This window comes from Microcebus murinus, chromosome 9 (assembly GCF_040939455.1).
Source record: "Microcebus murinus isolate Inina chromosome 9, M.murinus_Inina_mat1.0, whole genome shotgun sequence".
Classification (NCBI taxonomy): domain Eukaryota; kingdom Metazoa; phylum Chordata; class Mammalia; order Primates; family Cheirogaleidae; genus Microcebus; species Microcebus murinus.
In genome coordinates this window covers 36,635,032-36,707,120 of record NC_134112.1, presented here as the reverse complement: position 1 = coordinate 36,707,120, position 72,089 = coordinate 36,635,032, and the positions used below count along the sequence as shown (strand labels likewise).

Sequence of the window (72,089 nt, the reverse complement as noted above, 5' to 3'; positions counted from 1 at the left end):
CCCTGCCCCTCCCAACCGCTGGCCTGAGACAGGGATGCAGGTCCTAGTTCTCCAAAAGGAGTAGCAGATGTTTTAAAGAGACATAAAACATTTTTGCCATTTTTCCAAGCCATTTCTTCTGTTACATATTCCCCCCATCAATATTACCCTTCCATATCTATGAGAGGAGGGATTACTACTCTGTTTTAATAACAGGATACAAGAGAGCAAAGTCTTTATACATGAGAGGAATCTATCCATGACCCTTTATACTTCATGAGAAAACTGAAGCCTACCCCCACTCCCAAAAAAAAGGGGGGTAAATGATGCCTTTTCCTGAGTTCCATAAGGGATCTAAGCCATTAGAATTTCCTTCCAGGTTTTCTCATGTGATGCTAAAGATGGCAAAAAGGAAAGAGGCGTAGAGAGGAATAAAGGTGAATTGGAGCAGATTTCAGCTGTAACAACCCCCTAGCCATACTTTCCAGGATCTCAGCTTCTGAGCTGACCATTTACATGCAGAAGCCACAAAGCCTGGTGGACCTCCCACAGGTGGAAGAGAATAGGAAATTAAAGGTTGTTTATGGAAAGAAAAGGATCAAATAAATGGCAAAAGTCACACAAATATCAAACTGAAACAGACTCATTCCCTAATCAAGAATCAAACCCAAGCTGCTAGGGTGAAAGCACAGGCCATAACATGAACCGACTCTTATTTTTGCTCCTGCTGGGGCAGCTTTTTCCCAGAGAGGCAGTGTACGATGGGTTTCCCTTTGCTTTTAGTTCAGATTTTGTTCTTTATTTATCAAGAGAATTTTTAAGCCTAGTCATGACATAATTATGTGTCCTTCCTTTAATCTCATTCTTCTATTAGTACAAATAAGGCAATTGTTAAGAATAAGAGATCTCTAAAATTTGTTTTCAAAAATGTACAAGTATTTCTAATTCAAAAGATCTATCTTTGGCCATTAATAATTAGAATTCTCAGTGGTGTACTTATTCCAAAAGCAACTCAATCCAGTAAGCCTCTTCATAGAAAGCCCAGGTATTAATTTTCCAGGTTTAGAGCCAGGGGGTGTTCCTGGAGAGGGTGTAGACAAAGCGGTTCCCATAATCCCTCCAAAATTCACTCTCAGAAATAGACTTAAGAGAGTAAAGATGACAAAGAGATGAGACCTTATAAGACAAAAAACTCCCCCGAGAGCTTGACATGTTCAGTACAAAGAATGTGCTGCTTAGAATTTTACGTGTCTGGGATTCCTAATTTCTTCAGACTGGCCACTGGCATGATTCTGAAAAAACACACCCCCCTCTCCAAAATGATGGAGACCAAGAATGAAAACTCCCACTGGGTCACAAGGCAAGCTCTCCGGGACATAAAACAAGACAAGAGGGCTAACCTCATCTGTTTTTTTTTATTTTAGGGGCCTGCAGCAAACTTCGTCTTCATAGATGACAATATTGTCTTCATAGTCCACTCGAGCTGTTTAACCGAGTAGACTGCTGGGCAGGCTTGAACAGTGGGCTGACAGGTATCTAAGCCTGTGTTCCTCCCCTTTGTACGACAGAAAACACACAGACACAATGACGAAAGGAAAGCAACAAAAAGACTATTTCTGACAGGAAAGTAATCAAACAATATGAATATTCATACCACAAAGTATGAAAAAACACACCAGAGTTGCCTTATCAAGACTAGTCACACAAAGTGATTTCCTCTCACTAATCCTAAATTTGGAAAGAAAAAAGAGAGAAGGATTTTTACTGCTGGACCGGAGACCACAGAGAGAGAGAAAGGGAGAGGCTGACCGCTAAGAAGCTTTTTGTCGCTGTCATCAGGAACTGGGTTCCCTTCACTGTAGCCTCCAGAAGAGCAGCGTGGCTCCCTGCATCACACTGTGTAGGTCAAGGGAAAACTTCCCCTTGCCCCTCGAAGGTTGGCTGAAAAATCAACTCATAATAAAGCAGATTAAGAAAAGAAAAGCCACAGAAATTTATTTTAATGTGTATGCGTGGAAACCCTCAGGATGAAGATTCCTAGACAGGAGAATCTAGGAGATTATTGAGATCTATTGTATAGCATGGTGAATATAGTGAATATTACTGTACTGTACCTGCCAAAATTACTAGGAGAGCAAATTTCAAATGTTTTCACCACAAAAAAACATTTGAAGTTAATTAGCTTTATTTAATTATTCCACATTGCATTCATAAATATAACATCACTTTTACCTCATAAATATATACAATTATAAACCATTAATTTCTAATAACAGAATTTAAAAGAAAAAAGTAAAAGGATGATACAAAGTCTAGTGGTAGCCTCCTAATGTCCTGAAAACTTTTATTTACTATAATTTTATTTTCTTGCAGCTTAATGACACAAAATTATTCCATCGCTTTTTACTCTTCATTTACTAGAAAGGGCTAACTGTTGTTAACATGTTAAAATAAGTTAATAGTATGCATAACTAGTACTAAATATTCATGATTGGTCTTCATTCCTCTACTGGAGTTAACTGAGACAACTATTTCTACCTGAATTAGGCTGTCACATAACTGAGGTAGCCAGATTTATATATTCAAAAAAAAGATGCTCCTATAGTTTTGACTAGCACTCTTACACAATACTGCAATGTTCTTTTGTGTGTATATAGAATCCCTGACATTTTCAGGAAGAATGCATGCACTATTATTTCTGTACCATCAATTATGTTCTGGATTGTCATTTCCAGTTCTTCTTCATTTCTTTTAAAAAATATTTATTGAGGTCTAATTTTTAAAATGAACTGCACATATTTAAAGTGTACATTTTGATATGTTTTGACATATACATAAACCCATGTAATTGTCAACACAATCAAGTCAATGAACATCACTATCAAAAGAAGTTTCCTCATACTCGTTGGTAATTTCCCTCTACTGTACCAAAACCCCTACTCCCATTGATACACAGGAAACGACTGACATGTTTCTGTCACTATAGATTAGTTAATATTTTCTACAATTGCATATTTATGAGCTCAAATTGTATATACTTTTTTGTCTTTCGTGATTTTTGTTTCATGTATCAATAGTTTCATTTTTATTGCTGCATTGTATTCCATATTTCCTGTTGGTAGCCATTTGGGTAAAAACCATCTAGTTTCTTACTATTACAAATGAAACATCTATAAATATTGTTTTAAAAGTCTCTGTACCTAGGGATAAATGGTTTCATTCATCTAGGTAAACATGTAGGAATGAAATCCCTGGGTCATATGGTAGATTTATGTTTAACTCTTTAAAACACTGTCAAAAAGTTTTACAAACTGCTTGTACTAGTTTACATTCCTATCAGCAATGTTAGAGATTTCTAGTTGCATAGAATTCTCACCAACATTTGGTGTGGTCACTCCTTTTATTTTAAACATATTAACAGTTGTATATAGGTATCTCATTGTGGTTTTAATATATACTTCTAATGACTAATTTTGTTGAGCATCTTTTCTTGTGCTTATGTGCTATCTATATATCTTTTCTGGTGAGATGTCTGTTTAAATATTTTGCCCATTTAATCATGAAGTTGTTTATTTTCTTATAAAGTTTTGACAACTTTCATATATTTTGAATAAAATCCTTTATCAAATATGTAATTTGCAGTTATCTTCTCCAAGAATGTGACTTGTCTTTTTGTTCCATTAACTGTTTCTAATGAAAAGAAAAACTTTTTAAAAGGCAATATATGTAACCTAAACACTTGTATGCCTGTAATATGCTGAATAAAAAAATTAAAAATCAATAAAGAAATTTTTGCAATCCAATTCATCAAAGTGCAGCTTGTATATGTGCATTTATTTCTCAACACTGTATTCTGAGCTATTGATCAACTTGTTTATCTCTATGATAGCACTGTAATGTCTTGAATATTGTAACTTTGAAATACATATTTTAATTAGATATTGTTTAAGTTCTCAAAATTTTTTTTTCAAGATTTTGGCTATTTTAGGTCCTTTACATTTTCTTATTAATTTTAGAAACAGCTTGTCAATATCTACCAAAAAACAAAAAAGCCTCCTAGGATTTTGACTGAAAATTAGTTGAACCTATATATCAATTTCAGGAGAATTGACATAGAATCAATATCAATGTTTCTATACACAAACATAGTATATCTCTCCTATTATTTAGGTCTTCTTTATATTCTAAGCAATATTTTTAGTTTTCGGTGTACCGTTTCCATCTTTAGTCATATTCTCCCAAAGTATTTTATGTTTTCATGGCATAGGTTTTCAATTTTAATTATTCATTCTTATAAACAAGTATTTATTCAAGTAGCTTTTGAATGGATTCAATTAGATTGTCTACATAGATGATCATGTTGCTGTTAAAATAAGACAGTTTTTTCCTCTCCTAGTTCCTCTCCAATCCAGAAACTGTTTTTTTAAGATATGAAGTCTCACTTTGTTACTCAGGCTGGAATGCAGTGGTGTGATCATAGCTCACTATAGCATTGAACTTCTGGGTTCAAGGGATCCTCCCACCTTAGCCTCCTGAGTAGCTGGGATTATAGGTGTGATCCACCATGCCTGGCTCAATCCAGCCAATTTAATTTTTTTTACTTGCCCTATTGTAATACCCAAGAAACATAAATTGATAGTAAAAGAATACTAGAGCAGAGGTAACAGTGACCTGAGTTCATGATATCTATTTTCTAGTCACATGTCAGACACTAACTAGTTACCATCACTTAACCAAGTCCCTCCTTCCCTTTACGGTTACTATCCCTTAATAAGAATTTGGGTTTCTTACAAACTTTAATAAATCTACACATTAGTGTGGTCTTTCAGAGATCAATGTTCTGGTTGGAAGAAAACAATTCGTATGAAATTTCCAACAATTTTGTGTGAAATGCCCAGTGTCCTTTATATAACTCCAGTATTGTGACTAGTTTGTCTTCCAGAAAGACTAAACACAAATTTAGGGGTTGTCAATAAAGAAGGAAGCCACAGCATCATAGTGGGAAGAATAAAATACAGAGGGCAAAAATTTATCTCTGATTTTTCTCAGGGATCAAAGCCTACTCAGTGTTAATTGAAGACTTAGAATTTCAAAAGAAAAAAAGAAATCATTTTCACTAATGTATGAATTGGAGAGAATAACAATAATAGCTACCATTCGCTAAGCATTTGTTTTGAAGTATTGTACTAACTGTTTTACATGAATTTTCTCATGTAATTCTAAAAGAACTCAATGGGATATCTCAAATAACTTGTCCATTTTCAGATGAGGAAACTGCACCTTAGAGAAGTTAAACAGCTTGCCAAAACATGCATCTGGTAAAGGATAAAATCATAGCAAAACTCAGGTCAGCTGATTTTAGAATCTGTGCTCTTCACAAAAGCTTTTTTTCTTCCTAAGAAAATGTTCTCTGTAGAATTTTGGCATTGTCACAGTGAATAGCAAAAGAGCTGTGGAATAAAAAGAGGATATCATCTCAGGCTTTTTAGCAAAACAGATCACCACACTGCTTGGAATCAAGCCAAAATGCTGCTCCAGAATAGATGTATGTGTTAGGGCAGGTGTCCTCAAACTACGGCCCGTGGGCCACTTGCGTCCCACGGAGGACATTTATCCACCCGGGTGTTTTTGCCGCCGCTGCCTGTCCTGCTTAGCAGCCAACTCATCCCGGGCCCACAGTGCACATGTGTGGAATGTGCGCTGCACTCTCCAACAGCCCTCCAACAGTCTGAAGGACAGTGAACTGGCCTCCTGTTTAAAAAGTTTGAGGATCCCTGTATTAGGGTATCCAGAAGCCTTACGTTGGTCCTTCTTTTCTCCCACTGATTTCACTTGTACCACAACTCCTATGGCATGGAACAAAGCCACTCATTGTACCCCTGAAAACATTGACTTAAATGCAAGAATCTCCAGTACACGTAACACATGGAACTAAATATACTTTTAAAAAAATAGATGGTAAGAGGACTACTTTCCAAAGAGCAGATTATGACACATAATGAAGAGTAAGGAGTAAACACAGACAGAGAGGGCTGTACTTCACAGTGGTGGTGGGGGAGATAGAATGAGAAAAGGGAGGACAGGTGCACCCAAGATAAACTAAATGTGCTTTGCAATTGAGCTCTGAGCCAATTCAGTAAAGAAAGAATCCACTGTGAGAATCAAATACAAAGACAAAGTCAGTAAGAACTGCATGTGTGTTTTTGGAACTCTTATTAAAAAGATCTTGGGGATAGATGTGTTGGACCTTTATTCAGATAAGTCTAACAAAAGAACAGTGTGTTAGTTTTAGATATGCAGCCACTTGTGATTTATTTCAAACGAGTTTGCCAGAGAATATTGTAATATTCTCTGTCTGGCTTTGCAGTTATGCCAGTCAGCAGGCCAAGGATAAAGACCACTTAAATATTATTTCAAAATGAAATCACTATTAAAAAAGAATATAGTCATATGTTAAAGAGACACCAAACCATTTTGAGTCAACTAAGTTAGCTCTAGGGGCAAGAATAAATGAATATAAATGTGAGATAATATTCTGGGAGATACAGTACTTTCACAGAGTCTTGTGTCTGAGAGTATGGAAAGGCCATGAGGAGATAGTGAGCTGTCAAATCCCTGTCATAGACATACAGTCTAAGTAATATTTAAGTTGCCTGATATTTGAATACATCAAGTAAAAGATAGCAGCTTAGGGTCCAATAAAAGCATATGAGTGTAACTGTTCAGCATTAAGGAGAACAGAGAAAGAAAAACAGTCAAAGCAGCAAGCTTAATCAAAATAGAATTTTCAACCTTGCATAGATAAAGATTGAGAGTTCAGAAATATAAATGAGTTTGCCCATTCAAGTTAAAAAGTAAATTAGAGAGGCAGAAAGGGATGGAAGAGAGAAAAAAATATATACAGAAATCCACAAGTTTGACACATGAAAAGTAGCATGTACAAAGAAGGAAATAAAAGCAGAAATTATTGCTCAAATATTCCTTATAAGAAAAGTAATAAAATTTCAAGGAAGTGTTAGTGAATGTACTCTAAGATTAATTTCCAATTCTTGAAGTCATATGTTTAAAATTTGAGAAACCTTCCTGTATCAGTCAGTGTTTTCCCAAGGAGATAAAACCAATAGGAGGACAGAGAAAGTGAGAGAGAGAAAGAGATGAGAGATTTATTAGGTGAATTGGATCACATGATTACAGAGCCTGAAAAATCTCATGACAAGTCATCTGCAAGTTGGAGAACCAGGGAAAACCATAATGTGGCTCAAACCGAGTCCAAAGACTTCAAACTCAAGGAAGCTGATGGTTTAACTCTCAGTCTTAGACTGAAGGCTTGAGAAACTGGGAGGGCCACTGGTGAAAGTCCTGGAATCCAAAAGCCAAACAACCTGGAGTTCTGAAGTTCTAATGTCCAAGGGCAGGTGAAGAAGGATGTCTCAGCTATAGTAATGACAGAGAGAGAGTAAAAGAGAGAGAGACTGATTGTCTTTCCCCTGCTGTCTTGTTCTATCTAGGCTCTCAGCTGATTGTATAGTATCATCTAGCTGGCTCTGTAACTGAATCTTCAAAAGGCCATTCTACTGTTCTGCCAACCCAGGTGCTTGAGAATGGTGGGGACCATGGGAAGACCAGTAAATTCCATGAACACAAATCCAATGCTTCACTTCTTTGGCTATGAAGTGAGTTCTTTTGTCATAAGCAACACCGTATGAAATAACATGAGGGTAGATAAAGTACTCTATAGCTTCTCATATGGTAGTTTAGATAGAAGCATAACATACAGAAAAGTCAAATTTGTATCCAGAGAAAGTGTCTATTCCAGTAAGTGAAAAACACTGCCCCTTCCATGATGGAATTGGCCCAGTGTAATCAATCAACTTGCCACCAAGAGGTTTCTACGTTCCTCAGCATTTCTCTCGTAAGACCCCAAACCTGTAGAGCCATAATCCTGGGAGAGCCACAGGTATGAGACCCCATTCTGTGAGGGCTGCTGCCTTGATTAAGCCCAGCCGGATCATGGATGGGGGGCACCTGTGGTCTTGGGAGGCCAATACTTCTTCCAGTGTGTTTGGAAGGCATAACATGGAGTCAGAGATTGTTCTCAAGTTTCAAGCTTTAATGGTTGCCTTGTAGGGTTTTGGAATTACTCAAAACCTGTTATCATCTTCTTTATTTTTCCTCCCTTTTGGAATGGGAATGTCTATCTTCTGCCTGTACCATTGTATTTTTTTGGAAGCATATATATTGTTTGATTTCACAGGTTCGCAGCTGGAGGGAAATTTGCCTCAGGATGAATCATACCTTTGAGTCTCTCTCATATCTGATTTAGATAATATTTAGCTGAGATTTTGAACTTTAGACTTTTAAGTTGATGCTGGAATAGGTTAAGACTTTGGGGATTATTAAGATAAAATGAATGTATTTCGCATATGAGAAGAAATAAATTTTGTGGAACGAGGGGCTAAATTCTATGGTTTCGATATTTGCATCCCCTATAAAATTCATGGCCTTTAAGTGAAGTCTGGTTTTCACTTTTTAAAAATTGCTACCCCCCAAAGAATATAACAACTAGTCTGACTTTTTTTTTAAAGCCAATTATAGTTTTATTAAATTTTTATCCAAATTTTTTTTTCAGTCTTTTTTTTGTTTCTGGCATATTATGGGGGTACAGATTTTAAAGTTTCAATAAATGCCCATTTCCCTCCCTCCCCCCAAAAGTCTGAGTCTCCATAATGACCATCCCCTAGATGGTGCACATCTCACTCATTATGTATGTATATACCCGCCCCCTCCCCCCTCCCACCTGCCCAATACCCTATTACTGTAGTACCTATGTGTCCACTTAGGTGCTACTCAGTTAATACCAGTTTGCTGGAGAATATATCTGGTGCTTGTTTTTCCATTCTTGGGATACTTCACTTAGTAGTATGGGTTCCAGCTCTAACCAGGAAAATATAAGATGTGCTATATCACTATTGTTTCTTAGAGCTGAATAGTACTCCATGGTATACATATACCACATTTTATTAATCCGTAGTCTGACTTTTTATCTACTTTTCTACCTAGCATTATTTAAGCATTCTAATGTTTCTGGAGATTTTCATAGATGTTTCACAATGGGGAATTTAACCAAGTACATTTGGGAACACCTGGATTAAACTAGACAAAAAGTTTCTTTAACAATTACTTTTTTATGTAACACTCCAAGGTGAGGTTGCAGAATGTATTATATTCACACCTGTTTAGTCAGGCAATGTTATCTATTTATTGGAACATTTCACATATTAGTATTCAGTAGACATAATATGGATGACATCTGCCACTGTACCCTATTGCATGAAAGTCAAAGATGATATGTTTCAGTTTGTGCTTCTATTGAAAATCACAGACTGTGTAATTAATAAACATGTGTGTAAATATATATATATATATATATTTTTTTTTTTTTTTCTCACAGTTCTGGAAGCTGAGAAGTCTAAGACCCAGGCATCAGCAGGTTCAGTATCTAGTGAGGGTTTCTTGCTTCATCTTCACATGGGTAATAGAGCAGAAGGGCAGAAAAGGCCTATCTAGTTCCCTCCAGATCGTTTATAAAATCACTAATTCCATTAATGAGGGCTCTGCCCTCATGACTTAATAATATTCTAAAGATTCCACCCCTTAATACTACTACATTGAGGTTTATTTTCCAACATGAATTTTCCTGCCATAAATACCTAAAAAACTGTAGACAATTGTCAGTCTTTCAAACTGTACAGAAGGTAGCATAAAAAATACGATCACTAAGAAAAAGTAAACAAATGATGCAAATCATGTGATCAGATCAGATTTCTGCTTGCTGACCATTTCTGAACTCCTGCTTAGAAACTAGAATCCAAACAGAAAGCAGCATTCTTATGTAATTTGGAGACATATACTGTAATTTGAACAGGATACGATGAATGGACTTTATAGGGCAGAGTACCAGAGAAAACACAATTGTTAAGAAAAAGAAAACTTCTAGAAATCTTCATAGTCTTCTTAAATCTTTGTACAAATATAAAAATAATAATGCATAGGATAAAATTCTATGAGGCTGAGCAAACAACCAACATGTTTGCTGTGTGGAAAGAACAATTACTGAAGCGCTTTAAAGCAACCAAATCTCAGAGAGCTTACTTAGATATCTTTTGTATTTTCATAATCCTGTATCAGGCGACTTATTAAACTTAGTAAATATGGCTAAGGGATGTAGGTATAATAATTTTTTGTAGCTCAGGTGCTTTCCTAGAAGTTCAACATGGGCTGCAGGATTAAAGAGGATCTGAGCATTGCCTGGGAACTCAGACTCTTTACAGCATAGGGGTCCAGTGGTGACACATCAGCTGAATTAGCTTCATTGTCCCCTAGGCAATGAGACCCTAGTTCTAGGCAGAATTAAAAGTATGTCCTTTATTTTTTTTTTTTTTAAACAGGCCAGATTGTGTTCTCCTGACTGCTACTTCAATAATCCAATTACTTTTTTAAAAAAATTTTACTAACTCTCTAGAACTCTCCACCTTTGAGGGAAAACTTACCTTTTCCCCTTTCTCATAAAGATTAAAAAACCCAATGCAATAATTTCCCAGAGGACTTCTTGGGGTACTAACTTCTTGTTACTATTTCAAATAATTTCTAGAGTTACTAGTAGCTCCGTTCTAAGAAATATTTCAGATGCTCAGAGGCCTGAAGTTGCATTTTTGTGCTCTATGTGTCTTTAGGAAAGAGCAAGCACTAAATATGATGAAAAATACACAAGAATTGTGAGAGTTCACTTTTTACTATGATAAACAATTTACTGGAGAGGCAAATTGCTCATAAGGTGATGATTAGGTTAACACAGCATTAATACAGATGCTGGTAACACTTAAGTTCCCAGCAATAGCAACAAGAAGTGGCTACAAAATTATTACAATAGAACACTATTGCTACAGTTAATGTTATGCAGTTAAATAATACTGCATTGCTGTATTTGTTTACACTTCTCAGAATTATACCATGTATAATATGTAATTGCTTGCAAAAATTTTGATAAATTTTAACTTTTTATAATAGATTTGTGTGTATTTTATGGTAGAAAATTGTAAAATATAGATGAGTATCTGCATATATTTTTTGCATTTATGGCATACCTAAATTTTTCTTAATTTTATCAATAGCTCTAGGTTACATAGTTCATCTGAAAGTTTTCAAGTTGCTGCAAATATCCTAAAATTCTCCAATATATTTATTGAAAAGAATCCATGCATAAGTGGACCCATGCAGTTCAAGCCCATATAGTTCCAAGGTTAACTTTGAACAGATTTACAGCTAAATCTCCCATTGCTTCTGTTTCGGTAGAGAGCCATAATACAAATACTTAAATGGTAATTTTGATTAACTGCTAGAGGATGAGAGTGAACTAGAGTATAAGAAAGTCCTAGTAACTGAAGTTCTTAGTGGGATTTACCTCTAGTAATACCATTAGGTTTTCACATTGAAGAGCCAACAAAGATATCTTATTACTCAGCCAGGGAGATAATAAGAGTAATCATTGTAAAATAAATGTAGACACTACTCCACCAAAGTTGCCTACTCTCCAGCAAAAAAGGTTTTACCAGAGCCTTGCTTCAGAGCCATGAGAGAAAGTACATTTTTCTCACTCCAGCCACCTCTAGCCTTACTGTCTCACTTCAAGAGTGGGGAAAGCTATATAAGAAGAAACAGTCATATAGGTCACATGTCAGAGACAGAGATATATAAAACGCCCAAGATTTCATCATAAAATTATTAATGCTTCCTCTACCCCATATTTTGCTACAAAGAAAAGGACTAGTACTTGATGGTTTCACCAGTGAATTTTACCAAAACGATTAAGAAAGAAAGTATATCAACTCTATACAATCTCTTCCACAAAACAAAAGCAGAGGTAACCTTTTCTATCTCATTCTATGAGGCCAGCAATATCATAATACCAAAGACAAATAAAACATTGCATTAAAGAAAAACTGCAGACTAATTTCTCTCTTGAGAATAGACACAAAAATTTGTAATACAATTTTAGAAAATTGAATCCTAGATTGTGTAAGGAAATATATATACATGACTAAGTGGAATTCATTCCAGTTTTGCAGGGCTTGTTCAACATTTGAAAATATATCAATGAATTCACCATATCAATAGAAAATACAGGAAACATTATATGATTATATCTTTTGATGAAGATAACCATTTGACAAAATCCAATACTCATTAATGATAAAAAGTCTTAACCTCAAAAACTAGAGGGGAATTATCCTCAAATGGATAAAGAATAATTACAAAAACCTACAGCTAATATAATGGTTAATAGTGAAAAACTGGATGTTTTCCTCCACAATCAGAGCAAGGCAAAGTTGTTCCCGCTCACCAATTGCATTCAGTATTGCACTGGAAATTCTAGTTAGTGCAATAGCAACAACAAAAATAAATAAATAAAAGAAGAAAGAAAGAAGGATCTGAACAAATAAGTCATGAAAAGACAGGGATGAATCTTAAGTGCGCACTTGTAAGTGAAAGAAGACAGTCTCAAAAAGCCACATACAACATAATTACAATTGTATGACACCTGGAAAAGGTAAAACTATATAGATATAAAAAGATCAGTAGTTGCAAGTGTCTCAAGAGAAGGAAGGAAGTTTTAATAGGTGAAATACAAGGGATTATTTTAGATAATGAATTTGTTATACATGATACTGTAATGGTATATATCTGATACTAACCATTTGTCAAAATCCATAGAATATCACAGAACAAAGAATAAATCTTAATGTATGTAATTGTTTTAAAGAAATTATTTAAGAGGCCAAGGAATCCCATGACAGAATGCACAGTTTGACAAAAGAATCTAAACATATTACAACTATGAATTTAAGAAACATCCTCAAAAAAAGGAGTAGGGAATTAAGGCACAGAATTAAGTTACTTTGTAAATGAGTTTATTTTGTAACACTATAGACAAAATGGTCTTTACACAAATACTGTACCCTTATTGATAAAGTTGTTTCCCTTGCTGATGTGGTTTAATAACTGCAAAACCACTGTGCATGCATATCAGAATTAAACAATGAAATAAGTGATTTTCAGATGACATAAGTCAGGTTTCTCATTGCTGGAGTGGGAATTTACAGTTAAGCAAGGCAAAGAAGGCTAGAATGACTCATATAGTGATGGATTTTATAGTTAGAGATGTCAGCATGGATTCGTGTTTAGGTCAACATACATGGTTGCATTTGGAAATATTTATTGGTATGTGCATAATCTGTTGGTTAGTATACATACATCTGAAATGTCAGCAGAAATACCTTAGAATTAATGACACACCAATAGCAGGAAGCATGCCTAGTACCCAGACCTTGCTTTCTATTACTATTTTCCCACAAAAGGAACCAAGACTCCCTGGAGAATTAGTTGATTCCAGGGCTTCAGCACAAAATATACTAGATGAGCCTGGAGAATCTTGTAATACCTGAAAGTAAGAAAGTGCTCCACAAAAAACACAAAAAACCCCACAAATTAATGGGTACAAGTCAAAGGGATACAGGAGCCAACTAAAAGAGCTATCAGTTGTCAAAGCTGGGGCAATTTATCAATGAAATAAATAAATATAATTAGATTATAGTCCTAAGTATAAAACAAATGTCTACTTGTCTTTACTGATATAAATTATTGAATAAACAATAAACATTGAACAATTAATGAGGGAGAATAGACAAATCTAGCATGTGGAAGAATTCTAATTACTTTATGTAGATACTCCAATTTATGGAGGTGAAGCATAATTTGTCATTTTTTTAAATCTTGGCTGCATATAGTGACCTTTCTAAAGAGTACAGTAAGAAAAGAAAGGGAAAAGAATAACTTCATAGGGGAGAAACCTGGCAAACACATCTCAAGCCTGATGATCAAGGTGAATACCAATAGTAATAAGTTACATTGATACTATGTACCTTTCATATGATAACACTTTATGTCTGAAATCTTTATTCCAATAACACATTATGTGGTTCTAATCATGGGAAAACAACAGCCCAACTGAGGGACATTGTAACAAATGTATCATACCAATGAAAGATGGTAATCATGAGAAGACCACATATGAGTTACATGCGAATTTTCTGTTCTGTTATGATTATATTTCAATAAATCTAAACCTACTCAAAATTTAAAGTTCATTAATAATGATTATAATGTATTGTTTGATTTATAAATATATAGAAATAAAACATGTGACAACAATTGCACAATGTATGGAAAAAGGGAAAAGGAACTATACTATGATAATATTATTATATTCATATATACTATATGAAGTAGAAAATCATTTTCTAAAACCCAATTAATTCAAAATAAGATAAGAAAAAATGAAAAATAAAAAATAACATACGTTGCAAAAAGAAAACAACAGGAAGATGATGGATTTATACCCGCACATATTGATCATTGTATTAAGTTCAGAAGATCTAAATACTGCAATAACAAATAGACATTGTCATACTGAATTTTTTAAAAAGACAGTATGCCATGGATAACAGTTTCCAAATATAGAAAACAAAGCAAAACAACTAAACAGAAGTAAAGAAAGACACAATTATTGTTGGAAATTTTAATATATCTCTCTTAATAATAAATAGAAAATAGATAGTGATTTGAAGGATTGGAGCAATACTGTTAACTAACTTGGTCATATCAATGTTTATAGAACATCCCACCTCAAAATGTATTCTTCTCAAGTGTATCAAAATAGAGCATATATTGGGTCATATTTTTTAAAAACTCAATAAATTTAAGAGATTGAAATCATACAATATAAATTCCCTAACAATAAGATAATTAAATTAGAAATCAGTAAAAAATGATATGTAGAAAATCTTTAGATCAATCAATATAATTCACTACATCAGCAGAGCAAAAGAAAAATAATGACTATCACAAGTGACAAAATGCATCACCCATTTATGATAGAATTTCTCAACGATATAAGAATAGAAAAGAACATATTCAACCTGATTATGGGCATCTATAAATAACCTACACATGACACTATAATTAATAGTAAAAGTTCTAAGATTAGAAATAAGGCAAGGATGTCCAATCTTGCCACTTCTATTCAATATTATACTGAAGATTCTTACCATTGAAATAAGGTAAGAAAAATAATTAAAATGGAAAAAATATAGCTTCAACTCTACCCAACAACATACAAAATAATTAACTTGAAATAGTTCATAGACATAAATGTACAAGCTAAACTACAAAACTTCTAGAAGATAAAAAGGAATTATAGAACTAAAACTGTCTTTTTTTTTTCACAGTGAGTTTAGATACACAGAAAATTTTAAGGAATCTACAAGAATACTAGAATTAATAAATGAGTAGAGCAGATTAAAATATAAAAAGTCATTATGTAAAAATCAATTGTATTCCTATATGATAACAATGAATTGTTGAAAAAAGAACTTATAAAAATCAATGCAAGATGGCAGAAGGAAGACACTTGCCTTCAGAGCATCTCAGTAAGAAGAAGTTTTAGATGAAAGAGAAAAAATGAACAGACAGACAAATGTAGATCAGAAGTGGTTCTGAAGCAAGGGTGCAAGAGCCTTTGGGACATTCCATGGGAAGAAGTTGCAGTGAAGAACAAGGAACAAGATATTGGCAAAGATCAATGCTTGAGAGGCTTGAAGTCCAGCAAGAAGGGTAGATAAAGTGATTTATTTCTCCTACTTTGCATCTCTGACAGTCAGTGGTTTCCTGAGCTGCTGGAAAGACCTTCTTCCCACTCAAGCCCAGAAGCTGCTGTTGCCAGTGAGCTGGGAACTCCTTGTGGTCAGGAAAACAGGAAACCAGGCCCCCACCAAGGACCCTTCTTACCCCAACAGACCTGAGCTGGAACAGCAGGTGCCATATCACTTCTCCACCCACCGTGTGCCTTTGTCCTAACCAGGGCCCCTCAACTCCTCAGGTTTCATTCTGCACATTCCCACACAGACATTTCTCAACTCTGGCTCAGAAAGCAGGAGACACGGGGGTCCAGTGGGTCCCAGGTGATATACATGACTCCAGAGCCTGTATATTCTGGGCAGACAACCTCCCAGAGAGAGAATCTAAGAGAACCAGAATGCTAACATTCCTCCATACAGATGCTTTTCCTCCCTTTTCCCTTCCCAACCTGTGGCTGCTGAGAGAGACAACTGAGCCACCATACCAAGGCTTCCACAGAGAGTGGGGCTCAGGCCTTTCCTTTTGAGGTTCTGCAGTGGTCTGAGGGGGTGCTCAAATTGTGATTTCCTTGGTCACAAGCCCTCCCTGGTGCTGTTTGCCCAGCAACTCCATCACAGCAAGACATGACTCATGGGGGAGGAACATCGATCCTACTCTGGCATCCCATGGGTGACTCAGGACCAGTGCACCTTTCCCTGGCATGGTCAGGGATCAATCTTCTTGGTCTCAGGTGGTGAGGAAGCCCATATGGGCAGATCTGGGTGGTGAAAACAGTGGCTGTGGTGTGCTCATGGGGCACCTCTTCCCCCAGGGGAGGGCTGCACTCTCAGCTCAGGTCAGCATCCTTGATGTGCAACTTCCCAGCCCATGGCACAGTTGTGGGGGAGTTCCATCAGGCTTAGGCTCCTGCCTGCCAGTAGACACCAAGAGGAGACTGTGGAATAGAGAAGGAGTAAAAGGAGTAAGGCCCAATGCAGACTGCCAGTTTATGAATCTAAGAGGAACAGACCTTTGACTACTGCGAAACAGCTACCTTCCCAATTTTTGTGGAGCCTGAGGGCAAGCCCACCCAACTTGCCCCACCTAGCTACATTCCCCCACTCCTGTGGCAGAGCATAAGGACTCACCTGGAAGTTCCAGGGCCCCATTTACCGCTTGGGGCATTTGAGACCTTCTTCTGAAGGACTACATCTGGTCACAAGACCCAAAAAACAACATTGCAGCTTGTTTTTCTGGAAAGCATTTCCTATTGACAGGGAGGTCAATTGGCATGCCCTTTATAATATTTACTGACAATTTTACAGGGTGTATGGGGATCCAAGGAGTGGCCATTTGGGGAAACACCTACCTCTCCGCACAGAAAAACTGTACTACTGGATAAGGGTGGAAAGACTCCAGCCCAGGGTTTAGCATACAAGCATTTATACCCCTCCCCCATGAACAGCTCGTCAAGTTTGAAGAACCTGGACTGACGCTTCTACCACCAGCTCCCCCTAGTGGCCAGAGAAGCAAACTTTGAGCCCCGTTGAGGCATTGCAAAACCTTTCAGGTTCCCACAACCCAGCCACAAACCACCTTGCTCCTCCCCCTCCTCAGTGGTGGTGGACATCAAAAAACCCCCTGGCAGCTACAGGGTCCCTCCTAAAACTCAGAGCACTCAAGTACCTGACCTGGGAGAACAGAGTCTGCCATAAAAACAAAAGAATATCTTGGCAAGCGGCTCTATCACACAAATATCAACCAATCACAAGGCAACAAAGATATAGCTCATCATAGCATTTTCCAACTCAAGCAAATAGGGTATGGTTGATTCACACTCACAAGTACCTCCCCATCACTTAGAGTAAGCTGGAGGTCCTAACTCACTACACACTGTTGGGAAGAGTTAAAGACAGCAGGTAAGAGGTAAACCGAGAGTACAATAAACCTGCTAGAACACCTAATAGGCAATTCAGGACCAGCACACCTCTTCCTAGCATGCTTAGAGATCAATCTTTAGGGGCCTGGAGATAGGCCCATGAGGCAGGCCTAGTACAATTAGGTCTTGACCAAGAGGCCAGATGAGAAGACATCAATGAAATAACTCTTGAAACATGAAAAATCAGAGTAAAAGGCCACCCCCAAAAGAAAATAATAACTCCTTACCAATGAATATCAATGAAAATGACAAGATCAAAATTATGGGTGAGGAATTCTAGATATAGATTGTAAGCAAGCTCAATGTTATACAAGAGGAAATGGAAGCCCAACACAAAGAAAGCACAAAAACAACAGAAAATTAATGAAAAATTCACTAAAGATATTGAATTATTAAAAACAATTCAAACAGAACTTCTAGAAATGAAAAATTTATTCAAGGAAATACAAAATACAGTATAAAAGCCTTAAGAATAGGCTAGATCAGGCAGAAGAATCTCAAAACTTGAAGACAATACCTTTGAGTTAAACAAGTCAGTCGAAGAAAAAGAGTAATGAGAAATAAGAGGAATGAACAAAACCTACAAGAAATATGGGATTATGTAAACAGGCCTAACATAAGAATCAAAACATCCCTGAGGGTGAAGAAGAAAATACATAAGGGTTAGAAAACCTATTTGAGGAAATAATCGAGGAAAACTTCCCTGGCCTTTCTAGAAATCTAGATATCCAGGTACAAGAAGCCCAAAGGACCCCTGGGAGATTCAGCACAAAGAGGCAATCACCACAACACACAGTCATCAGACTGGCCAAAGTAAACATGAAAGAGGCACTCCTGCGGGCTGTAAGGCAAAAGCAGCAGGTAACTTACAAAGGGAAACCCATCAGACTAACACAGATTCTCAACTGAGAGCTTATAATAAAAAATTGAACAAAAAAATGCAGATATATCACAAAGATATATGAATGGCTAACAAAAATATGGGAAGATGCTCACTATTATTTATCATCAGACAAATGCAAATGAAAACCACAGTAAGATACCAATGCACATTGGTAGAAATTGTTACAAGTAAAAAGACTGATAATACCAAGTTTTGGTGAAAGTTTGGAGCAATTGAAATTGTCACACTGCTGGGAGTAATGTAAATGATACAACTATTTTGGAAAGGAGTTTGGCAATTTCTTAAAAAGCTAAACATATACTTTACAGATAACCAAATAATTCCACTTTTAAGACTTATACAAGAATGTTTATAGATTTATTCATAATAGCTCCAAAATGGAAACAATCCAAATGTTTACCAAGAGCTGAGTGCCTAATTCTGATATATTCATACGTGGAATATTTCTCAATATTAAAAGGGAGCAAGCTATTGATATACACACACATTATTATTCTTAAAAATATTATTACAGGCAAAAGAAGCAAGACACAAAAGTGTTCATATTATATGCTTTCATTCATATGAGATTATAGATAAGCCAACTCTAATCCATAACAACAGAAACTATATTTGCTTTAAGCCAGAAATTGGCAGGGACATAAGGGGACATTTTGGAGTCATGGAGTAATGGAAACATTTTGTGTGTCTTAATTTGGTGACAGTTATTCATGTATACATACAAAGGTCAAATCTTATCAAAGAGTACAATTTAAATGAGTTCATTTTATTGCATGTAAATTTTAAATGCAACTCATTCTTAATAAAAATCTTTTTAAAGAAGTCAAGGATATGAAGCTTTCAATAAATCATTTCTTTATGATGATATTTTGAGATTTTTAAATATAATTGGTAGCTCACATCCCACCAGTTATTGCTCCCACCAGTTATTGCCATTAAACTGTATCATACAGCTCAGATATCCATAAGAAACAAATAAAAACAAAACAAAACAAAAAAACTGTCAATGAACCAGAATAAGAAAATGTATTCATCAACGTTCACTTCAGAGCCACTCTATTGAGTCACACACACAAATAACTGCTAAGATAATCTAATTAAAGTCTTTTAGGGATATAATATTGTATCTATCATCATGTGATTTTACCTGGGATATAAAACATCTGTAATAGTGATCAACAAATTATAGCCCATGGACCAATACAAATTGTTGCCTGCTTTTGTAAATAAAATTTAATTGAAACACAACTACATCCATTTGTTACGTATTACCCATGTCTATTTTTTCAGTGACAGAGACTACATGGTCCTCAAAGCTGAAAATGTTTCCTATCTGGAATTTTACATAAAGAATTTGACCACCTCTGTTCTATAAATATAAGGATATTGAAGGGATTGTTATGGTTCCTGGATAATAATTTTCAAACAATGTAAGCAGGGCATTAATGTGGATAAAGTGCTAGTTATGTGCTAGGCATTGCATTTGAAATTTTCACATAGTCATAACAATATTTAAATATTTTAAATACCATTTGACATATGATTAAAGTGATACAGAGGTATGCATTTTTGGTAAATACTTATGCTGGGATTTGAAATAATTTCCTTCAAAAATAATGAATGGTCTGTGAAAAGAAGAGTCAAATTAGGGGCAAAGGAAGAGAGCATTCTGCTCTTTAGAGAGCAGAATGAGGTTATACTGAATAACTTTCCAGGACAGCTCCATGAAGTTGAAAGAGCAACACTATCTTCTAGAAACAAAGTCTTCATACCTCAGTGGAGAGTGTCAACCATATGGTCTTTATGGTGTTAACATTACATTGGGTTTGTCAACAGCAGATTATGAGTTGGCATTGGAGCAGGTCAAAAACGGACCATAGATCATCAAACCAGTGGAGAATGAGGAGGCGGGTACACAAAATATGTTTCTTCTAATAATATTATACCTTTCATTCCAAATACTGGAAAGAATGGAGGTGATCACATTGACCCACTGGAGGCAGCAGACCAAAGAAATTGTTAACCTCTCACCTATCTCCTCTCTCCATCCCTGCCAAAAGTACCCTCTCAGCCCCTGTATTTTCTTTTTTCATCACCATAAGCTAGAAAATTCAGACAGCATATTGATTCTGTTTTGTTCTTTAAAGACCACACCAAGTCATTTACTAGAAGTTTTTCTACTCTAAAGTTTCTTGACTATATACTTTTGTCTTTTTCCAGGTATTTATAATCTCTTATCTATATCGATGCATTTTTTAAATTTATTCACCCAACAGTTATTAATCACTTACCCATACTCTTTATGGGAAAAACACCATGATGAAAAAGATGGACATGAAGAAGAAGACATTATTCTTCATCATTTTTATATGTTGTTAATAGTGTCATCTGATTAAGCAGTGGTAAGTACAATGGTGAGGAAGAATAGAGTTTTATTGGAAGGCCCTAAGAGAGTCATTTGTTTTTAACTTTGGATATTGGGATTCCTGAAAGAATAGCTCTAAACTAAAATCAGTACAATAGGAGGGACTTAGCTAGAGGGAATAAAACTAACCTGAATATAAAAATGTTAAAAAGCAACAAACTGAAAATTCTTTTATATGTATTTATATATATATATTAAAAACAAAGCACTAATAAGAAAAAATTTAAATGGTAATATTTTCCTAGGGATGTGTATGTGTGATTTTATTTATATAATACATATGTATATGTGTGTATATACACATATATGATTATAATAATTTGTTTCTTTAGTAATATAGTAAAATATATTTCTTATTATATATTTCTAAACATACAAATATATTTACTATATATAATATTATATATTTTTAAAGATTTAGGCAACTATCTGATATTTAATATAGCTGGGATTTTTTTTAATGTCTAGAAAGAATTTAGGAGGAAAATGAATGAAAATTATTTCCTTTCAGGGACAATTCAGAACCATATGGAAAATAAACAATGTAGCTATGACAAAGTCCTTCCTGTGTTTGCTGACGAGTAAGAGAGCAGTGCCATATGTTTTCATGTACATTACCCCAGCAGGGCAGCGCCATATGTTCACACGTATGTCACCCTTCTTGGCCTTCTGTATAAGGCAGTGTCCCAAGGGGTATGCCGAATGGGAATAGAGAAAGCAGCCACAACATGAACATGAGGATGTGGTGTGTTTTCCCTGTTGACAGATTTTGTGAGACCATCACTTCAGTTGACAAGCACCCAGAACAGCTGCTTTACCCTGGAGCAAAGGTCTTTGTGACACCACAAAATCTCCCCCAATGAGCGAGACAGTGGAGGGAAGGTGATGTGCCCTTTGGGAGTGGACTTTTCCTCCCTACTGTGGCATGAGGAAAAAGCAGTAATTACCATCAAAGACTTTTTATAGGTTTTGTAATCACTCTCTCCTTTGCCATTCAGTTCTGATAAAATGGATGAACATCTATTTACATGTAAGTGAAATCATTATATTAAGAAGAGAGATTAAGAAATTTAAAGAACTCTGTGGATCAAACTTTGTCTCATTATAATTTAGTGATTGCATACATATGTCTTTTAAAGATCAAACTAGGTATATATCAAAGCTGTACATATGTGATAGTTTGGATCATAATTATGTTCTGTCATCCCAGAAGCAGCAAAAATGGGGAAAAGTATTTCACAAACTCATTCATGAAGTGAGTCACCATGATTCACAGGCTTTATAGAGCCTGCTGAAAAGTAGCTTGTTTTTTTTTCATGTTGAAAGCTGTCATCAGGAATGGGTGGACAGCATATTGTAGAGCTTATCTCAAAATTCTTTGTTTTCTTAGCTATATTTTCTTTATAAAATTTATGAATATATGAACTTATCTGTATTTAATACATAATTGGCCCTTCTAAAGTTAATTCATCCAAATATATTTAAAGAATTAATAAAATACTAACTATGTTTATATTTACCAATCTATGTACATGGAGAAAATGATTGCTTTTCTTTGCATTCCTGCTTACATCAAAAAGATATACCAGTAATAAAGTTAATATGTGTGTTCAATAATTGAATTTCAGTTTTATCTCCAAGAGAAAGATTTGAGTCTGAAAAGATTTTCTCTTTGCTATTTCTAGACAAAAATAATTTCAGATACTTATTTGGAAGAATCGTTTATTATTGAACAACTCTGAGAAAGTTTATCACGGTTTTTACCAGAAGAAAATAGGCAGTACTATTCTCTACAGATGTGAGATAAAACTCTCAGGAAGGTTTTGCAACTATTCTTCATAGCTAGTAAATAAGTAGTAGCCAGATATAGACCCAGGTCCATTAGACTTCAAAACTGAGATTTACTTTTTCTCTATACTGTATGGTATGTTAGGTTAATGAATCAATATTTCTTCATTTGTTCTCCCAGATAGACAAATGGGTAGTTCCGAGATGCATTCTAGAAGGCCGTTCAGAATGTCTGAGGTATTGAGTCCTAGCCATCCGTAACTATGGCTACCTTGATAATAATGGTTGTGTTGTTTTTTTCTTCCTTCCTTTTTTACACCCAGTGTCCTTCACTACTGTTATCTACAATCACTTCTCAAGTAAAGCAACTGCAAGCAAGCCTCAGTCTCAGGCTGCTGCCCCAAATTATTGCCTTCCAAATCAACTACTTCCATTAGAATCAGTCTCAGTATCTGTTTGGGGGAAACTCTAAAAATAAGTAAGTTTTTGTTTTTAAAACTCCCTTTCTTCCATTTCTCTCCACTTCCAATCTTCCTTGCACCCACCCCAATCCTTCTTGGCTTCCTTTTGTTTTTTAGTAGATGCTCTGGGTTGTCATAGTCTCTCTATATTCCCTTTCCATCAAAACCTGCACTCATAAAAAGGATATATTAATTTGGTTTACTCTAGAGAGTAAATTACTGATAACACTTAAAGTCTTGTGCCTCTTTATGGTATTGGCCCAGACTGTACCCAATGTTATGAAACTTTCAACCTAGAATTTTAGTTATTTTTAATACTGGGGATAGAAGATTGTTAAAGATTGCTAATGAATCCAGGACTTTGTCTATAATCATGGCTAACAATAAATGGTCATATAGCCTGTTTTCTTGTAAAAGTCTATGATGTAATAGAAAATATTAATATATATGCAGCTTTTATCAACACTCATATAGATATATTTTCATTTTTTGGCATTCAAAAATTCATAAACTTAAAATTTCATAAGATATATTTTTTTCTTAATCCCCTAATACCATAGTTTTTCAGCTAACATTGTATATTTTTTCTAAATGCTTATAGTTTGTTTTCTTTAGGTAAAATCGGTTCCTTCATGGCACATGATCAACCATGAATCATAAATTATTTTTGAAAAAGGCAATAGAAAGTACCAAGAAAAGAAAACCAACTCACTCAGATGGACCCAAAACAAAGTTCCTAAGATGCTCAATAAGATTTAATAGCAATAAAAAAGATTATCACAATGCACATGAAGAAATTCAGATGGCCAATCTGATACCACAATTTGTACACTGTGTTACAGCTTAAATGCTGAGTGGTAAACATGGCATCAGCTTCCCTGTTGGCAAAAGTATGAGAACATGGAAGAAGCTGCTAGATCACACAGCCTGTGGTGTTTCCCCACTGAAGTCTGACTTGCTCAGATATCTCTGTGCCAGAGTAAACAGGAAATCACTCCAGACATATATCATTAGAGCATCCAGCTCCTAAAATGCCTAGCAGAGTTTAGTAAACAAAAACAATGCTTTGATAGGTTCTATCCATTGAAAGTCAAAAGCTTATGACAGTCCCTCACTAATTTCTATCTAGTGTCTCAATAAACTACATGGAAATCAATTTTCAAAGTTAGAATTTGCTTTTAGAGTTCAAAGAGATATATGATACAGATATTTATCATAGAAACCAAGTTCAAAAGATGAAAAGGGGATTTAAAGCACCTTAAAGATCAACAGGTTCAAATTTTTAAGGTACTTTGCTTTATGTAAGTTTTAATAAAATGTAAGTTTTAATAAAATTAAGTGCACACATGGCAAAATTAAGATTATCATCTACATCTTCACTTTGACTCAGACAAGGAAAAGAAATAGTAGAGGGCCAACAATTTTCTCTGAATATTTGTTTCAGCCATTTGTCTTCCCTCCCTTCCTCCTTCCCTCTTCCTTTCTCCTTTTTCTCCCTTCCTTCCTTCCTTCCTTCCTTCCTTCCTTCCTTCCTTCCTTCCTTCCTTCCTTCCTTCCTTCCTTCCTTCCTTCCTTCCTTCCTTCCATGCAATTCTCAGTTGTTTTCTGCTGATTCTCAAGATAAAAATCAACTGACTAACACATAAAATCAAAGAAAAAAAAATAAATCACTTGGAATTCCACCACACAGAGTTTATTAATCTAATATGTGAGTGATCAAACATCTAGAACAATTACTATATATACACAAATGGGTCTATACAGAATTTTACAAATATAACACAATATCTCTCATTCTATAACTATTTTTACTCAAAAATATACACTGGATATTATTCCATGATACAAATAATTACGAATATAGGATATCACCTTAATAACTGCTTGCATTTTACTCTTTGTCTACCTCATAATTCATGTCACTGTGTTTCTATTAGTCTTTAAAATTATTTTCAGTTTTCACATCTATAAAAATTCTACTATTGCTCACACTTCTGTGATTTTGAATTTTCATTCGGAAAATTCATGGAATAATGCAAATTCTAAGAATATGTTCATTTTGCATTTATATATTTGTGATTATAGTGATCTCTGGATAAGTTGTAACAATTTAAACTTTACAGGTACAATTCCCAGCTTGCAACACTAAGAAGAGCAAAGGAAACAGCTCTCTCTTGTAACTGCATCTGTTGCTAAATCTTCTTTGTTTCATGTTTGGAAACACAAAAACAATCCTTTCCTCAAAATTTTTTTTTTTGCTCATATTCTAATCCAGGCCACAGTAATCTCTTATTTTAAATATTTAACTAGCCTATCATCAAAGTGGACTTTTGCTGTCAACCTGTCAAAGCAATTTTCAGTGTCATTGTCAAAAACTTCAAATAATGTATGATAAGACTATATGTCACATTAGATACTCTTTTAAGACAAAATTCAGGTCCACGGAATTTAAATACCAGCTGAAAGTAGTAACACCAGCTGACCTCATTTTTTATCTTGAGTATTTACTGTCCCTGGTAATACTGGTGATTAAATCCAATACCATCAGCTTAGACTAGGTGGTAAGAGTCAGACCATGACATTAGGCTTCCTAGGTTAGAACCTAGGCTCCCTCACTACTCAGCTGGCAGACTTTGGTCATCGGTTAGCCTCTCAGTTGCTCAGTTGCTCAATAGGGATTATATAATATACTTTATATTGTTTTATTAGATTTAATAAATTAATCCACAGAAAATACTTAGAACAGCATCAATCATATAATAAATGGTAAGTAACTAAATGTTGAGTCAAATAATTAATGTTATTTTATCTAAATTGTTAATATTTCTCATGGCTTTGATTTCTATAGTTCTAATTTTACAACTATTTTATAATAGTTGTAAAATGTATAGGTCATGGACCCTTAAATAAAAAAGGCTTTAGTCTTATAATTTAGAGTTTACATAATCAGTATTTTATCTGTGTTTTAGGCATTTCTGAATTTTACAAATTATTTATGAAATTATGATAATGGATCTCTGATAGACCCCTACAGAAGTATAATTTCTTAAACTTTTTTTAAATTCAGTTATCACATAAATTTGAATATTAGTATTCCTCACAATTTATTTGAGTGATTCTTTACTTATTATCTCAGTTATCCATGCTAAGTAGCAAACCTGAAAACTTGTTGGCTGAAAACAATTTATTATTTCTCATATTCACATGGGTGAACAATCTCTTCTGCTAGTCTTTTCTGGAATCATTCATGAAGCTATAGTCATCTGACAGCTCAACTGTGGTGGGAGGACCCCAGATGGTCACACTCATATATCTGATGCTATAAGTGGAATTTCTGAAATTGCTGGAGACTGGAAATTTTTCTCTTTCCTCTCTTTCTTTTCCTTTTATCCTCCAGGTCCTCTTTTCCACGTGGCCTCTCCTCATCCCTGGGCAATTTCAGTCACTTCTGCAGCATTTTATTCATTAAAACAGCCACAAGGCCAGCCCAGATTCAAGGGGAGTGAAATAGGCTCTACCTCTTCATAGGAATAATAAAGTCATATTATAAAAGGAGCACGGTAGGAATTATTACTGCTATTGTTGAAACAATCTAACACAATCTGCCTTTTGGGCACAGCAACATGCAACCTTCCTGATTGCAAAATACCCTCTCTTCCTTCAATATACTGTCTCCAATCACTTTTACCCAATTATGGAATTAAACTCAATGGTTAGGCTCCTGGGCCCTGAATCCGGTCTCAATGTGATGAGCACCCCCAGGTACTGTTGGTCACTGTGGCTCCTCCTCTTGATCTACAGACTTGTGATATTAAAGGGCAATTGATCTGCCTCTCACACACCCAACATGCAATGAGAAACACAAAGAATATAACCTTAATAACATTCCATTCAAAAAAGGAAGGAATAAAAGTCACATAGTAACCACTGGTTCATAGCAATTCTGACACCCAGACAAGCATGTGTTTTCAGGTTTCTCTATGCCAAAGGCTACATTTTCTTTCCTCCAACCTATTTCCAGCCACCACTGGGAACAGCCATCCACTTGCAGTTCTCCATGCCTAAGGAACTCTAGATCTTCATATGAATGGTTCCTCTTATTCTAGTCTTGGGTCAAATGTTACCTATGCTTAGAGGCCCACACTGACAACTGTATCTAGGGTTAATCAGCATTTCACATATTTCCTTCATAAAACTTACTGTATTCTATAATTGTTTTCTATGTTGATTTATTTACTTAAATACTATATGCTTCTATTCGCTATTATAAAAACTCATAAGGATACAGATGTTTCTTTCTTATTCTTATATTACTCCCCAAGCCTAACACAGAGCATACCACTTGACAGATGATCAATAAATACTTGTTAATTGAATGAGTGAATAAGCTCTCACAACCAACTTGTTAACTAGACACTTCCCTGTTTTAAATTTAAAGAAACGGAGTGAGGCCTAAATAGTAAGTAACTTGTCAAAAGTCACACATATCTAGTCAAGAGCAGAATGTACATTCATTCCAGCAATCATGTTACTCACACAATTTCCCATTCTTTATAAATAGAAAAAAAGTGCATGTCCTTCAGAAGGGTGACATTGTTTCAGAATCTTCCCTTCTTGCATCACTTCACCATTTCATATAACTTCAGGTTATATTATATCAGACAACTCAAGAAGAATGCCAGTGACTTTCACCTGTCTTCCTTTCTGTTTATAACTTTTGCAGACACCGTGTATTATTTAATAAGTAGGCAAATGGAAACTGGCAGATGAACCTACCCCATGATGAGGAAAAAGAGAGCTAACACATGTTCTCTGCTGAACTTCCAATGGATTGGAGTCAATCTGTGTATTCCTCTTAGAAAGAATATTTTTCTTTATTCTTTCTGATTACCTTTAGAGAATGTGTATTCATTTATGGACTATCTCTATTTTGACTTCCAAGCATATGCTACCACAAAGTATAAAGAAGAACAAGAACAATTTCAAATGTGAAATCATAATTTTATATTAGTCTTTCCTTAGAGGGGCCGCACTGTTTAAAAAAATCAATATTGAAACATCATTAATTAGCACAATTTCAAAAAGATTTGAAAACTAAAATTCCATCTTTTCAGGATTATCTGAACTTTCCAAGGTAAATAACCTCACACACACACACACACACACACACACACACACACGTCCTTTTATCAATGCAAAAAAAGGAATGCAAATATATTCAAATCTATTCTCATCATTAATAAGTATGAATGGGTACCTACTATGATCCTAGCACTGAACGTGCTGATTCTTATTGTTTGCTTAACCTTGCAACAAATCCTGTATATAGTTATTTGAGTCCTATTTTACAAATGAGGACCCTGTGTCTCAGGGCTATTAAATGTTAGCAATTCTAACCTAGTTTTGTATTTTTTCTGGTATAAATACATACCAGTTCCAGTAGAGAAGATCAAACTTTTCTTTTCAATGTGTTGGTTTTTCCCTCTTCCTTCTTTTCCTCCTTCTTCTTCTTCACTTTCTTTTTCCCTTCTTTGCCTTTTTCATCCTAAAAAAGGCATGCCCTTTAATAAGACATCTCCAATCTCCATAAAGTAAGTTTAAGATAATTACTCATTAGATAATAAAATTATTTAATTAATGTTTGTCATAAATATTGATGCCTAAATGTTTATTAGATAACCTAAACAATAAGCATATAATTTAACAGAAATAAAAACTCTTTTTTCTATTCAATCTAAATACAGGAAGCATTTCCACCATTAATATAAACTTACCAGATACGATGCTTTTAGCAACAATTCACAGAATCACCAACTCAAATTGCTTTTGTAAATGAAGGGACATATGCTATCACACACCAGAATGTCCACAGGCAGTTGGCAATGGAGCTGCAGGCATTGTATAATTCGCTACTCAAATATATTATTAAAATATATCAAGAAGATCATTCCTAAATATACCCCCTTAGCTATACTACTGAGTATTGGTATGACATTTGATAATTTACATAAACTTTCTGTCCATTATTTTTCTCATCTGTAAATACTAATTGTACCTGTGTTATAGATTATTGTGAGTAATTCACAAGGTAATCTATGAAGAGTGTTTATCACACTTCCTAGAAAATTGTAAACAGGAAATACATGCGTATTAGCATAGTAATATCTACCATTTCATTTCTTAAAATGACTTTATTAAGGTAAATTTTGTACATATAAAAGTGATTCAAGTGATTTCAAATGATTCAATGATTTTAGTAAATTTACTGAGTGAATGCAACAATCACCATAGTTCAACAATCACCATAGTCTATTGAATTTTAACATATTTATCTGAAAGTTTTTGATTCACTTTAAAAATCTATAAAAAGAAAAAATAGGATAATTGGCAATATTAAATGAAATTTAATGTGTATATGTATGTTTATCAGTAGATAGTTAACATACATAAATGTTACCCAGTACATAGAAAAAAATTAAGTAAAGTTTAGCCTTTCTCTGCCATATCTAAATTGAATTTGTGAAACAATTACTAGTTCCTCCAATAATTTAGGCATTAACCTTTCTCTATTCCATAAAATTATAAATATACTTTTCACTAGATATATTCAAAATTGTGCATGTGTATGCATACACATGTATATATTTGTGTGTGTTTGTGGTAACAGAAGTTGACGTTTCTTTCCAAAGTGAAATAATATATATATGTCTTCCTCTCCCCTGTGTGCATTTCTTAATAATCAAAACCAAATAATTCTGAGAGGTGGGTATACAAGAAACAGAAGAAATCTACATTGTAAGTTTGGCACACACATATATTATTTATTATATATAATTATATGTTAATATTATTTATCATATTATTACATTATTATATATTATATATATATATAATTATTGTTGGGAAAATTAAGCAAACTAAATTGGAAAAGTATCTATCCAAAGTTTACAAAAATACTCTTTAAAATACTGCTGTTTACTCAATTTTCCAAGGTTAATAATTCTATTTTATGAGACATGAGTGCTCTTTTACATTATTTATTGGTGCAAAAACATTGGAAAAAAGAGAACATTCAGTGTCTTGTTTCCTGCAAATAATACAAAATGTAAGTCCTGAAAAATAAAACATATAATAATAAAACAAGTGGAAATTAGTTTTATTACCACCACCATCCATCAGAACCCATTAGAGTACAATTTTACCACCTATTTAAAGCTTTCTTTGAATTTTCTTTTCCTTTGTTTTAAATTTCCTTTGCTACTGTGGTCAGTCACTAGTCATATTTCAGATTATCTGGCTCCAGCAAGGATTCTAATTATAGCTTCCAAAATGTTAAGTAAATACTAATTACATACTAAGGGCCAAGTTCTTCTCTTGAATTTAAACAAAGAATTTACAATTACTTCAATTAAACTAGACCATCGAATAGATTTATTACCAAAAATTTTTCACATAGAGAATCATACAGACATAAGTTGATATAATTGTCCAGGGAAATAAAACATTTAGCTAAGTATAATTTGTACTGGGTATTAGGTGTTACCAAAAATACTTCATGGGCATCTTTTTATTTCACATTGAGCCTCTGAAGTCTAAAATTAAAAGGTAAATGAGATTTACTCATAAAGATAAAAATATCGTGTCAACATTTTTGTTTTGGGAATATTTCCTCTCTTTTTCCACATCTTGAGATTCCTTCAGAATTCCTTTAGGATGAGAGATGAATTCCATAAAGAGAAAGGGGAGAAAAATTTTACCAAGTGAAGTTGGCCTCTTCGTTGGTAACCCTGGAAAATCATATTTTGAAGATGTACATCAAATATCTTAGAATTCTATCAAATAAAGTTTAAGTATCTACTTGTTGATAGTGATCTCCTAGTAGGAAATTGATGTAATGAAACAGTTTTGTTTTGTTTTGCTTTGTTTTTTATACACAAATGTTTCACATAGAATGAGAGATTTTCTCTTTTCCTCACAAAATTTAAAAATTTTAAAAGAATGAAATCCAAGCGAAGTAAAAACATATGAATAAACAAAAACATACATGTTGATGCTCATAGAAGCATTAATCATAATATCCAAAAGGCGAAAACAACCCAAATGTCCATCAGCTAATGAATGAATAAATAAAATGTGCTATACCCATACAAGGGGCTATTACTGATGCATACTATCCAGAAAACATTACTTTAAGTGAAAGAAACCAGTTATTAAGACCACGTAAATTATTCCAATAATCTGAAAGTTCAGAATAATGAAATCTGTAGAGATAGGAAGTATGTTAGAGGTTGCTTAGGGCTGGGGAGTGGGGATGTGTGACAGGTGATAAAAGTTAACGGGAATGGGTTTCCTTTTTAGGTAATGAAAATAAAATAGACTGTGGTAACAATTGCACATATTTGTGAATATATTAGAAACCATTAAATTATTAAATTACACACTTGAATAGATGAATTGCATGTTATGTGAACTGTATCTTAATAAAGCTGCCAACAAAATAAAAAGAGAATGAGAAAAGAGGAAGTTACATAACAGCAGTCTAATCCAAGTCTGGTTTATGGGAATGTCTCAGAAGATTCAATGAATATAGCACTAGAAATTGTGTGTGTGTGTGTGTTTGTGTGTTTAATTTTTGTTGTTTTCCAGAAGTCTAATATTTTGAATTATTAGTTTAATATAGAGTTTATATTTGATAGTTGTCTATTTTTAAGCTAGAATCCATTGAAAAATGACTTTAGATGTTGAATTACATAAAAATGACCTAAAACATTTTTTCATACATAAATATTATTTATCAACATGTTTTATATTCTATGTAATAAATTATCAGAATCTGATGCTCTGATCAGTTACACCATACCATGCTATTTAAAGCTTGAGGCCCAGCAGGGATTTTTTTTAATTTAGTATAATTTTAAACATTATAAAAATAGCTCTCTTGCAGCTCCCCTGCTGTGTCTCAGATTGTTGCCAAGGCTTTTTGTAATATGTTATCACTAGAGTAACATCCTTCTATAAATACTGCATCCTTGATTCTAATGTCACCCAAAATAGCAATCTGATATAAAGGATAGAGAGAGAAGAAATATAAAGAAATGAACTATGATTTGATTTTCTTTTTCTTTTGGTTTTATAATCATTACAACTTCCATATCATCATATCTTCCCTCTTATCTGCATACCTTCCAAATGTTAAAGTCTCCCTTGGATCTCAGGATATTTTTTTTTCCAAGCCCAGAAGACTTTCCCCCTAGAAAATTAAGCTCAGTTGGATAACTGGTGTGTTATATGAATAGAAAGTCATTGAACTTTGTTAAGTACTTTGTAAAAGCCCTACCAGCCAAGTCTCAACTGGTTGCAAATATCTCACATCAATGATCCATTCTATGAAGCAATTTCTTCACTGTATATGTTTCAAAGACAGAAACCAAAAATCGCTTTGGATATAGCCTGAATCATGATGTCGTCGAAACCTCGAGGGGGTTTCAGCAAGGTTCAGTTGCCTGTTGCACAGAGATCCAATTATTAAGACAAGGAGGACTGCTTTTAAAGGAAGGGTCCAGGCCTTGAGGCAGGTCGTGGTGTAACTAACAAGGGGCTACATGTATTGGAGTCAGGTTGTGGGGGATGGTGAATCTTGGCTCTGCAAGTATGACCAGAGGACTTCAGAAAATCAGCTCCTTTGTCTTTCAGAAAATCCACCATTTCTGGGAAACAACTGAAAAGTTCTAGTAGTTAGTTAAGGAAGGGGATTATAAAGGGGTCATTGAAATTTGTTCAATGGAATCATCAATCATATTTCATCCATCAAACTATATTTGAAAGAATCTACTTGAGGTTTGTTTTTTTTTTTTTTTTTTTGAGACAGAGTCTCACTTTTGTTGCCCTGGCTAGAGTGAGTGCCATGGCGTCAGCCTAGCTCACAGCAACCTCAAACTCCTGGGCTCAAGCGATCCTCCTGCCTCAGCCTCCCAAGTAGCTGGGACTACAGGCATGCGCCACCATGCCCGGCTAATTTTTTGTATATATATATTTTTTAGTTGGTTGATTAATTTCTTTCTATTGTTAGTAGGGTCTCGCTCAGGATGGTTTCGAACTCCCAACCTTGAGCAATCCGCCCGCCTTGGCCTCCCAGAGTGCTAGGATTACAGGCATGAGCCACCACGCCCGGCCTCTACTTGAGGTTTTAATTCAAATAGCTTTTTAAATAGACTTTGAAAATTGTTTTTCAATAAGCTATTAAAATATTGTTCTTGAAAAAGAGAAAGATGTTATTCTGGGCCCAAGGTAACAAAACACATGTAACCTCAACATTTATAACCCCACAATATTTTGAAATTAAAGAAAGTAATTGACTAGAGTTTTATACTATTTTCTAACTATTACCTTCTGCCTATAAAACATTCAGAATTACAAAAAAGGCTCAAATTCAACTTGAAATACTAAATCTCAAGTGCTCAATAATTTCTACATCTAATTAAAACTAATTTGAGCACCCTATTTTAATAAACTGGCTCTTTGGAACAGACCTAAGCATATTTGGCTATGTTAGCTGCCAACTTTTGTATCACAAGAGTTTCATAGTAACTACTGACTGACTTTTTTTTTTTAATTATTTTTATTTCAGCATATTATGGGGGTACAAATGTTAAGGTTACATTTATTGCCCATGCCCCTGCTCCCCCCCTCAAGTCAGAACTTCAAGCGTGACCATCCCCCAAACGTTGCACATCTCACTCATTATGTTTGTATATACGCATACATTCCTCCCCCCTCCCACCTGCCCAACACCTGATAAATGTTATTCCTATATGTCCACTTAGGAGTTGATCCTTTAATACCAATTTGCTGGTGAGTGCATGTGGTGCTTGTTTTTCCATTCTTGAGATACTTCACTTAGTAGAATGGGTTCCAGCTCTATCCAGGAAAATACAAGAGGTGCTATATCACCATTGTTTCTTAAAGCTGAATAGTACTCCATGGTATACATATACCACATTTTATTAATTCACTCATGTGTTGATGGGCATTTGGGTTGTTTCCACAACTTTGCAATTGTGAATTAATTCCTGGATAATAATCTACTATTCATGTCAGCTTGATTATGGCGGATATCTAGATCAAAATTATTTTACTGAAGGTCTTATGGAGGCATTTTTTTACCCCTAGCAACTCATCAGCAAAGTTAACCCCAGAAAACTAATTCTTAGATTACACCATCATTAATTTATAGCATTAGATTTAATCCTGTTATTGTGTATGCTTGTTTGAAACCTCATCATCACCATTCTCCTACACCTTATGAAGTAAAACTACAAAAGAATGGCAATAATTAAAGTGTAGGAAAAGAAGCAGATGGGGCAGGGAGAAATGGGGGACTGTTGAAAACAAGTTTGAGATTTTAAAAAAAGATGACTGTAGGCATAGAAATAATCTAGAACCACAAGTTGTAGATTTATTACCCACTAGAGAAAATCTGAGAATGGATAACTTACTCATAGAAAGTAAGGAAAGATGTTTCATGGTTAAGAAATAACTCATCTCTGAAGGATCTAATCTAATCTAGCACTTAAAAGCAGCAAACTCAATTTCTTATATTTGTCCATACCACATTCCTACTTTCTTCCTCAAATGATCATCCCCATACATCTGCAAGGGTATTAAATCTTATGGCATTAAAATAGTATTTTTGTGTTTATTTGTTTCCTTTCTTTTGGGCCTTTACTGTTTTGTTGAACTCATCTTCTACTATTTACTAATTTAGCTACCTGTAAATATCATCTCTGAATCTTCCTTGGTTCTAGTAACAGACACTTCCTCTGCATTTCTACACTCCATGGAACCTACCCTGTACAGGCACCCTGACCACCCACTTGCACCTATGGAATTGAAGGTTTTAAGAATCTACCATGACTTCCGTATCAGTACCAATATCTCAAATATTAACCTAATTCCAATAGCTACCTTCAACTTTTAATGCTGAAATAGTTAAGTAAATGTCTAATGTATGGGGGAAAGACTAATGCTATTGACAATACATTTAAGTTTCCTTGCATTTTTTGTGAAGGGTGATACTTTAGAAAAATAGTTTGTACTTAGAGAAACTGTATGTCTCAGAATTATTGTTTATGGATATGAAAATGTTTGAAATTGCAAAATATGAGTTATAGAAATTGAAGATACATTTTGGATGTAAACTGGTTTTGTCTCCATAATGTGTGCAATAATATCTTAGCCCAGGTTCCCCAAATACTAAGGTAAAATCCATATACTTTTATCTGGAAGTTGTAACCTCAGGGAAACAAAGATGGAGAAAAAAGGACAATGAAGTAAAACAAATACAAAAATGAAACTTTAAGAAGCTGCCCACAGCTTCCACCAAAAGCACAGTTGTCTGCTTCATCACACTCAACATCTGTATTAAGGTGGTATGCAAAAGCTGGTCCTCATAATGCATCTTACTAGGAAGGAAGGATGGGCACCATATGTTACCAGCTTCCTGGGGCTATGGAGACACCATCCACTGAGAGCAGCAACATCATCTTCTTTGATGTGATGCATGCATGTGCAAAGTGTGCCAGCAAGTGGCCATGACCCAGTACCTCTAACCTTCCTAAAGTTTGAAGCTTTGATGCAATGGGAAAGCATAGAAGCTAGAGCCAAGGCACTATAAGGGAATGACTTGAGAGACATGAAGGAGATGCTGCAGTAGGCCCAATAGACTGAGAAGGCAGAATGAACACATAAAAATTAGTTGCATTTCTGTACAATAACAGTGAACAATCCGAAAAATAAGTTATATGAAAACAATTCCATTTACCATAACATCAAAAAGAATAAAATATTAACACTTAGGAATTAACTTGAACAAGGAGTGAAATATTTATACAATGAAAACTGCAAGACAGGACAGTCTTTTCAACAAATGGTGGTGGGAAAACTGGACAGCCACATGCAAAAGAAGTTGGACGCAACACTACATATAAAAATTAACTTAAATGCATTAAAGATCAAAGTGTAAGACCTAAAACTATAAAAGCCTTAGAAGAAAACAGAGTAAAACCTCCACAAAATTGCACTTTGCAATGGATTTGTTGGATATGACACCAAAGGCACAGGCAACAAAAGAAAAACACAGACAAATTGGACTTTATGAAAATTAAAAAACAATTGTGGATCAAAAGATGATGTCAACAGAGTAAAAGGGCAGCCCATGAAATAAGAATTTATATCTCTAGTAAGGGATTAATATCCATAATATATAGAGGACACCTAAAACTCAACAACAAAAGGGCAAACAACCTGATTTAAAAATGGACAAAGTATTTTAATTGACATTTTTCCAAGAAGATATACAAATGACCAATAAGCACATGAAAAGATGACAAACATCACTAATCATTTGGGAAATGAAAATTAAAACTTCAGTGAGATATCACCTCATACTCATTATGATGGTCACTATTTTAAGAAACCCAAAATAACAAGTGTTGGCAAGGATGTGGAGAAATTGGAGCCCTTGTGCACCTGTGGGTAAAAATGTAAAATGGTACAGCATGGTGGAAAACAACATGGTGGTTCCTCAAAAAATTAAAAATATAATTTCTACATGACCCAGAAATTCCACTTCTGGGTATATACCCAAAAGAATTGAAAGCAAGGTCTTGAAGAGATATATATAAACCCATGAATTATTTGCAGTAGTTAAATGTGGAAGCAACTTAAGTATGTGTCCACAGATGAAAACATAAGCAAAATGTGATATAACATATAATGGAATATAATTATGTAAATTAAAAAGCAAGGAAATTCTGATATATGCTATAACATGGATGAATCTTGAGGACATTATGCCAAGTAAAATGAACCAGTCACAAAAAGGCAAATAACGTAAGATTCTACTTGTGAGATGCACTTAATAGTAGTTAAAACAATAGAGACATAGAGTATAAGGATGGTTTCCAGAAGATGGGGGGAGATGTAAATTAGGAGTCATTATGGTCATAGAGTTACAGTTTTACTAAATGAAAACAGTTTATGGAGATGGATGGTGGTGATAGTTGCACAATGTCACAAATATATTTTACACCACTGAACTGTGCACTGAAAAATGGTTAATTTTATGTTATGTGTATTTTACCGCTATAAAATAAAAGAAAAACAAGATAAGCTAGAGGTTCTCAGGGCTGCTTGTGGGGCAGAGGTGGACTATAAGGGACGTGATGAGGGATGTGTTCTGTATCTTGATTTTAGTGGCATTTATGCAACTTTATGTGTTTGTCAAATTGTACATTAAAAAGAATGAGTTTACTATCTATAAATTATTATTAATAAAATTGACTTTAGAAAATTTAAAAAATACAATCTTCAAATTAAAAAAAAAAATTACATTGACCACCCTACAAAATTGCAACCTGGTGACTTGCTGCCCTCCACTGTCATGAGCATTCCCAATCCACCTTCTCAGCTTCTCTTTTTGCCCTGACGCTTACTACTCTCCATTTTACTAAATGATTTGCTTACATATCATCTTGATTGTTTATTGCCTACCTAACCCACTAGACTAAAAATCCTCAAGGGAATGGATTTTTGTCTCTTGTTGACTGAATAATCCAAGAAACCATAATAGTATCCTTAATGTAGTAGACATTCAATAAATAATCATTAGTTTATAAATTAATATGAAGAAAAAACATGTTATATAAACCTGAACTTATTTTCAGCCAAAAGTAGAAGAAAACCCTACATAGTGTGATTACCACAAAATGGAGATTCAGCTGGATGCAGTGGCTGTCACCTATAATTTCAACACTTTGGTAGGTTGAAACAGGAGGATTGCTTGAGCCAAGAGTTTGAGACCAGCCTAGGCAACATGGCAAGATCCTTTCTCTACAAAAAAATAAAAACATTAACTAGGTGTAGTGACATGTGCTTGTAGTCCCATTTACTCCGGAGGCTGAGGTAGGAAGATCACTAGAGCCCAGGAGTCTGAGGCTGTGGTGAGCTATGATCTCACCACTGAACTCCAGCCTGGGTGACACAGCAAGATGCTCTCTCCAAAAAAAAAAAAAAAAAAAATGTGGATTAATTTGGCTGAAAAGTCCAAAATAGGCCTAGCTTCATGTACAGCTTAAGGAGGACTATGAAAGCTGTCACCAGGCTCTGTTTCTTTCTCTCAGAGTTTTAGTTCATTCTTTTTCTCCATTTTTCATATTCCTAAATTGGCTGCAATAGCACCTCACAACTTCCCAGATCACTCTGTTGTCAAAGAGAAAATACTTCCTCCCTGATACTCAATTAGCTGTGATTTGGACATGATCCTGTTCTTTGGGGCCAGGACACTGGAATGTGTCAATGACCAGAGTCCTTGGCCACATATCTCACACGTGAGGGAGAGGGCAGCATCATTCTAAATGCAGGGGTTTAGAGTGGTGCTTGAGAATCTTGTATATTTTAAATATTTTAAATAAAGTCATGGTTAAGAACATGACAATATGAAAATCACCTCTAAAGTTAAACAGAGATTATTTCAGAGACTGAGCAGAAATAACCCTGAAGAAGAGTTTGCAAATAGTGTAGTGTCAGCCAGCCCCAACCTACCCTACCCTGGAGGTCTCACATTTGATCCATAATGTCATCTCATATATGTGTTTTTAGAACATCACACATGCGTTAAAAAGATGCAAAAGAAATTGTAGGAGAACATAAGGTTAACAATTACGAAGCAAAAAAAAAAAAAAAAAAAAAATTTGTCCAGCCCAGTAGTTTCAGTATAAAAATAAAAAGAATTTTTATAGATTATTGTTTGCATTCTGAAGCATAAATATATATACCCAAATATACCAGTTTATATTTATTTCTATTAATCTCTAAGGCCTTCTGATAGTTTTCTATCTAGTGTTTATTAAAAAAAATCCTAATTTAATTTTTAAATATATGTTAAATGCTTAGAGTAAAAAGTAAAAAAAAAAGTGAAATATGACTTAGCCTTAGCCCAATTCATATTTAGTTCATTTATTATATTTGCCTTTCCTAATGAAGACCTTAAACCATTTTTGTAATAAAGCAAGTTTAAATATAGTATGAACAATACTTAATTTCCTGACATGACTCCCCATTCATCTTAAGGTTTTGTCCCTTCTGAATGTTTACAAGTAAATGTGCATGCGCAGTTGGAATTTTACCTAATGGTATTCTATTTTAAGTCCATGTAACCAGGAACAGATTATAGAGACAGAACAGCTCTATTATATTTTCTTTAGTTTAGCTTTAAAACTATCAATCACATTAGTATTATAGATCAATATATTTATCTTAAAGTAATATCATATATCAGCTAAAGAGTCTTTTCCTATATAATTATCGCATTATAATCACTCAAATGAGTATTAATTATTTTGGCTTTACCTCCCACAGAGTGAACACTTGAATAGAAGCCTCTGTTAAACTTATCGCCCTTGTTAAAGAGCAGTTCTCTGTGTATCTCAGTCATGGCATATTGGCCTTGGAAGGGACCCCCAGATCATCTAGATGGAAGTCATTCATTTGACACAAAAGTAAGCTGCACCCACCTCTAACAGAATTGCCACTAGAAGCCAATTCTCATAATTCAATGCTATGGTCCAATAACTCATATTTCTTTTCATTCTTATATTCCATCATTTTATAAATAAGTATAAAACCTATAATGTATGTTCAAGTCTCTCTTTAAATTTGGTTCAAAGTTTAAAAGCAAAAGTTTCTACTTGATTTATATGTAATTTAATACAACTCAGGGTTTTTCTAGGCCTTTCTGGACCATGTATTTTAATGAGACATGCTTCCACGTGCATCATATTGGACTTTCACGTACTCCAAAATCTCACCAAATTATTACTTGGAGTTCCTGGGGTGTTACCTACAGGTTGTTGAGTGTTTATGCACCCACAGAGTGTGAGTATCCCAGTGTGAAGACTTCTATACTAAATCACCCCAAACACACACATACGCTACATACTTTACAGTAGGCTTAGAATTTTTAGTTGAATAAATATTCAAATTTCCTTTTATTATGCCTGTGTAAACATTGCACACTAGATGCATATAGCATATAATGATGATAATTTCTTTTCTGTACTAATTTACTTGGCATCTGATTTTTTAAAAAATATTTTTTATTGAAGAATAGACATGCAAAAGGTATGGCAGTTGTATATGAGTTTTGCAAAATGAATGTTCCTGAAAATCCAGAATTTAAATCCAGAATTATAATATTACTAAGCACCCAATAAGACCCTTTGGCTGTCTTCCAGTAGTTAATACTCTGGAGATAGTATTCACTGTCCTGACTTTTAACACCATTAATTAATTTGCCTATTTTCTTTTTTTAATTTACACAGATAGATGATACAAACATTCCTGTGTTCTGGCTCTTTTCACTTGACATTACCTATGTGGATACATTTTCTGTGTAGCATTCCATCACATGCATATACCACAATTTATTCCTTCTACTGTTGAACATGTGAATTATTTTTTAAAAGCTTTAATCTACAGCAAATAATACTTTTCTGTTGGCTGTACAGCTAGCGTCAAAATTGCTGTGGTCATAGGCTTTGTATATGCTTAGATTTATAAACATTACCAGTTTTCCAAGTGGCTGTACCTGTTTACTTTGTTATCTATTTATTTATTTTAATTGAAAAATAATAATTATAAATATTTATGTGATATAATAGGATGTTATGCTACAATACATATGATATAATGTATGCATTGTAGAATGTTTAAATCAGTATAGTGAACATGTCCATTCACTTCATCTACTTCTACTTTCTTTGCAGTGAGAACATTTAAAATCTACTCTTTTAACAATTTTAAAATATGTAATATATTATTATTAACAATAGCCATTGTGCCGTGCAATAAATCACTAGGACATATTCATTCTGTCTAACTGAAACTGCGTACCCTTTGACTAACATCTCTTTTCCTGTCTTCCTCCCCACCCTCGAGCTACCATTGCCAGCCTCTGGGAACCACCATTGTCCTCTCTTACTTATATGAGTTCAACTTTTTTTAGATTCTACATATAAGTGAGATCATGTAGTATTTTTCTTTCTTTGCCTGACTTATTTTAATCAGCATAATGTACTCTAGATTAATCCATGCTGTCAAAAATGACAGAATTTCATTCTTTCTTAAGGCTGAATAGTATTCCACTCTATTTATATAGGGCCATCAGTAAAGTTTCCAGCCATTGTTAATATAACAAGAACAGTTACATGGCTGGATACTTTCTGGACAGGGCTCATATATGCTACATTTTCTTTTTTTTTTTTAATTTCAGAATTTTACGGGAGTACATACATTTTGGTTACATAATTTGTTTTTGTACAGTTTGAGTCAAAGTTATAAGTGCTCCCTTTAACCAGTTAGTGTGCATTATACCTGTTAGGTGTGAATTTACTCATCTCCTCCTCCCCCCTCCCACCTGTTTGGTTTCCCTTGAATTTTACTTCCATATGTGCACATTAGTGTCGATAGATTAGTTCCAGTTTATAATTGGGTACATGTGGTGTTTGTTTTTCCATTCTTGTGATACTTCGCTAAGAAGAATGGCCTCTAGTTACCTCCAGGTTTTCACAAAAAGTTGGTTCTTTGAAAAGATTCACTTTTATATTACATTTTCTGTACCCATTCATCCACTGATGGGCACTTATGTTGTTTCCATATCTTGGCGGTACCAATTTAAACTTCATTTATCGATATATGAGAGTGCTGATTGTACCATAGACTCACCAACGTTTATTGGTATTTTTCTGGCTTTTAAATTTTATCCACTCTGGTACATTTATAGTTTTACTTAATTGTAATTTTGGTGGTGGGGTTTTGTTATTTGTTTTGTTTTGTTTTGTGGAACATTAGATTTTATTCATTCAAAACAACCTAATACAGTAAATCAAAGCAAACATGTGCATGACCTACAAAAACCAAGAATTCAAATTACATAATAAAACTGGAAAAAGTGCTCTTACTAAAGTGACTATATAACTTGCTATCCACACATGGACAACAGACAATAAACCAGACATTTATCACCTGTACCTCCAAATTACATTTTTTCTTACAACACCCCACAATGTAGTTAGTGCTTTGAATATGGAAAAATATAATATTTAAACTGATCTTGACAATTTATAAAATTTCCTCAGAAAGCATAGCAATTAACTAAACAAACTGCAGTTCTGACTACTGGATCACTACCAATAAAGAAGTTAATTTTTTTTTCAGATAAATGTACTCTACTTGACATTTTAATGTACATTTCCTTGATGATAAATGAATTGGAGCACTTTTTCATGTTTATAGGATATTTAGATATCCTCTTTTATGGAATATTAATTATAGTCTTTTAGATTTGAAAACAAAATATAAAATCTAACAAATTTTCTATTTTTTCTCATTGATTTATAGGAGTTCTTTATACTTTTTGTAAGAGTCATTAACTATATATATATATATATATCTCCAATATTTCCTTTCACTCTGTGGCATGTGGTTTCACTCTTTAAAAGTGTCTTGATAAACAAAAGTTTATATTTTAATATAGAACAATTTATCAAACTCTTTTCTTTATAATTAATACTGTTTATTTCTGACTTCAAAAATCTTTCCATATTCAAAGGTCAGATATCTTTTTTTTGCCTCTAAAATCTTTATCATCTTCCATTTTAGCTTTAGATCATAATCTAGCTAAAATTGCCTTTTGTTTATTGTATGTGGTAGGAATTAGGATTTTCTTTTGGTTATATGCCTATCCAGTTGATACAGCACCACTTATTAAACAGACCACCTGTTCCCTCAATGTATTTTGGTGCCAACTTTATTCTAATTAAGAGATGTTATGAATGTGTGTAGACTTCTATTTTATTGGTTTATTTGTCTAACCTGTGCTATACCACACTTTTTTTATCACTATATTTTTATAAGTTAAATAAATGGCAATGCATGTCCTCCACTTTTTTAAATCTTCTTCATGATTTTGTTTGTGCTTTTATTTCCATATAAATTTTAGAAACATCTTGTTAACTTCAAAAAGAAAGTGTTCTAGAATTTTTATTAGGATTGTGTTGAACCTAAAGGATCAGTTTAGAAAGTACTGACATTTTTTCAATACTAAGCTTCCATTTATGAAAATGATATTTTCCTTCATTTATTAGTATAACTTTTAATTTCTCTCAATAGGTTTTATAGAGTTATTGTGAATCTGCTGAATTTTATTGGGACTATTTAATATTTTTAATGTTGTTGCAAATGTTGTCATTTCAAAATGTTATTTTCAACCTATTTATAGCTATAATATAAATGTAAAAGTAATTTTTGTATGTTGACCTGATAAATTATCTTTTAGCTTTAAGAATTTGTATATAAGTTCTTTCAGACTTTGTACTTACACAATAACATTCATTTGAGTAATGATGGCTGTATTCCTTGTTTCCCATCCTTTATACTTTTTAATCATTTTCTTGTCTAGTACCAGCTATGACTACTAGTACAATGTTGATTACAAGTGACAACAGAAGGTATCTTTGTATTTCCAGTTCAGGGGAAATTTTTCAAAATTTCACTACTAAGTATGGTATTTTCTGTAGGATTTTATAGATATTTTTCAGATTAAAGATGTTCCCTTCTTTTCTTAGTTGGATAGACTTTTTATTATAAATGGAATTTGGACTTTATGTTTACATTTATCAAATGATTTTTCTCCTTTGTTCTATAAGTAAAATGAATTATACTGATTTATTTTCAGTTGTTATACTAATTCCATATTCCTAGAATAGACCCAACTTGTTGTGATATATTACCTTTTTTATGTATTACTGGATTCACACAGTTATTTTGGAGGAGGGAATCATGACAGAAATTGGCAAACATTGCATTTTTCACAGCCAGCTAACTTAACACTTGGTGCATTTTTTTTCAACTTTTCTTGATTCTGTAATAAGCCCTGACCATCATTCACCTAGGTTCCTTCTCTGATAAAAATGCCATCTTAAAAAAACAGAAAGGAGTTTTAGCAAACCCAAATCTATTCTACAAGCATAAAAAGATTATAAAAATGAAAACTCTCATTTGTTTTTTAAAAATTAACTTTTCTTACAAATACCATCATAGTTATTTTAACTCTTGGACAAATATCTACTTTCATCTGTAGTTGGTAAAGCTAAGAACATTAAAATATTGAGGCATTCTGTTCTTATTAATAAGGCCTACACATAGGAGAAGCTCTTTTACCAGAGCCCAACCTGCTGGGCTTTTATCAGAGTCTAACATACTTGAGGGAAGGGGAATGATCAACTTCAGGCCTCTCTACCCCTCTGGTTCCACCTAAGGGTGGAGAGAGGTGCTGAGAAGCACCTGTGAAGTTCATAGTCCAGAGGCAGAGGCTCATGAAAGACTGAGACCTGATCATAGGACTATAGAATGTTCCCGCTGCCCCCACAACTTACTAACACATTACTACAGGCCTATTGATGTTATTTCTTGCTGTCAAGAAAAAAATTACAATATATACCACACAGTAAAAAAAAAAAAAAAAAAAAAGTCTGGAGAGGCAGAGCAAGCATCAAAACCAGATATGGAGGTGGTTGGTATTGGTGTTATCAGACCAGGAATTTAAAATAACTGTAATTAATATGCCAAGTGTTCTAAAGGATAAAGTAGACATTGTGCAATAACAAATGAGCAGTGCAAGCAGAGAGATGAAAACCCTAAGAAAGAACCAAAAAGAAATGCTAGAAATCAAAAGCACTGTAAAAGAAATAAAGAATGCTTTTGATGGCCTCATCAGTAGACTGGACACAACTGAGGATCTTAGAGCTTGAATATAGATTGTAGAAACTCCAAAGCTGAAAAATAAAGAACAAAAACAATAATGGAAAAAACCCCAGAACAGAATATTGATGAACTGTGAGACAACTACAAAAGGTATAACATACATGTAATGGATATGAATGAAGAAGAGAGGAAGGAAGAGAAGAGATATTTGAAACAATAATGACTGAGAATTTCCCCAAATTAATGTCAGACACCAAACCACAGATCTAGGAGGCTCAGAAAACAACAAGCCAGGTAAATGAAAATAAAATAAAATAAAACCCCCAAAATACTGCAGCAGGACATATAATATTCATACCACAGAAAATAAAAAAGAAAAGAAAAAAATCCTTAAAGAAGCCAGGGTGTGGGGGACAACTTACATATAGAAGACCAATGATAGAAAATATATACAACTTCTCCTCAGAAACCAAAAAAAAAACAAAAAAAAAAAAAACAGGAAAAGAGTGGAGTGAAATATTTAAAGTGTTCAAAGAGAAACAAACAAAAAAAAAATCATTAGAACTATACGATGTGAAATTATTCTTCAAAAGTAAAGGAGAAATAAAGGCTATCCAATGAACAAAAATTGAAAAAATCTGTTGCCAGAAGACCCACCCTCCAGGAGGTGTTCAAAGAAGTCCTTTAGAAAGGAAAATATTGTAGGTCAGAAATTAGGATCTATATGAAAAATGAAGAGCATCAAAGAAGAAATAAGTGAAAGTTAAAAAAATATATTGTTAATTGATAGAAAATAGTTTTTTCAAAATAATAGATTTAATAATAGTATTTTATTATGTATGCATATGTATATATCATATGTATATATGTATGGGGGATGTCCAGAAAGTATTCAGCCATGTTAATATAACAAGAACAGTGACAAGGCTGGACACTTTTTGGACAGCCCTTATATATTCTTGTATATACTTACATATGAACAAAATGAGTGACAGCAATGATACAAAGGGCTAGAAGGAAGAATTAGGATTTTTTTTTGTTGTTATTATAAAAACCTCATACTACTCATGAAGCAATAGAGTATTATTTGAAATTGGACTTGGGTTACTTCTATATTGCAAACTATAGGGCAACCATTAACCACTTCGGTACCAGCGTCGACTATAGTTGATAGCCACAGATGAACGCACACAGTGACTTTAGCCAACAAGCCTGATATGAAGGCACACAGCCGAGCATCAACTTTAGCCGACAGCCACGATATGACTTTTCTAATTTTTTATTTATCAAAATAAAATTGTGAACATTTAAAAATAACATAATGAAAACATATATGTATATGTTACCTATTCTGATTTACATTACAAGTAAACTGCCTGTAAAGTAAAACAAGCTTTCAGTGCTTTAAAGCTTTCTTCATCACACAAGAGCAAAATGGATTTGTCGTCAATGCACAGCACAAACTATCGTGCAGACTATGAGTGCCAACTGTGGGCAAGGTTTCACAGCTGGTGAGTGCCGTACTGAAGTGGTTAAATAAATAAATAAAAAAAAAAAGAAGTACAACTGATATGATAAGAAGGGAGAGGAAATGGAACGATATAAAATGCTCATTTAAAAATCACAAAAGGCAGAAAAATACTAGAAGGCAAAAATATGAAAAAAGAACAAGGGTAACAAATAGAAAACAGTTTCAAATATGGTAAATATTAATCCAACTACATCAGTAATCGCTTTGAACATCAATGTTTAGAAACAACCTTAAAAGATATTCTCAAAGTAGATTTAAAAAAAAAAAAAGACTCTATAACATGTTGTTTACAAGAAACCTGCCTTAACTATAAAGCTGGTGGGAATGCAAAATGGTACAGCCACTTTGCAAGAGAATTTGACAGTTTCTTACAAAATTAACATACTCTCACCATACAATCCAGCAACCATGCTCCTTGGTATTTACCTAGTGTTAAATTCTTATGTCCACATAAAAACCTGCACATGGATATTTATAGCAGCTTTATTCATAATTGCCAGACCTTGGAAGTAACCAAGATGTCCTTTGGTAGGTGAACGGATAAATAAAACATTAAACAATAAAACATTACCCTGATGGTGTAATAATATTCAGCACTAGAAAAAATGAGGTATCAAGTTATGAAAAGACATGGAGGAAACTTAAATGCATTTTTAAGTGAAAGAAACCAATCTTAAAAGGCTACACACTGCATGATTCTGTCAGACATTCTGAAAAAAGCAAAACTATGGAGACAGTGAAAGAGATCAACAGTTGTCAAGAGTTATGGTAAAGTTTCTAAATAGGCAGAGCACAGAGGATTTTTAGGGAAATGACACTACTCTGTATGATACTAGAATAGTAGATGCATGTCATTACACATTTGTCCAAACCCATAAAATGTATACCACCAATAGTGAGTACTAATGTAAACTACTGACTGGGTGATAATGATGTGTCAGTGTAGGTTTATCAATTGAAACAAACATTTCACTCTGGTGGAAGATGCTGATAATGGGGGAGGCTATGAATGTGAGGGGGCAGAGAGGAAATATTTGTATCTTCCTCTCAATTATGCTATAAACTTAAAACTGCTCTAAAATACTATGTTTACATTTTTTAAAATGTAGTATGAAAGTATTTTTAGATCAAGAAATTTTTAACAAGTAAAAGATTGGGGATAATGTAAGGTAAAATTTCTCTGAGATATTTTGCAATAAACTTGGCATGAAAAAAGTTTTTAATAATCAGGAATAGGAAGGGATCCATAAGAATAAAACTTATAAGAAAGATTGATATATAGTTTATCACTCCAAATTGTTTAAAATGTTCTTATAGTAAAAAAAAAAATACACACACACACACATATAGCAGAACAAATGTTAAAGGCAAGTGACACACTGGCAGAAAATATTTCCAACATATGTTAGAATGAAAAAGTAAATATTACTCCTAACGGGTATATAGCTTTACAAATAAATTAATCATTTAAATAGAAAAATGAACAGGTGAAATGAATCATTAGAACAAAATATAAGAAATACAAATAGTTAATAAATGCATGAAATATATTTTAGTAATCAAATAAATATAATCCAAAAAATGCCATTTTTCAGGTGAGTCAAAAAATTATAACTCATACTGTTGACAAGTAGAAAAGAGAAATGAGCATGTTCAAATTATTCTGATGTAGATATAACTATAAGTACACTTTTTAAGCAATTGTGACAATTTTAATAGAATAGAAAACTTTAAAATTTTTATTCATACATGTCTACCCAGTAATTTCACTTATAGAAACTGATCATAAGAAAAAAGGTCATTGGAACTTACAAAGGATGATATGAAACCTTAACAATAATATAGCAGAGCTATATATAGTAAAATATAGGAAAAATGCAAATGCTATATCATTGCATTAAAAATAAGGTACTGTATTAGTTTCCCATTGCTATATAATAAATATCACAGATTTAACCACTTAAAAATGTCCATTTATTGGCTCAGAGTTTTATAGGTCAGAAGTCTGGCAAAGTATGACTGGATTCTGTTTAGGGTTAACACAAGGCTGATATTAAGGTATTGACTAGAGGCGCTAGAGAAATATCCACTTTCAGGCTCATTCTTGTTATTAGCAAAATTCAGTTTTTCATAGCTATAGTACTGAGTCCCCTGTTTCCTTGTTAGTTATCAGATGAGGAATTGGGTACACTCTCAGATCCTGGAAGGAGCTCCTCAATCATTCAGCCAGCAAATCCTGCGTATCAAATCCTTCTCATGCGTTGACATCTCTGACATCTAGCTTTGAAGGGATATGATTAGGATAAACTCCAAAGCTTAAAATCAAGGGATTTGGGACATTAATTACATCTGCAAAATTCTTTAACAGTAGATGCTAAATTGGTATGTGATTGGATAACTGAGAATGTGTGTGTACCAATGGCAGAAATCTTGAGGACTATTCTAGAATTGTGCCTACCACAGATCCAAAATAGAATGTATTATGGACCCAAATTATATAGAGATTAAAAAATACATATAAAGCTACATATTTATGCATGGTTTTTGTAAAGATAGACACAGCACAGTTAACTGTACATAGATAATAGACAGAAATAGTTACATATAGTATATACATTTATATTATATATATGCATATGTATGTGTGTGAGATAATTTGATATATGATTTTAATGTTCACCTTCTAATTATTAGTATTGGAATTTGTATATAATGTATATTATTATAACTTTTTAAACAAATAAATACATTTTGGATCCTGTCTAGAAGTTCATATCTCCAGAAATAAAAAAAAAAAAAACTCTTTTTAACATATTTACCTATCCAATGCTGTTACCAATGTTACACTTCCAAACCAGAGTCCATATTGACAGTATCAGAGGGAGCTTATATGGAGGCATGAAAATACACTTAGAAATTTTTCAGTCACTTTGAGCAGTTAAAATCCTGTTTTGATACATGCTCAATTGAGAATTAAAAGTTCAAATATTGATTTGCATAGGAAATTAGCAATTAAATACCCATAAAATTAACTTGCACCTGCCAATTGATGTACCAATTAAGTTTGCAGATACCTTAAAAGAAACTTCTTGAAAATAAATTTCTGACATTATTTGACAATAATCTGTTGTAGATGTTTGAAAGCACATAATTCTGCAGAAAGGTCCATGTGGTGGAAATGAGAATGTACCCTATAGACATCTAACTATAGGGAACATAAGTGACCAAGGGTCAAGCTGTCATGCTCTGAAATCCATTACCAGATTGGCACACCAGTTGGACTTCCACCAGTTGGAAGTCCTTGTCCAGGACTTCCTGGACAGCTCACTGCCAGTGATTAAATGCAATAAGGATGCTAGCCCAAATCTGTGCTTGCGATACCCAGTACTTCAACTGCTGGCTTTGGCTCAAGAGCCACCCAATGACTACCTTGTCACCAGCATTTGCTTGAATTTTGTCCCCCAAAAAGATATGTTGAAGTTCTAAACCTGGGTACTTGTGAATGTGACCTTTTTTGGAAGTAGGTTCTTTGCTGATGGGCAATCAGGTTCGCTGAGATCATATACTTTATGGTAGCCCTAAATCCAATGAGTGGTGCCCTTATAAAGAGAAAGAGATTTTTGGACACACAGACATATAAAAGAAAATTTGACCATGTGAAGATGTATACAGAAATTAGAGTTGTGCAGCTACAAAAGAGAGAATATCAAACATTGTCAGCAACCACCAGAAACTAAGAGACAAGGAAGGATTACTCTCTGCAGCCTTCAGAGAGAGCATGGCCCTGCTGACACCTTTATTTTGGATTTCAGGCATCCAGAACCACAAGAGAATAAATTTTTGCTTGTCTTTAATTCAATTTTTATGTATGTTATTTTTAATTAATTAATGTTTTGTTTAAGAATATTATGGGGGTACAAATGTTTTGGTTAAATGAATTATTTTGTACAGTTTGAGTCAAAGATATAAATGCGTCCATCACCCATATAGGGTTCATTGTACCCATTAGGTGTGAATGGGTGATTTACCCATCTCCTGCATCCCTCCTCCCACTTGTTTGAGTTCCATTAAATTTTACTACCATATGTGTACATGAGTGTTGATCAATTACTTCCAATTTAATAGTGAGTACATGTGGTGTTTGTTTTTCCATTGTTGTAATACTTCACTTAAAAGTATGGTGTCCAGTTCCATCCAGGTTGTGACAAAAGGTATTACTTCAACATCGTTTTTATGGCTGAGTAATACTTCATAGTATACATATACCATTCATGTCTTCATGGGCATTTGGGTTTCCACATCTTTGTGATTCTGAACTGTGCTGCTATAAACATTCAAGTACAAGAGTCTTTTTATAAAATGTTTTTTTTTTTTAATTTGGGTAAATATCCAGTATTAGGATTGCTGGATGAAATGGTAGGTTTGCTTTTAGTTTTTTGAGGTGTCTCTAAAATAAATTCCATTAGAGGTTACATTAGTTTGCAGTCCTACCAACATTGTATAAAGTGTTCCTTTCTTTCTGCATCCACACGAGCAACTGTTGTTCTGGGACTTTTTGATAAAAGCCATTCTAACAGTAATTAGGTGATATCATCTCGTTGTGGTTTTCATTTGTATTTCCCTGATGATTAGAGACATTGAGCATTTTTTCATATGTTACATGGCCATTAGTTTGTCTTCTTTTGAAAAGCTTCTGTTCATGTCTTTTGCCCAATTTTTGATGGAGTTGTTTAATGTTTTCTTGCTAATTTGCTTGAGTTCCTTGTACTAAACAGATTCTGGTTATTAACCCTTTATTGAATATACAGCATGCAAATATTTTCTCCCATTCTTTAGGTAGTCCATTTACTCTATTGATTGTTTCCTTGGCTCTGCAGAAGCTTTTTAATTTAATTAGGTCCCATTTATTTATTTTTGTTGTTGCTGTGGGGTCTTCTTCATAAATTCTTTGCCTAGACCCATAACTATGACAGGTTTTCCAACCTCTTGTTCTAAAATTCTTATAGTTTAATGCCTCAGGTTTAAGAATATTATCCACCATGAATTAATTTTGTGAATGTGAATTTTTATGAGATGTGCAGAGGCTGTTTCTGTCTTCTACATGGGCTATCCAATTTTCTCACACCATTTATTGAATAGGAATTTTTTTTTCTCCAGTTTATTTTTTTTCTGCTTTGTCAAAGATCAGTTGAAAATATCAGGATAGTTTTATATCTGGTTTCTCTGTTCTGATCCACTGGCCTAGATCTCTGTTCTTGTGCCTGTTCATGCTGTTTTGGTTACTATATCCTTGTAATATAGCTTGAAGTCTGATAAAGTGATGCCTCCCAATTTGTTCTTGCTTAAGGCTATTTTGGTTATCCAGGGTCTTTTCTGATTCCATACAAAAAGTAAAAATAGGCTAGATCGGGAAGAGCAAAGAATCTCAGAGCTTGTAGACAACACTTATTATGAGTTAAGTAAGTCAGTTGAAAAGAAAGAATTGAGTAATAAGAGGAACAAACAAAACCTCCATGAAATATGGGATTATGTAAAGAGGCCTAACATAAGAATTATAGGTATCCATGAAGGAAAAGGAGATAATACAGAAGGGTTAAAAAAAATAATTGAGAAAAATTTCTCTGGCCTTGCTAGAAACCTAGATATCCAGATATAAGAAGCCCAAAGGACCCCTGGGAGATCCATTATGGAGAGGCATTCACCATGACACACAGTCATCAGACAGTCCAAAGTAAACATGAAACAGGTCCTCCTACAAGCCATAAAATGAAAGCAATAGGTAATTTACAAAGAAAAACCCATCAGACTGTCAACTTCTCAACTGAGACCTTAAAAGCCAGAAGGGACAGGGGCCCCTTTCTCAGTCTTCTCAAACAGAATAATGGCCAGCCTAGAATTTTGTATCCTGCAAAATTACGTTTCCTATATGAGAGAGAAATAAAGACTTTTTCAACAATCAAAAACTGAGGCAATTTGTCAAGATAAGACCAGCCCTACAGGAAGTACTCAGAATTGCATTATACAAAGCACAATAGACACCCATCAGTATAAAACCAACCAAACACTAAAAGTCAGGGCACAAATACAACAATGGCTCAAGAATTAAAACACAGCAATAAACTTCTACTCAACAGGGTGTACAGAAACCCACCCACTTATCAATTCTTTCAGTAAATATGAATGGCTTGAAATCCCAATTCAAGAGAGATAGGTTGGCTGACTGGATAAAAAAAATACAAGTCATGAATATGCTGTCTTCAGGAAACATCTCTAACCCACAATGACTCACTCAGACTCAAGGTGAAGGGATGGAAAACAATATCCCATCCAAATGGAAACAAAAGAAAGCTGAAGTAGCCATTCTTATATCAGATAACATAGACTTCAAATTAGCAAAAGTAAAGAAAGACAAAGATAGTCATTATATAATGGTGAAGAGAAAAATTCAACAAAAAGACATAAAGATCCTAAATATTTCTACACCTAGACAGGTACACCCACATTCATAAAGCAAACCCTACTTGATCTAAATAAAATGATAAATAGAAGCATTGTAATAGCCAGAGTTCAACACCCCACTGACAGAATGAGACAGATCCTCCATGCAAGAAATAAGCAAAGAAACAATGTACTTAAATGGAACTATACAATAAATAGTTCTAACAGACATTTATAGAACATTCTACCCAAATACCAAACCATGGAATATACATTTTTCTCATCAGCTCATGGAACATTCTCCCTCCAAGATTGATTATATCCTAGGCCACAGAAATTTAAATTTGTCTTAGCAAATTTAGAAAAATAGAAATATATCATGTATCTTCTCAGACTACAGTGGAATAAAATTAGAAATCAATTCCTACAGAAACACTCTACACAAAGTCAAGAAATTAACCAACCCCTTGCTGAACAATTATTGGGTCAAGGAGGAAATCAACATATAAATCAAAAGATTCTTTGAACTAAATTACAAAGGGTACACAAGTTATCAAATCTGTGGAATTCAGGAAAAGCAGACATGAGAGTAAAATTCATAGTCATAAATGCCTACATCCAAAAGACAGATAGATCACAAATAAACAGTCTAATGAATCATCTCAAGAAATTGGAAAAGGAAGAGTAAATCTATCCCAAACCCAGAAGAAGAAAAGAAATAAGGTCAGAGAAGTAAATAAAATTGATAACATAAGAATTATATAGATTATTGAAATAAAAAGTTGGTTTTTTTGAAAAAATAAGCAAAATCAACAGGCCGCTCACTAAATTAATCAAAGACAGAAAAGAAAAGACCCTAATGAGCTCAATAAGACATGAAAAAGGTAATATTACAACTGACACCATAGAAATACAAAATATCATTTCTAAATACTATAAAAATCTCTAATCACAGAAACTTTAAAACATTGAGGAAATGTACAAATTCTTGGAAACTTTTTACAATGTCCCTAGGCTCAATCAGAAAGAAATAAAACTTCTGAACAGACCGATATCAAGTAACAAAATTTAAGCAACAATAAAACATCTCCAAACCAAAAAAATATCCTGTACCAGATGGCTTCATAGCCAAATTTGCCAGACCTAAAGAAAGAATTGGTACCTATACTGCAGAAAAATGATTTTATAACATAGAGAAGGAAGGAGTCCTCCTGAATTCATCTACAAGCCAATATCCCCCTGATACCAAAGCCAGGAAAGAAAACAATAACAACACAATAACTACAGACCAATATCTCTAATGAATATACATGAAAAAATTCTCAATAAAATCTTAGCAAACCAAATTCAGTTGCACATCCAAAAAATAATTTGCCATAATCAAATGGGCTTTATCCAAGATACAAAGATGATTCAATGCGTGTAAATCTATAAATGTGATTCACCACATAAATAGAGGCAAAAATCAAAGACCATATGATCTTCTCAATAGATGCACAAAAAGCATTTGACAAAATTCAGCACCCCTTTATGATAAGGACTCTAACAAAATAGGCATAAATGGAATATACCTCAATATTATAAAAGCCATATATGACAACCCACAGCCAACATTATGCTGAATGGGGAAAAATTAAAAGCATTCCCACTTAGAACTGGAACCAGAGAGGTTGCCCACTGTCACCACTTCTGTTCAACATTGTGTTGGAAGTCCTAGCCAGAGCAATCAGGCAAGAGAAGGAAATCAAGGATATCCAAATGTGGAAAGAAATAAAACTATTGCTCTGTGTTGATAATATGATCTTATATCTGGAAAATCTCAAAGCTTCTGCCAAGAGTCTCCTGGAATTGATAAATAAATTCAACAAAGTCTCAGGTTACAAAATAAATGTACAGAAATCAGTAGCATTCCTATACACCAATAACAGTCAATCTGAGTATCAAATCAAAGATTTGATATCTTTATACAGTATCTTTCACAATAGCAACAAAGAAAATAAAATACCTAGGAATATATTTAACCAAGGAGGTGAAAGACCTCTATAGGGAGAATTATGAAACCTGAGGAAGGGACTCACAGAGGATGTAAACAAGTGGAAAAAGATATCATTCTCATGGATCAGCAGAATGAACATTGTTAAAATGTCTACACTACCCAAAGTGATTTACAGATTCAATGCAATCCCTATTGAAATACTAATGTCATTTTTTGCAGATCTAGAAAACATTTTGGCTATTTTAAGATGTCCAGTTTGTGATAATTGTCATGGCAGTCCTAAGAAACTAGTATACCACCTGATTGTCCTTTCTTCCTCCCTTGATTCAGAATCAGATTTATATAATGGTTTGACAACATTCTCAGCCTTACTCAGCCACTTCTTCATTTTTTTTCACACAGTCATTTCTCCTAATACAATCCTATGTGTTTAATCCCATTATGGCATCTGCTTCATAGAGATCCTAGACTAACACAATACGCTACAGAGAAAATGAAGAAAAGCATATTTAAGTGTACATTAAAACACTTATTAATAACGTGGAAGTGGGTCAACTGAATTGGATTTAAAATTGTTATTTGATTTATTCTTCTTATAATACATCTACCTATGTTCATGGGCCATCGGCATATGCCATAGCAGTACATTAATTCCCCTTATTCACTATTTCCCTTTCTGTGATTTCAGTTACCTGCAGTCAACAAAATGATCCAAAAATATTAAATGGAAAATTCTAGAAATAAACAATTCATTAATTTTAAATGGGACAGCAGGCTTAGTATTGTGATGAAATCATGCACTCACAATCATGCCACCATGTCTTTCTCACCCAAAATGAGATTTGTCCCTTTGTCCAGTGTATCCACACTCTAGGTGCTCCCACCCTATAGTCACTTAGTAGCTAACATAGTTATTAGATTGAGAAAACATATTATATAGGGTTTGGTACTACCTGTGGTTTCAAGTATCCACTGGAGGTCTTGGAACGTATCTCCCTGGATAAATGGGGAGCTACCATATATACAGAAGCCAGGAAAAACATATTTAGCAGCAGCTTAAATCATGGTGGGGGCTACCTGGTGGGAGAAGTGGAGACTCACTCCCTAATGAATTAGATAAAGAAGAAGAAATATCCTGAACCCTTCCGCTCTTCTCATAAACAGTCTTTTCTGTTCATGGCTCTGATTAGCCAATCTACCCATAGCCTGACATATGGGAGCAAGAAGCACAGTTTGCAAAAGAAAGACAAGGATGACCAAAGAAAGAAATGACCAGTACGAGACCCTTTGCCTATTTTTATATGTAATTAATAGTCTTTTTGCTCTAATTATTTGCAGAAAATTTTTACATACTCTGAAAATGTTGTGTTATGAACTTCAGATGTCCTTGTCTCCATGTTCGTCTTTTGTATAAATATTTTCATGAAATCCAAATTTATTTTACCTGAAAGTTTCCAGAGTTCATGTTGTACTTTAGAATGTGTCCTGACATCAAAATTGTGAAAATATGCTTCTTTGTTTACATAACATTCATGCACCACATAATGATATTTCAGTCAACTATGGACTGCTTATAAGATGGTGGTTACATAAAATTCTAATACAGCTGAAAAGGTTCTATTACCTAGCATTTACTGTACTATACTTTTTATCATTATCTTAGAGTACATTGATTCTAGTTATTTGAACAGTGTTAACTGTAAAACTGCTTCAGGCAGGTCCTTCAGTAGCGATTCCAGAAGACACTGTTACCATAGGAGATGACAGCTCCATGTGTGTTATTGCCCCTGAAGATCTTCCAGTGGGACGACATGTGAAGAAGGAAGACAGTGTGTAGGCCTAGGTTAATGTGTATGTTTATGTCTTAGTTTTTAACAAACATGCATAAAAATTAAAAGGTTTAAAAATCTTTTTGACTATACATTTTCTATGTTTAGATACACAAATACCATTGTGTTACAATTTCTCACAATATTCGGTACAGTAACATACTGTACAGGTTTATAACCCAGGAGCAATAGGCTATACCATATAACCTAGGTGTGTGGTAGGCTGTACCATCTAGGTTTGTATAAGCTCACTCTAAGATGTTGCACAAAGACAGAATTTCAGAACATATCCCCGTTGTTAAGTGATGCATAACTGTAGTTTATCTTAATAGTTGATAAATTTTATTTCACTTGGATTTTAATACACATTCAAAAAAATTTAACTTAATTCTTAAGGACTGCTATGACAGACACAGTGGGGCTCATCAAAGATTTTCTGTCCCCTCCTGTACTTCCCATTTTGCTTCACTGTATTTTTAATAGGTTATTGGATGATGATGGTAAATCTCACACTTGTACGTGTATTTTGTCCAGCACCTTATGAAATTTCATAAGAAATTGGATAATTTTGCCTTTGATTTTTCTTTTTTACTTGTAGGTCATATGATAATATCATATGAATAAAATAAATTTTTATAAATAAAATAAATTTTTCAAAACACCATTTTGAAATAAATTTTTCAAATTTAATAAATAAATTAAATTTTATTTAATAAAAAAATTTTTCAAAACACCATTCTGGTTAATAAGTTCATCATTTACAGTAAAGCTTTAGGAAAATGAACAGAGGGCTGCAGATAGAGTTGTAAGAATGCCTGGCACACATAAAGAATATAAAAAGTATTCAGGTGAGATGTCATTAAGTACTGGGTGAGTAAAATACTCAGACAGAAAACAGTGTAAAGAGGAAATTTCCATGTTGCCATTGCAAACCTCTGTATATTTACATACGTCTTTAGTCATAGAGTTTGGAGGAAGGAGGAAAAGGAGTATCTTTTAAAAATATTAACATTATTCTTTAATTTTGAGAAGTTACCATTTGTGTGAGGTTAATAGAATCAAATATTGTTGAAATGAATAAATGACTGAACAATTGTCTCATATATTTGAAAACGATTTTGGAGTCTTCCTTTGATATACTACACTCTGAGTATAAAGTTGACAAGGGCATTGCTGAGCAGCCCCTAATGCTTGCTTAGAATTTTACAATTTACAAAGCCCCAGTGCAATACACTTCACATCAGTCTGCCAGCCCACCTCTATTCTCTTTCCAGGAGATTTTTTTAAAAGTCCAACCTGATATTATCACTTTCAACTTCGAAATCTCTTTACTCTTCATTGCCCTTGAGATAAAATTTAATCTTTTTATGGTGACATAAAAGAGCCTTCAAAACTCAATCCCAAATGATCTTTACAGTCTCATTTCCCACCATAAACTTTCCTTCTAATATACATTATACTCCAAGTTCTCTGAAGAAACTGTGTGTTTTAATACCTGGCTTTTTCATTGGCTGCTTTGTATGCCTAAAATTTTCTTCCCATCCCTCATTAAAAACTTCTGTCTATCTTTAGAGACTGATTGGAATATTATCAAATTAAAGCAGCACACTATAATTCCTAGAAAAAGTCTATTACCATAGACTTTGTACATACCTACACGAAGAGATGATTTGTAACGCATTATGATGTCCTCATGCATCTATCTGTTCCAGTAGGCTATGATCTTTCTGAGATGAGTCACTATGTTTTCACATCTTTTGTATCACCTCTCAAATATGAGTGAATGGATGATGGCTACTTGTATAATTTGGACTTTGAAGTGTACAAGGAAGTATATCTTGCTTCTCATTCCATTTTAACATCATGATGTAAAAAGAACAGAGAATTTCTGAGTGGGTCCCCATTCTCTGCTTAGGAGGAGCTGATGCAACTGTGACAACTGGCATTTTGCCAACTTGGGAAGTTATGACGAGGGATAATGATCGGCACCAGATCATGACTTCCCAAACATTCAGGCATTCTTTGGTCTGGAGGGAAGCAAATACTCCTAGTTAGTAGAAATTCCTAGTAAATTATTGGAGATAGTCATGGTTTACCAATACTATTTGGATAAGAAATTACTTGGAAGAACATCAATCTTCAAGTATTCTTATAATCCCTTCATTCTTGGAGCAAAAGACTATAACTATCTCTATGCCTTTCCATATGCCTTCCAAATCATGGCCTTGTTCCAATAGAAAGCTTTCTTTGTCCACCTTGGGCACTTCGTGTCACTATGCCATCACAATATTTCACTCACATGGCTATCACTATACTTATTACTTTGTATTATAATTTTTTTACAGGTTGTGAGTTTCTCAAAAGAGGCTAGATCTTAGCTGCCATTTGTCCCTACTTCCTAACACAGGTCCAGGGGAAATTATCAGCATTCATTAATATGTGCTGGATGAAAGCATCAATCAAGTAATCAATATTATAAAATTTAAACTTCTAGTCCAGGAATTATAAAACCTACCTAGTTACCTAAATGTTCATGAAAATTTTGCTGTATCCTTTTCCCCATATGTAGGACTTTTTAAAAAATGTTAAAAAAAAAAATAAAAATTCCTAAACGTGAGAGTTAAAATTTTCACTTCAACTCTAATCATTTGTGTTAGTTATACTCCCATGCATTGGCTAGAGTGCCTCAATGGAGTTAGGATACTTTGTTGTTAGGAAAGAAAGTATTAAAAATAATGGTATATAATGAAAGTGCATGGAGTAAAAAAAAAAAAAAACATAATATATAAGCCACATTCCTTCAAAACCTAACACAAAATCACTGACTCAAAAACCATGTTTACAGTTTGCTACATCATCATTGGGGTATTTGGGTGCACAGCTTCATTTCTAATTTCATTTCTAAGTTTTCTTTTTTTTAAATGCTGTGTTCTATGGGAACCAGAATACCCTTTGGGAGCTGTTCATAACACCACATTTGGACTTTACTACAAGAGAAAGGCTAAAACTTTTTGGGGAGAACAAGAGTCTTCAAACAGATAAGCAGTTTCTATGAATGAGGCTAGAAATACATATATTTTTAATATAGAGTATACTTAAAAAAAGAAAATGACATGGATTTGATACCTTTTCCCTTTGGACTATAGAACCAACAGAATAATGAAGTTTGTGCTTACATAATCCTGTTGGAAGATGTCAGAAAAGTAAGATCCAAAGATATACATGAAGCAACATAGAAGTATTGTGAGTACTGTGAAAATAAGACTTCACTGTTCTGAAGTTCTCTGTGGCTTATGAGTTGGATATACAGAATAAGGAGCTGCTTTCTTTAAAACTTATCTAAGAGAAACAAGACCACTTCCAGGATAATTTTGAGATAGCAAATGACTTTAGCCATGAATGTATACTTACTAAATAGCTATATCAGCAATCCCTAGCCCTTTTCTCCTAGGGTTCTTACCTATCAAAGAAAAGTACCTTGTTTTCTTGAGGGTTAGTGCTGTGTGTTATACTTCAGATCTCTTTACAGGTGTAGTCACTCTTATGGTTTTCATACGGTAAATACTCAACTTTGCTACCTTTATAACAAAAAGGGCATTGATTCAGTTTAAAAAGGACCTATATTTGAACACCTCCTCTAGCAATAATAAGCAATTATGTTTGGGCAGTTGGAATAAAAGCAAATTTTATTATAATGTTAGCAAGTTTAAAATTATGGGAATGCCTATTTTATAGACTAAAAGGAGAATATACATAAAGAGTCACACACTTAAAGAATAGCAGATTCTTGTTATTGTTGATATTCTAGAGAAGTCTACTGTTAATCACTCGGAACTTAGAGCAGAAATACAATCCCTGTAGGAGAGTCCTCTAGAAATGGAGATGAGAAGGACAAGGCTAAGTTCTTTCCTCGCCTACCTGAGAGGTACTTCAGTAGCATTTCTGTAGGGCCCAGTAATCACTTGTGACTCTTGGTTTACTCCGACATGAATTTGGAAGCTTCCACTCTCAGTTTTAAAGTGGATGTGAAGTACAGAGATGAATGGTCCTTTCGTACTGAATGGCTTTAAAGATATCTTTGCACAGGATAAACTTATCAGGAGTGACAAGTGATAAATGAGGGTTATAAAAATTTAGGAATCTTTTACTTACCCTAATTGATGGCTCTCACAAGAGGATTCATAACTTTTTTGTTAGTTGCTCTTTACTTTCTTCAATGTCTGAAGTCTTAAAACGTGGAGAGTTTGAGAGGTTTTTGTAAAGTTAATTAATGTTAATTGTGTCGTGAATTACTTCAAGGAGTCTGTGAGTGATGGACCCAGAGAAGAGGGTCGATACCATTTAATGTTCAATAGGGGATAATGCTGGTCTTTGGCACTGGTTCACGATCATTAGGGTGTGCTGAAGCTTGTCAGGAACAGCTCTAAAGATCAGTTGCTCATGGCAATTAAAACAATTGAAAATGACCTGGTATTACATTATACATGATGCAACACTGCTCCCAGTATGAACAAACTTTCATCCCATTAGTGATTTTCAATTTCATACCAAGCACTGCAATTTATTTTTCTTAGTTACCTTGCTATGACTGTCTCTGTACTTCTAGCAGGATATTATTAATATTTATCCTATTATCTCATACAGCATTTCATGCTTAAAGCACTTTGCAATCTTAACTAATTAATCTTTATATCCTGCCTAAAAGGATGGTAAATACCCTTTTAGAGTTAGGGAAACTGAGTTGAGAGTGGTTAAGAATTGTCCATCAAGAAAATTATGTGATAGGTTACAGGGTCTGAGTTTAGGCTTTTTTTTTTTCTTCCCCTTGGAACTAAGATTAATGAACCTTTGGTCCTGAAAGAACATACTCTGAAATCTAAATGACCCCTACCCCCCACAAAAATAAATGAAATAATTTTTTAACAAAATTTGTTTCTTAGGCAAAAAAAATTTAAATTCAGAAGTATTCATTGAAAACAATTTTGTCTGGATGACTGAAATTTATTCTAAAACTATTTCACTTTGGAAATGCTAAATAATGTGAGGCACACATGGAAAGGTAAATATATTGCTTTACCTTGGAAAATAGAAAGGAAATCTATTGCTATATGAGGATTTGTCATGAGGAGACCATTGTGCTAACAACAAATATGTTCATTATATAGGTAGTTAACCCAGATGAAAGAGAGATAACCAAAAAACCTAATAAACCAACAGAAACTGCTTCTACAGAGGATGGTTTCTATTGTCTGAAGATCTCTATCCCTCTAGATTCAGTTATGTAGGAACTATGGCAGAACCAAATGCTTCTGAAAGACAAAAGTTTGAAAATGTTGAAGTAATGGAGAAAATCCAAAGGGATGGAAAAAAAACGTCAAGGTTGGGTAGTATGTGGAAACAGAGAAAACACTTAATAAATAACTAAATAGTTTTTATAACTATTTGACCAAGGAGGAATTGGAAAGAACAAAATTATAGGTTGCAGTATTATTCATGAAATGCTGTGCAGTATATGACTAAAATCTTCCATGAATACTAAAAGAATAAATAAAATTCTTACTGTGACTGCATACATCTTTTCTTCCTCTTCATCCCAAAGTTCATTTTGATTATGTTCTCTATATAAGGTTAAAAATATAAAATAAGAGGTTAAAAATGTAGCAAATAATACAAATATTTCTAAATATGTATTTTATTTATATGCATTGCATTATGCTTTTTTAGTCTTCTCTGTTCTTTTCTAGTAACCCAATTCTGTTTGTCTTACTCCTGTTTTATTCACTCTTATTTTCACCTATGTGGTTCTATTTTTATACTTATTTGTGTGTCTTTTGGCAAGGAAGAAGAAAAAGCTGAGGAGTCATTTTCAACTTTTTGGTTAAAACGTTTGAAGAAATTAACCTCTTATTGATACCTATGATATGCATCACCCTCTGTTAAACTCAAAGAAGGGTTCTAAGCAAGTAAGCTCCGTGCTTATTATCTAATTGGAACAATGACACTTGAAAACATAAAACTATAAAGAGTGATTCTAGTAAGTAAATGCCCCCAGTAAATGAATATTACAGTCAGAGAATACCATAGAAATAGTGAGCAGGCAACATTACTTTCAACATTCCTGGCACTCATGTGTTTACACTTTGAAGGTGAATTTAAGAAAAATTAAAAAATTTAAATGTACTTTTAGTTTAGGTCATTGAAGTAATGATCTAACTTTTAGAATCCCAGTTTATACATTTTCTGGGAGAAAAATGTACACATTTTATCATATCAATATGTTAGATTTCAGTCTGAAACCATTGGTTCTTGGTGCACCCATGGCTGAAGAACGAATGACCAGACATGCCAAAGTTAGGCAAGCATAAAAATGAGGTTTATTGAGAAGAGAAAGGGAGGATTACAGGGGAAGAGCAAGATAAAGGTTTTCACAGCATGGTACATATGCCACAGATGACCACCAGACCCATTGTCGCAGCAGGACAGGAAAGAGGAAGGGCCAAGAGAGAGAGAGCTTGGCTATGGTCTGCATCCTATTTTATAGTGTCTGGATAGAGACCTCCCTTGTGCTTTAGAGGTCATCATGGAACCACTTTGATTACACAGTTGGGAATCACATGACCTGAGCCTTAATTACGCATGTGGGTTCTAGGTCACTTTCCGGACTTTATAGTGCGCAGGCAGCTTGGCCTGTGGGCCAGAGAGTCCTCTGCATTCTTGCAGCTGGCATGCTGACTTCTGACTGGAAGATTCATTGGATATTTCCTCCTCCCTCAGATATAAAGAATTAGGGTTGGGCAGGACCAAGATGGGGGCAACAGCACCCACTGTCATCCCTTGGTATACCAGGAATCCCTCACCATCTACCAAACACACACATTTAAATGTTAGGAAAGTAGCGTGTCTGATGTGAATTGAAGATATCAGACTATGTTTTGTATTTGCATTTAGTCTTTCCACCTCCTGAGCTTATTCAGCAGATAGGTGTCACTGCATTCTAAAATTTGTGATATGTACTCCAGAGTATCACATGGGTGACTCTTGTATAAAACCAGCGTATTATTGCTGTCTTAGTAGTAGAGTAACCACATCAAAGTGATTTTTCCTACTTTGTGGAGGATATCTAATGATAGTGATAGATAGTAATTGTGAAGAGACCTCAGAACCATTTTGGGTATAGGTCACTTTTTAGACAGTAGTAGATGATATTACAAATGTCATGGCAGAAAACACTATATTATTGAGCCTGAATTATTAAATCTAATATACAATATTATGTGATACTGGTGTTAGTAAAGCTGAGGCTGGAAGTTGCTTTCCTAGGGACACTGTTAACTCACATAAAAAAAAAGTACATGTGCCTTAGATAGTGCTCTTCAAGCGTATCAGACAATACGGTTACTTTGTGAGCCTTTTGATACCACCAAAAATCAGGCTATCTAAAGAAAAAGGAAATAGAGCCTAAGGAATTCACTTATTATTTTTAAAACCTCTTCCAGTTTACATCTTATATCAAATTACTCCCATATTCTATCAGTATTCCTCCATTCAAATATGTTTTATAATTTATATTAAAATGTTAAGCCAGCATTCTCTGTAAATGGATTTGTATCTGACATCCTACAATGTACTGAAATAGTAGTTTTCTGCTATGAAATATATTGCTTCTTTTAAAGCCCTGCTTTCTTGTAGAGAGGACTAAGTAATTTTTTAAATTATACCAGAGAATAGCATGTAAATTACTGAGAAAAAAACTAGTAGAACTCTTCTTCTGAGTGAATTTGGAGCTTCCTATTTGTTCCTTCAGCAATACCTAGTAATGCACAAACAGTTCTGTATTAGATTATTTGTCAATGTTATTTTATGAAGAAATTTAATAAAATTTACTACTCTGCAATCCATTGAGCACTTCCTAACTTAATTGTCATATTCTGCATTTCCTGAGATTTACAATTAAAATTGTGATGAGCCAGACGTACAAACTATTCCTTTTGTGACAAGATAGGTTATTTGTGTTTTACCCAAAGTACTTGAGACTTTCATTTGTAAAATAAAAATTCTATTAAAAATTGATTTCACTCATCTATAAGTACCTATATGTGATATGTTTTAAGTCTGAATATTTTTAAACCCAATTTTCCCTTAATTCCCACCACAAAAAGATAGTTCAATTTACTATTTATGCCCATGCCAGATCCAGTTAATAAAAAATAATGGCCCTGACATTTTATATTTTCCAAGGATGATCAAATAAGAAATGGTCTCCAGACCAGAGTAAACATTTATTGTGATTAAGAAATGTTTAGTCTTCCTTATGTTATTGGCACTAGTCACCAATATTACTTCCTAAATCTTTGAGATTATATCAATATATTAACTTTTAATATTTTATGCCATTAGTTTTTTTAGACATAAATTTAATTTGTAGAAAGACCAATACAAGTATGAGAGACCATATTATCGATATTACTATTTTATGTGATAAGTGGTTTATAAGTAGAAAATAGTATAGAACGAAAAATCAAAGATTGATTTTTATTATATTCCTTCAAAGATAAATTTTTCTTTAAGCACTATGACAATCCCTTACCAGATTTTTTAAAATAACAAGATAATTTTTACTTAACAAAGATACAAAAGTCTATGTTTCTTCATGCTCATTCTATTTGTTCGTATTTTCTGATATCTTAGGTCACTGCAGTGGGAACAAAAAATGTAGGTTGGTTTTTGACTTGATATGTGATTCGATGTAGACATTAAATGAGAGAATCAACTTTATATAGCCTTTGTTCATTCATTTCACTACACTCTCAACAATTACCAATTAAGTTCTAGATATTGGACATAATATCTGATAGGCTGATTCAGATTATGATAGTCCTGTTAACTGAGGATTTTCAGAAAAGGAGACCATTTGCAGGTAGCATCGATAACAAGTTCCACTTTAGAAGTGTCTTGATCGGTTTTGGATTTTCTTAGAGAAGTTTGGGGCATGTTTAAATAGCTCTGTGTTTGACATTTGAATATTTGTTTCTATAACTCATTTAATGGCTTGGAAAATTAACCTCTTTGAGAGTCAGCAGCATAAACATAAAATGGAATTAATACCTTACAGTATTGGTGGAAAAAATCACATAGTATATACGATGGGGCTTTGTTGACTATGGAAAGCTACACAAATGAATTATTTTTCTGGGAAGACATTTAATTGAAAATATCCAGAGGGCATTGATAGAAGTGGAACTTGAATATATAGGACTGTAGATTTATAAATTTAAATTTTAAAAAAGAATTTTAATAGAAATCTTAGGAGCAATTGACCTCTCCTAGTCAGAAAGGGGAGGGGAAAGTGGGAAAAGAAAGGTGCAGAAGCTAAAGATTGAATCTTAGAATATATTAACAATTACAAGGGAGTAGGAAGAAAAAGAAATCAGATCAAAAAGTGAGGTGATGTCCAAATGTGAAAGAGAAATAGGACAGTATAGTCATGGAAGCCAGTGACATTAGGCCATGATGGAAAATTGCACACCTCACTGACAGATATACAGGTGCTTCTTTATATTAAATAAGCTATTTTCAGTGAATAATCATGAACAAAGATTAAAAACTACAGATGGAATAAAATCTATTGTCTTTATCAAGTCACTCTCATTTATCTCTAAAGTCAATCACTTGCCATATCCAGTTGTTTTCTCTGAACAAATATATCTTTAATTAATTCCCTCCAGTGCCATGAGAACTTGAGGGGAATGGAATTCTAATAGATGCTTCTTAGTTTCTCAGACCTCAGACTTGGAGAACCGAATCTCGAGAGAGAGACAAAGATGACATATAGAACTTCAGGATAAGACTTCTCCAGGCCTGTTAATGTGCTCTGGATATCATAACAGAATAGCACAGGTTGGGTGGCTTAAACAAAAGAAATTTATTTTCTTACAGTTCTAGAGGCTAGAAGTCCAAGATCAAGGTGCCATCAGGGCACCTTTCTGGTTTCTGGTGATGCCTCTCTTCCTGACTTGTAGACAACTGCCTTCTCACTATATCCTTATTTGACCCTTCTCTGTCCACACATGAAGATGGAAAGATATCTGCTATTTTTCATTCTTTATATAAGAACACCAATCCTATCAGATTAGGGCCTTACATTTATGATATAATTTAACAATAATTCCTCCCTAAAGGACCTTTCTCCAAATATAATCATGTTGGGGATTAGGGGTTCAACATGTCGATTGGGGGGAGTGGGCCAGAGGGACACAAATAAGTCCATAACAAGACTCAAGATCACCAAGGGCATATGGTGATTAATGAATGATAACAGTTGCTATCATCTAACATCTAATACATGGGTTGGATAATAGTGTTGAAGTAATAAAAATATTTTTCTGTGAAGGAAGTCATTTAAAACAAGATATCTATTTTTCTCCTACTGAAATATCTAACTAACATTTCTCCTGTGTTTTCTGTCTTTGACATTCCAAGTTGTCCTCTACATAGCCATTGAGTTACTTTCCTAAATTTTAGGTCGAATCATTTTACTCCTCTCTTTGAAAATCTTCAATGACTCCCCACTGCTTAATGAATAAAATCTAACATTTTAATTATTCATTCAGTTCTCAGCAGCCTGGCTCTAACATGTATTTTCAGTCTCATCAATCACTCTACTCTCCTACCACAAAGGACTCCTCACTGCTACCTGAACTTTCCATGGTTTCGGTTTTATGACGCTATGCCTCTACTTACACTGTTTCCCTAGCCTGGATCACCCGTCTCTCAAGGCTCACTTCTAACTTCTAGGACTTTAGTAAAGCATTGCTCAATGAGAAATCACTCCCCCAACTCTTTGAGCATAAGTTAATGGCTTACTTGTCTGTCTTTCCCAAACTATTCTGAGTTTGTCAGGGCAGAGATAACTTATTCATATTTTGACTAACATAGATAAAACAAACAGCAAAGAAACCCTTTCATATAGTAAGTGCTAAATAATTGCTCAATGAATGATGAATACATAATGAGGAAATGAGAGAGAGGCTATATAGAAGGGTTCTCAGAAATATTTGATAGGTAAAGAATGGTGAAAATAAAATATATCCTAAAGAAGCATATAAGTTGTTACTTTTCTCAAGATGAAAAAACTATCCTCATTTTATAAAAAGAAGTGAAAAAAAAAATAAAAAGAAGCGAAGAACATGTTTCCTATGACCACCTATGTGAAATTGCCTCATAAATGAAAGACAACCAGACTCTAATTCGCTAAGCATTACAAAATACAGCTTGGCTCAAAATGATGCAATATATCATTTTCCTGATCTAATAACGAGAACAATACAAAAAAGGTAGATATTAGGGGAAACAATTAAAAATATGCCCTAATTTGTTTTACCATATAAAGTAAAAATCCCTGTCCCTCTTTTCATAACCCATGAAAAAGTGAAAAAGTACTCATGGAAAAATAGTCTGTTGTAGTAAAATATCTTGTTCAGAGTTCACAGTATTTTTTCATAAGAAATTATATAGCAGTACAATTAAAATGAAATATTAATTATAACAAGAAAAGATGGTGGCTGCAGAATATAACTCAGAGTTAATAGATTTTCTAATGCCTTTCGTTATACCAAAGGGGAGTACCCCTTTAGCCAATAAAGTAAATTTTCTGATCTCCAAATGGATATTTTATCCTTATTCGGGCTGATATTGCAGCTACATCATGAATTTCTCAGACAGCTTTGTGAATCAGCAGAGTATTTCAGAGGAGGAGAACACTGACTACTAAAAGTAAAGTCATTTTTTAAACAGCCTTTAAATAAGTAGATGAAACATTTCATTTTGGGTCAAGGAAGCATTTACTCCAGCAACCTGGAAGAGCAGAGAGCGCCAAACCAGTTGAGAAGGAATAGAATAACGTTACTGTATCAGCCAAACCTCAAATTATATAGTTTTGCAGGTCAAACATTTTTGACTTTTTCTTTTTAGTATCCATGTCTATAATTCTTATTTCCAAAGAGCTTAAGCATTAATATCTCATGAAATAGCATCCTATATTTCTAAAGTATCCTTGAAATGCCATTAACTAATTTGCTCATAATAAACTTTGAGGTCTAGAAGAAACAGGTTTTCTTTCTACTTAATCTGAAAGAAAGAAAGAAAGAAAGAAAGAAAGAAAGAAAGAAAGAAAGAAAGAAAGAAAGAAAGAAAGAAAGAAAGAAAGAAAGAAAGAAAGAAAGAAAGAAAGAAAGAAAGAAAGAAAGAAAGAAAGAAAAAAGCAAGGCAAGAAATGAATGCTTCCCAATGCAACCATTCAACACATTTTCCATATGTTAGCACTGTGTTAGGTGCTAACAGTACTGAAGCAATAAGACACAGTCCTTTTCCTCATTTCTATTATACTGAAGAACAGTGACTCATACTACAATGTATAGTGTTCAAAGGCTAATTAATTGGACCAGAGATGCAAATACTTCTCTATTTCATTTTTCTGGTGCATTTATGAGTGTTTATGAACGGTTTCAAGGAGAAAAAAAATGAGACTTAAGTCAGCTTAATGTAACTTAGTTTTTAATCAAAACTTGCATATATTTCACTTTACACTTTTTATTGATGTAAATATATCTTAGTTCAGGAGTTCTGACTTCATCAAGCAATATCTATAGTGTTTTGTTGCATATAGAATCCAGTTGAGAGTATAGCATAGGATATTTATAAAAATATCCAATGCTAAAATTACATGTGTTCAGAAAATAACATTTTCTTACCCAAGATAAATTTTGTATATTACTGACAAGTTTCCTTCTCTCTCTCTCTCTCTCTCTCTCTCTCTCTCTCTCTCTCTCTCTCTCTCCTCTCTCTCTCTCTCCTTTTTCTTTCTTCTTTCTTTCTATAACTATTACCCTTCAGTATTTACATACAGATGTAATAATTTATAGCATATTAATGTATAGTCATGCATATGTTACTTAAGCCAGAAACCAACAAATATTTTCTGGAAAGAGACAGGTAACAAATAGTTTAGGGTTTGGGGGGCCCAGAGTACTCTATGCCACAGCTAATCAATGCTGCTGTACTCGGTCAACAACATCCAAAGATAAAAAGTAAATAAATGTGCATGTTTGTGTTCCAATAGACTTTATTTACAAAAATATATAGGCTAGATAGGACCCTTGGGCTATTAATTTTAGATCCCTGATGTAGACATATCACACATAACCAATGATAGGCATACCATTCTTTGTGAAACAATGTTTTAATATAATTCTTGTAAATTATGAGGCTAATGTATATCTGGCCCTTTTCTGCTCCTTGAGTAGTGTTCCTGGCCCCATGAGTATGGTGGGTTTCTGTTAAGTTCTGTACAACAGTGAAGAGATTGAAAGAACACATGCCGGTATTTTTGCTTAGGAAATGACAAAGCAGGCTTTGCTGACTGGTATTTTAAAACTCTTCTAAGTATTCTTGCTGGTAAATTGAGGAAAAAAATGGTATAAGTGAGCAGGCTTAGAAATCTTAGAGTAGACTTAAAAAAAATAATTCTCATATTTATTATTTCATTAATAAAATGTATATGTTGGCTACATATAATACCTTTACTATTAAAATGTAAACCTTGCATATTTATTCTTGCTTCCCATACTTTTCTGTGTACAATAATGTCCTGATAATTACTCATTGAAGAAAAGAGTGATAAAATGAATAGTGAAGAAGTAAGAAAATGGTGAAAGTACAAAATCCGAGGAATAGAAACATTTAAGTAAATAGTATTTCAATTTATTTATAGGAATAAGATTTCTCGTTAGAAATATAAAGATCAGCCATGGCATTAGAGATGGACTGTAGGTACATGAAAAACAATAGATTAATTATTGAATTAGAAGGCAAACTGTCTGCAACAGATAATATGTGTTCCCAGAAAAATAATCAAATAACATGTAAATGCAGTTTTCTCATAAATAATAATGTGACACAATTTGAATAAACCTTCATTTTCAATAGAATGAGAATATCTGAAAAATGAAGTATGTTGAAGTTTTACTGTTCTTTTAATTCATTTTTTAACATGGCATGTAATTTTCTTATTACATTAACTAACATCTTATTCTTTTTCTTGTAGCAAGAATTAAATTTGAGACACCATTTGAGGAAGCACAGTATTTATCAACCTAGCATTAAAGTATCACCCTAGGAGATTTTTAAAAAATTACTTTTAAGTTTCAAATGATTTTTAATATTATCATTGATAAACTAAATTATAATTGAGTTCAAGTTTTGAAAAAGGACTCTGTTGAATATGTTTCATTCAAATTGTATGTCATTTTTCACAATACTTGCACAGTTCTTACTACTCTAAAAGTGCTTTTACAGTTTGTTAGGCAACTAATATACCATTTAAAATAGATTGGACTCTCTATTTACTCAATATACTATATCAGTCTCAAATGGCTATGGATAATGGTTTAAAAAAGTAACATACTTTAAAAGTAGCTTTGATAAATATTTACTAGACTAGCTATAATGGATCTGACAGACACTTCCATTAAAGGATATATATTTAGGGGAGTTCTTTATCTAAGGGAAAAAGCTTACACTAAAAATAAGATAGAAAATATATTGACAACACATTAGGACTGATTGCCCTCTACATTTTAATATCATATTTGATGTTTAAACAGTTGACCCTCATTTAGTTCGTAGTTACAAGATACTACTTGGACCAAGTGGCTAGAAAACAGAGCATCAGAAATAGTAATAATCATTATCTAGAAAGCACAGAAATGCCAAAATTTGTGAAAATTAAATAAAAAACTATTAACTGTGTCTAAATTTAAAATATGGAAATGGATTGGATTATTTGGGGAAAAAGTAAAAAGATTTTAAAACAATAGCAATAATTTGAAATGACATTTTTAAATGAAAATATAATGCTCTTATTATTAGTTAAATGGTTCTTATAATTTATCTACTATATGTAGAGTTATATATATGGTAAATTATATGTATGTCCCTACATATATAATCATAAATATTTTAAGACTATTGAGAAGCAGATTTTCTTTATTAATCACATGAGGTGTGTTTTCATATTCATTCACTGGGCAGTGCAATTGCATGGAATTTTCTTTTTCCTTTTTGGCTTATCTATCTTTCCTAAATTTCCTAAATGGAAAATATAATACTTTATAATAACATTACTTATACTTAAATATACACATTGTAAAAAAAAGTTCATGGGCCACTTTTTAAAAATATTAGTTAATACT

At 33.8% G+C, this 72,089-nt stretch overlaps 1 long non-coding RNA gene across 1 annotated transcript; it reads left to right on the top strand.

The window, feature by feature from the left end:
- Positions 1-21,843: 21,843 nt before the first annotated feature.
- Positions 21,844-56,838, top strand: LOC142872865 (uncharacterized). The gene is made up of 3 exons (XR_012920956.1): positions 21,844-22,009; positions 23,091-23,245; positions 56,727-56,838. It is a non-coding gene; the product is annotated as an uncharacterized LOC142872865 (long non-coding RNA).
- The last annotated feature ends 15,251 nt before the right edge of the window (positions 56,839-72,089 follow it).